This window comes from Mustela putorius, unplaced genomic scaffold (assembly GCF_011764305.1).
Source record: "Mustela putorius furo isolate JIRA1106 unplaced genomic scaffold, ASM1176430v1.1 tig00003834_pilon_pilon_pilon, whole genome shotgun sequence".
Classification (NCBI taxonomy): Eukaryota; Metazoa; Chordata; class Mammalia; order Carnivora; family Mustelidae; genus Mustela; species Mustela putorius.
This window is the reverse complement of record NW_025421987.1, coordinates 18379448-18451536: the sequence shown is the minus strand read 5'-3', so window position 1 is coordinate 18451536 and position 72089 is coordinate 18379448. Positions and strand designations below refer to the sequence as shown.

General features: G+C 35.8%; 2 protein-coding genes across 2 annotated transcripts; one reads left to right on the top strand and one right to left on the bottom strand.

Moving 5' to 3' along the window:
• Positions 1-13778: 13778 nt before the first annotated feature.
• POU1F1 (POU class 1 homeobox 1) lies at positions 13779-31696 on the top strand. The gene is made up of 6 exons (XM_045088233.1): positions 13779-14406; positions 16818-16889; positions 26062-26286; positions 28717-28881; positions 29599-29659; positions 30517-31696. Exons 1-6 carry the CDS (start codon positions 14265-14267, stop codon positions 30725-30727), a joined length of 876 nt encoding a protein of 291 aa, XP_044944168.1. The 5' UTR covers positions 13779-14264; the 3' UTR covers positions 30728-31696.
• A 3405-nt stretch (positions 31697-35101) lies between these two features.
• Positions 35102-63228, bottom strand: CHMP2B (charged multivesicular body protein 2B). Its single transcript, XM_004775043.3, has 6 exons — positions 63095-63228; positions 49490-49581; positions 45158-45352; positions 40956-41058; positions 36983-37089; positions 35102-36799 (listed from the first exon to the last, which is right to left on the bottom strand). The coding sequence occupies exons 1-6, from the start codon at positions 63126-63128 to the stop codon at positions 36689-36691; spliced, it is 642 nt and encodes a 213-aa protein (XP_004775100.1). The 5' UTR covers positions 63129-63228; the 3' UTR covers positions 35102-36688.
• Positions 63229-72089: the final 8861 nt, after the last annotated feature.

The window sequence follows — 72089 nt, the reverse complement described above, 5'->3', positions numbered from 1 at the left end:
AGGATCCTGGGATCATGACCTGAGCAGAAGGCAGAGGCTTTAACCCACTGAGCCACTCAGGCGCCCCATTTTTTCCGCTCTGGTTTATTTATTTTGCAACTGAAGTGTGTATCTTTTAACCCACTTCACCCATTTCACCTACCCTCCACCCCCACCCTGTGACAACCATTAAACTCTGTATCTATGAAACTATTTTTTTAATTCCACATGTAAGTGAGATCATCTTTGTCTTATTCTACTTAGAATAATGCTTTTGAGGTCCATCCAATTGAAAAATCAAACACTGTAGGTTTTAAATTTTAAATATTTTGCTCAAATATTAAATTCAATAAAATTTTACATAGCTCTCACAATCTAATTAATAAAAGGAAGAAACTCCGTGCTCTTTTTGATCAATATTTTTAAAAATATTTTTTAAATAGTCACTTCCTAAGTCACTGTAGGCAATCTGGATGGTGGGTAGATAGTTTTATTTTAATTCCCATTAATCTTTGGAAGGTGAATGTCACTGCCCTCCACCATACTTTGTATGTATTCTTAGACTGGCAGTTATAAGCTATCTCACCAGGATGCCCAAATTAAATATTCCCACCATCCATTTTTAAATTCCTTGTCAGAACATACCTCTTCCATGTCCATTTGGGTTTCTGTGTCATGCTACATAAATCTTACAAGTAATTGTTATAATGGGTCATAACTGCTTCCTCAACCATGCCAGACCCCGTATCCCAGTTTACCTAGTTCATACCTGGTACACAGTACAATTTTTAAAAGCACTACTTTTTTTCTAAAAGCTATCCATATTTGGATAATAAATTATGTGGTCACCCTAATCATAAGAGAAGGAGACTATTTTAATAAACGGATAACCAGTGATAATCATCAAAGTCTTGTGAGTGGAGACACCTAGGGAGTAAGAAAGTCATGTTCAGTAATATCGTGTGAGCTGCTATGAATTAGCCTTCGGATAGCACTAGTTGTGTTATTGACTCAGTGCCAGAAGTGACATTTCTGTGTTTTTCCACCATTGACTCATTCTATTTTTGCCACTTGACTAAAATAACTTTTTGAACCTTGATTTCCTCATCTGTACATGAAGACTGGTATCAATTGCCAAAAGTGGATTGTGAATTGAATAAAACTATAGATCATCAGTTCACTGGAAAAGAAAACATGCAGCATCAATTTACAAAGATCTGCCTCTATTTGGTTACACCTATTTTGGTTACTTCTGTTTTTTAATTGATTTGTCTCTTTCTTTCACACTTTCACAAGGTATCATAATGTATTCCACATCTTCCTAAGAAGCCTGATTTCCATTTAGCCAACAGGGTTAAATTTGATCCTTTTATACTTCCCATGAAATCATTCATTTCAAGTACAGTCTTTTAGAATTTAATGCTCAATGTTAATTGAAGAATTGCTCTTTCTCCAAGCTCTGCTTTCACTAAGTGGGATAACACAGCATTGCAAGTGACCATTTAAAATCAACAGATGCACCCCCTCCAAGATCTAGCTCCTCCAAAAATGGTGCATGAGGCCTGGGAGTAGGTGGACACAGACATGAGGCTTACTCATCTCAAATACGTAATTTTAAAAACATAGTAAAAATCATTATTGTGGAGAGAAGTACATATGAAGAGATGTTGAGAGGATTGTATAATAGTTATATTCTTATCCAATTTTTTAAACAATTACTTATTCAACAAGTTCCAGCCCTCCTCCACATCCAAGATTATTTATTTGGATAAAGTGAGTTTTAAGTTTTTTGTTTCAAGTCGGTATTTGAAAATGGTAGTATAATTAGGATATTGTCATGGTGGCCTTGAAGACAAGCAAGAAGGCAGGCTAGTTGCTTACTATGTTTCTTCCAACACCCCCCCCCCTGCAGTTTTTCTAATTATGTCTTCTATTTCTGTCAGCCTAGAATGTCTTTCCTTCTGTTCAAGTACTACTCATTCTTCACAGCTGAATTCCAGCCTCAAGCTCTCCATAAATAATTTTCACAATGACTTCAACTCGAAAAATATTTTCCATTTGCAATCTTCTTTAAATAATCTTAGAATTTAGGGTAAAATACTTTATGGAAATGTTTATTTACATTTTCTCTTCTCTTTCTCCATCTTTGCTTTCCATCTCTTCAAGTGATTTCATAAAGCTTGAGGCAAGATGTTTTCTGGATTATGTTTCCAAAAGTCTAGATGGTGAGCCTTCAGACTCTCCAGGCTGAGAGGATAGAGTGCTGTTGGTACTAGGAGAAAAGAGGACTTGCAGTGATTCCCTGGCAGGACCCAAGGACTTCAGGATGGACACCAGTGCCTAAGGAGTTTCAATCCTTACCCAGAGCTCTGAGCCAAAGATACCTGTGTCTCTAATATGGCAGAAACACAACAACAAAGCCTTGAAGGGACTATTCCAGCAACCCAGGTGTGGTACAGATTCCCGTCTATTGGTTTCTATTATATAGAGTGTTTACCTTCCTTCCTTCCTTGCTTCCTTGCTTCTTTTCTTTCTTGTTCCTTCCTTCCTTCCATCTGTAGCTCAGCTACACATATAAAGAAACCTTTATTTTATGCAGCATTTCTATTTGTAACAAAGTTTTCAAGGTTATATGATTGTCATTTTTCCAGAATTCAAAGTATTAAAATTAATATGCTTATGCTTTTGGTGATTTTGATATAAAGGCCTTTTTAAATATGCATCTATAGCTGAATCTGCATGTGCTTCCCAATCCTTTTATTTTTCTTTAAAACTCAGTTTAAGGGGCGCCTGGGTGGCTCAGTCGTTAAGCGTCTGCCTTCTGCTCAGGTCATGATTCCCTGGTCCTGGGATCCAGCTCCCTGCTCTGTGGGAAGCCTGCTTCTCCCTCTCCCACTCCCCCAGCTTGTTTTCCCTCTCCAGCTGTCTCTCTCTCTCTCTCAAATAAATAAATAATTTTTTTAAAAAAATCCGTTTATGTCATGACTTAATCACCTATAACTTCTACCTGTAAGACTGCATTTTTTTTAATAACAGATGCCTTAATCCACGTGTACTTGTTTGATATATGCTCAGAAACAAAGCTCCTATTCTGATGTTTTTCAAAAGTAAGCCAAGAGTCATGGGACCACTTATTAAATAACACTGTCTTTTCCTACTGATTCTTAAAAACATTTTCACCAAAAATGAAATTCTCACATTGAGATTTATACAGGTGATTTTAAACTTATTAGTAGAATTTGACAAATTGTAAATATGAAATATTAAAAGTGATTTTTTTAGAAAACAATTCCACTGTAATGTTTTTAGGTTCAAGTCTTGTCTTCTCTGTCTTATGTTTCATAGTGTTACAAGTGACCTTTTACGGAGCTCAGCATTGATTTAAATATGCTGATGAAATCACTTGGCTTGCAAGATGTTTGATAGAAAAATGAAACCTTAAACTACCAACTGAGTTTGAACAGATGATGTTTTTCTGACTAACACACCAATATTCATTAAACAGAAGTATGTGTCCAAAGTTCAGGTATGAATAAAAATGAAATGGCTTTTCTGGGTGCTTATATGTTAAGCTCCATTAGGTCATTATTTCTCAATACCATTATGATTTGTACTTTACTCTTCAATATAAAAAAAGCAATTAAAATATTACAAAGCCCCCATGAACTCCAAAGAACTTTTGTTCCCATTACTAATCATTTGTAAACGGGAATTCTGAGGTTAGCTTTACAAACTTGCGTAATTGACTAATTCTAGGAACTTGTTCTTCTCCTATTTTCATCCCTATTTCCCTATATTTTCTCTCTGGGTTATGGGTAACAAGTACAAGCAGAGGAAATACTAAGAATAATAATTTAAGAAGACAAAATTCTTTGTCATATTTTACACTGTGCTTATCATCTCCATCATAATGAACTGAATCTTACGATGGTATAGTTTGCTTTTGTATCCATCACATGTGAAACATGACCAGCATTCTCTGTTTCATATCTTCCATGCACCTGTTCCTACCTACCGTTAAATGGGATTCCCAATGGTCTTTAAACACATGATGCAAAATTAATCCTCTTCAATCCCTCAGTCTCCCTGCCCCCACTCCCTCTAACTTATCCTCCTCTCTTTTCCCCTCATGCATTCCAATCTATTTGATCCCTTGGAAAATATAGAGAATAGAATTAAGACAAGTAAGAAACATGTTCATTTTGCTGTGCATCTAATCAGTACATGCGTTTATTAAAGGGAAATGTACTTGGAAAAGTAATTGTCATGTGTTTTTTAATATTTTATAAATATCAATATTTATTTATCATTTATGACTTCTGAATCACTGATTTGATTTTTCATTAGAAATATAATTATATTCGATGATCTCCCTGATATGAGGAAGTGGTGATACAACATGGAGGCTTAAGTGGGTAGAAGAAGAATAAATGAAACAAGATGGGATTGGGAGGGAGACAAACCATAAGTGACTCTTAATCTCACAAAACAAACTGAGGGTTGCCGGGGGGAGGGGGTTTGGGAGAAGGGGGTGGGATTATGGACATTGGGGAGGGTATGTGATTTGGTGAGTGCTGTGAAGTGTGTAAACCTGGTGATTCACAGACCTGTACCCCTGGGGATAAAAATACATGTTTATAAAAAATAAAAAATTAAAGTCTAAAAAAAAAAAAAAGAAATATAATTATATTCGATTTAATATACAATGTACTTTTAAGTGATCTTATTTTATAGTGTGAAGTAATTGGGTGATTCTGTCAGATTCAACTTTATATTCCATTAGATGACTTGATTAAAACTCCCTTTTTAATTTTCATTTATTCATGGTATCTTAATATCAATGCCATTGGTTTTATGATACCTACTGGTTTTATTTATTTTATGTGTTCAATTTTGTCATAAACATTAACCATTCAGCTCATTGTTTTACTCAGATTATCATCCTTTATGATTCAGAAGTTAGCTTATCTAATTTTAAAAACTTTTTTTGAAACACTTTGTTTATACACCCTACGTGTTCTCTGAGAACCGTGGGAAGAACAGCTTTATCCTCAGAGATAGTTCTTTCTTCAGTGTACAACAGAGGGTTTTCATTTGCAAAATCAATCTAGTGCAAGGCAGGTGTCTCAGTGAAAGAAATTCTAATTTTATTTACCCTTTATTGAAACCTTCATTTTTTTTTTCTTGAACTTCTAGGTTCAGTCAAGAGTAATGTAATTATGTTTGTTTTTATTCAGAGACCTAAGACCTAGACAGGTAATTAATCACAAATATATATATTTATACACACACACACAATGTACTTAATTGCTATTATTAGGGGTATGAGGAAGCATTCTTCTCATATTGTCTTAATCTGTTGTCTCCATTTATTCCCGCAGAGACACATTCTACTTGCTTATTACAGAACTAAACTTGAATTTTCCTCTAGTCTTGTTCAGTTACTACATCGAAAGAATTCTAGGACTTGGAGAGATTACTAGTTTCAAGGTAAAGTGCAAATAATTGGAGATTTCTGTGAGTCACACTACAAGAAATATAAAAGAAGTATTTCAAATAAAGATATATAAATAACAAACTTATACTTGATGAACCACCTATCTAACAATGTCAGGAAAATATAGGACAGAGATTAGTCTAAAATCACTCAGAGATCATTAGAATTACACTCACTTAAATAACATGTTGGAATAACATACTTCAAAGCACTCAGGACAAATGGGTCACAGGGTAGAGGCTCAGTAAACACTAACAGAATCTGAATTCATATTAGAAAGAAATGTCTTATTATCAAAAATAGTGTTTTCTAATAATTGAGTACTAAACAGTATGTGCCTATGTGCCAAGAACAGTCTTCATCATTATTATTTTTTTTGAAAGACTTTACTTATTTATTTATTTATTTGTCAGAGAGGGTGAGAGAACAAACACAGGGAGACCAGCCAGTCAGAGGGAGAAGCAGGCTCCCCAGGGAGCAAGGAGTCTGACACTCAGTGGGACTTGACCCCAGGACCTGGGATCATGATCTGAGCCAGAGGCAGATGTTTAACTAAATGAGCCACCCAGGTGTCCCCTCAGTATTATTTTTAAATAATGTCTCCTTATTATTGGAATTTTTCAATGTATTTAATATACAATGCCACTTAAATTCTCCCACATCCATCAAGCCATTCATTTTTTTTCCCCATTTGAATTACAGAGAAACCTTTAGCCATATAAGATTCAGAGTCATAGATTTATGAAAGTTTAAGTCATTAGATCCTCTACTCCTCAGGTGATCATACAGAAATTTACAAAGATTTCATCTGCCGGTGGCAGTCTTGCAATATAAGTAGGAAATATAAAAGCAGCATAAATTATACTTTTAAACACGGTAGTAGAAGTAAACAAAGGATAAGTGGAAGAAGATACAAAAGGTATAGATAACATTTTAGGATGAATAGTGTTAAAGCAGAACATAGTACGACTGTCTTCTGAAAGCCTTCTCTTTCTTCACTGTGATCTGTAATAAGTCTTGCTTGCCTTCACTTTAATGAGAACTTTGGGAGTTACACAGAAATGACTAGATTTTTTTAGTTGACATATTCTGCCTCTCCACCAAAAACCAAAACAAAACCAAAAAAACCCCAGCAAAACACTGAGGCAATCCCAAATAATCAAACATAGCCTTTGATCTCTACCAGAGGAAATGAAACACCTTTCTTCCTCCCACTTCACACCCCTGTTTACCTGGTCTCCCTCTACAAACCCTACATTAGATTATCTTGTGTCATGAACTAAGCCATCGCCAGATGATTATAATTAAATAACCTCATTGCAGTAACTAAGGAAAGCATTCTGTTTCTTTCATCTTGAGATGCCTAAATGAAAACAGGAGACACGCTCCCTCAGCACAATATCAATTAATTTGCCGTGTTCTGTACTTATTTCTTGTTACACCATATGATATGCGTGTGTCACTCAGACTACTGAGGAGCTAATCATTTTCTTTCCATCATGATTTGAAGGAATAAAAATATCACTTCTAATTCAGGTACCAATAGAAAACATCTCTTGTGAAAGATTTATACACTTCAAAATATATCTCTGTGCATCGTGTGTTAATGCTGTCTAATGAAACTCAGAGCAAAGAGGTTTCCTAACTAAATTAATTCAGGTGCGGCAGTCCATTGTTTAGACAAGACTTACTCTCTTTAAGTGAGGGAGACAATGATAAATCTACCCATGGACTGTAGTACCGCGGGGAGACGGCCCTTATGGGCGAGCATCACTCCTAAGTCAGTGTCTCACCTTGACATTTATTATCCGTAAGTAATGAGTTTACCCTTTAGACAGCATTAAGAGAGCATTCATCTTCGGGAAGGTTGCAAGCCATTGACATTATCTCTTCCTTGGGCAATAAAGAACCTTGATTTCTGGATCTGAAGGAATTTAAGTAAGAATGAACTGAATAATGCACACATTCATTGCTGTTTTCACAATCAATAAAGAGCCAAACATGGCGTGTGTGACGGATGTGCACTTTAAATAATGTCTGCTTCCAGTGTGACGGAGTTCCTTTTCAAGCCATATGGTTGTATAATCTTTTCCTTAAAAAACTTCTTTGAGTAAAATTTATCATCTTTTCAAAAGTTATGAGTTGTGGGAATTCTCTATTTTATTGCCACTAAGACTATCTGAATAAATTAATTTAGATTCATTTTCATATCCTGATGGGAATCCCCCATCTCAATCCCTTTATCCCTTTTCTCTCTCCTCTCAGCATATATGTATCTGTATATAAATACCTATAAATAATCTATAACTATATACAGCTATAGTTAACTATAGTATTTACTATATATAGCATAGATATAGATATGCTTATATAAATATATAGGTATATATATTTATATATAATGGCTCAGGTCATGATCTCAGGATCCTGGGATCAAGCCCTGAGTAGGGCTCCCTGATCAGGGGGAAATCTACTTCTCCTTCTGCCCCTTTCTTGTGATTTTTCTCTCTCTCTCAAATAAATAGATGAAATCTTAAAATATCCACAAATTTGATTCAGCTTGAAGTGCTTTGAATTGTAATTTGAGGAAAGGATTATTAATATCAATTAAACACATTATTAGATAGGGTTAAATTATTCAGCAGTGTTAGTCCTATGCCCCATAAGAAGCAATGTCTATATTATTCTTGTAATATACCTGCATACTCGTATAGGTTTATACAGCAATCTGGATGTTGAAAAGATAGAACACTATATCTTTTAAAGAGTTATCCTTTTCCCCGTGTTTTCTCTCTGAAGTCATGTGACAAGAAGTCTGCATATAGAGGTACATGGAGATAGGGAACAGACTTAGATACATCTCAATATCAACATTTTCCTTATATAATAAAAGGCAGAATTGTGTAGCTTGAATTCCTACACCAGCTCCACTATTGACTATATGACTTTTAGTAAAGCTTTAGGCTCTCTCTGACTCAGTTTCTCAGTCTATACAATGGCACCTACCTTACTGGATTCATGTGAGATTTAAGTGAAATACCCATAACATATGCAGACTTAATAAGCATAAACACTATTATAAAAAGTCACTTATTAATGGTTACTAATATTTATTGAGAGCTTATTACATGCCTGGCATTCCTCTCCATGAAACGAGTATTAGAATTGTCTCCATTTTATGGATAAGATAAACTGAGACACTGAAAGGGGAAGCTAACTATCAGTCATTACATAGCTGCTAAAGTGTAAATCTTGAGTTCAAGTCCAGACAGTCTGGCTCCAGAACCTATCTATATGTCGTATCGTTATTCTATAGTTTTCAGCTCAAACAAAAACATAGAAAAATCAGCTATTATTTCTTAATAGCATGTTTATAGATTTGTATGTTTTTCTCAAAATATGATAATTCTGCCCAAAACTCAAACAGTATATTTAAAAAAAAAAAAAATTCTTGGCTGCACTGAGGAGGAGCTACGATGAGTGAACAAAACTAACAAATCGGCCTGGCCAAGATTTCAGCTGTATTTTCCTTTATTACTTTGACCTGATTAGACTTTTTATTTATATGATAGTTTTCAAATTATGTTACAATTATATGTATATATATATATATATATATATATATATATATATATATAATATGCTAAGCAATTATAAAGAAACTCTTGAAACATAATGAATATGGCAACTTAAAATGTCAAAAGGAATTTTTAAAGACTCCAAAATAACAAAATACAAAACAAACAAATATCTGGATAAGTGGTGCTTGGGTGGCTCAGTCATTAAGCATCTGCCTTTGACTCAGCTCATGATACCAGAGTCCTGGGATGGAGCCCTGTATCTGGCTCCCTGCTCAGCAGGGAGTCTGCTTCTTCCTCTGATCCTACCCCCAAATCATGCTCTCTCTCTCTTTCTCTCAAATAATTTTTTAAAAAATAAATTAAAAAAAAAATTACTGGGCAAGATAAAATGTAAAAAGCTGAAATTATTAAGAAATGTAAAAAGAAAAGATCAACGTATTTAGTTCATACCTAACCTATTATGTACGTCAGTGTCCAATATAAATTTAAAAGACAAACAAGAGGGGCACCTGGGTGGCTCAGTGGGTTACAGCCTCTGCCTTAGGCTCAGTGGGTTAAAACCTCTGCCTTCAGCATAGGTCATGATCCCAGAGTCCTGGGATAGAGCCCCACATCCAGCTCTCTGCTCAGCAGGGAGCCTGCTTCCCCTTCTCTCTCTCTGCCTACTTGTGATCTCTCTTTCTCTCTGTCAAATTAATAAATAAAATCTTCAAAAAAAAATAAAAGACAAACAAGAAATTAGGAAAATTTCAATCAAAATAAAAACACTAAAAATTAACATTCTTTATATATTTTAAAACACACTAGTTGATAATAAAACAAAAAGATATTAAATAATGGGGTGAAATATACTGCTAATTAACAAAACAATAAATACAAATAGCTAATACAGATATGAAAAATAGCATATTAGCAATAAAAATGTAAATTAATTAGTAAGATGCCATTGTCTTAACAGATTAATATTTAGTATTTAAGCCTAAGTATTTAGTTTTTTATTACTGACATGGAGATGCAAGAAAATTGTCAATTTCACTCTACTGGTGCTTTTGTAAAATTATAGAAGAGCATCACTCACATTTTAAGAACATCTTCCCAGATAACATTCTATCCATCATTGTCTGCAAATGCCTGACTGCTTCCAGTGCAAACCAATCCATTCATAAGTTTGGGCACCAGGAACAATGTTATACTTCTAGAACATGTCCTTAGCCATGGCCAATCAGGATGTATCTCTCATAAATGTAGACTGAAAAGCTTTCACCTGGCTAAAAGCTTTAAGACATGATCTAAAAATAAATGGAGAATCAGTCAGGCAGGGAGTAAGGAAAAGGAGATAGACAAGTCAGAGAGATTTGGCAAATGGCTTCCCATTTTCTATTTAGCATCTCCCAGTGGCCTGACTTTCTTTTTTTGTGAGTTCCAAGAAACTCCATGTCTCTTAATAATAAATAATTATTTTTTGCTCAACTTGTTCCTGATATTTGAAACCAAATAATAATAGAATAAATTGCTTGAAAAATTAAGCCAAAGACTGGAAGAAAATATTTGCAAAAGAGATATCTGAAAATAGATTATTACCTAAAATATACAAAGAGCACTTAAAATTCAATATAAAGAAAACTAACAACCCGATTAAAAAAATGGGCAAATGACCTGAATAGACACCTCACTAAAGAAGACATACAATTGGCAAATTAGCATATGAAAACATGTTAAACATCATATGTTATCATGGAATTACAAATTAACTTAATGAGATACCACTGGACACCCACCAGAATGGCTAAGACCCAAAATAGTGATGATACCAAATGAGGAGCAACAGGAACTCTCATTCATTGCTAGTGGGAATACAAAATGCTACAGCCACTTTAGAAAAACTGGTATTTCTTATGAAACTAGATATGCACCTACCGTGCAATCTAACAGTCACGTTCCTTGGTATTTACCTTAAGGGACTGAAAACATGTCTACACAAAAATCTGCACACAAATGTTTTTAGTACCCTTATTCACAAATGACAAGACTTGGAAGTAACAAGATGTCCTTCAGTAAATGGATGGATAAACCAACTGTTGCACATCAAAACAATGAAATATTATTCAGTACTAAAAAGAAATGAGCTATCAAGGCATGAAAGACCCAGAATTTAAGATTCTTAAGTGCATATTACTAAAGGGAAATATGACAATCTGAAAAGGCTACCTACTATGAAATTCAAACTATATGAAATCTTGGAAAAGTTAAAACTATGTAGACAATAAAAAGGTAAGTGGTATCAGAGACTCAGGTCATGATCTTGGGGTCCTAGGATGGAGTGCTCAGCAGAGAGTCTGCTTGAGGATTTCTCTCCCTCTCCCCCCCCCCCAATTCCTGCACACTCTGTCTCAAATAAATAAATAAATAAATAAATCTTTAAAAAAATAATGGTGAGTGGTACCAGAGGTTAGAAGGGAAGGATGAAGAGGCAAAGCAAGAAGATTTGTAGGGCTGTGAAACTTTTCTGTACTTTTCTGACACTACAATGGTAGATTCAAGTAATTATGGATTCATCAAAACCCATAGAATATAAGAGGGAACTCTAATACAAACTGACTTTGGGTGATAATTCTGTCAATGCAGATTCATCAGTTGTAACAAATGTAACAATCTGGTGGATGATTTTGATAGTGGGGAAGACTGTGCATGTTCGGGTATAAGGGGTAGATGGGAACTCTCAGCACTTTCTGCTCAATTTTGCTATGAACATAAAACTATTCTTTTAAAAAAAAGTTTTTTTTGAAAAATCAATTTGGGAATGTTTTTTAAGACCTGTAAAAACCTGTTATGACAAACTTAATAATCCCACCTCTAAGAATCTACCATTGGGAGGATATTTAGATTATATTTTGAAATACAGATTATATTGTGAAAACGCATTGTGTTAAAAATGTATAAAAACATTCATTGCATTGTTATTTATAAAAATGAAAAGCAGGTGATACAAAACACCCAGCAATAAGGAGATGGTCAAATTATAATACATCCATACAATTCAGTATTATGCAAAATTATAATTGTTTATGAAACTGATTGTAAAAACTGATAAATTAACTGTTAATAGTACTAAGTGAGATTACTGTAGTGGAAAAGTCTATTTTCTGGCTTTGCTCAGTTTTAACCGGAGCATTCTCATTTGCATTTCACAGCCAAAGAGTTAAAAATTTTAAAACTGTTATTAAATGATGTCTAAGATTCAACTGTAAAATTCTATGTAGTATGACAAACTACTGGGAAAGCTTTTTGCTTTGTCCAGGGAGGTTTTACAATGCCCCTTATTACCTGCCACTGGGTTGATACGCTTTATCAGCATATTCCAAGGACTCTATCAATTAGCTTATTTTTTTTATATTCAATGCCAAATAAACTTATTTTTATTTAGTTTTCTTAGGAAATTCTCTGCATAAATACATTGTAAAACCTTTTGTTTCTTTGTTTATGTGGTCTGAAAATTATATAAATTCTGCAAGTGTGAAATACATACTTTTGGTTACCTATAACTCCTTCTCTCATTTAGAGCAAACAGAGCTTCAAAGATATAGAATTCAGAATGAAAAATATGTCACTTTTACAATAAATATTTTTCAGGCAATATTTAATGATTTGGGTAATCTTATATTTTCCAAAAAATATCAACTGGTTACTAACAAAACACTCAAGTTGCAAGTTTTTTGAGATAGTATTCTTATCAACACAAACATTAGGTTTAGCACAAAACAGCCAATTCAAGTTATCTGGAAACATTCTATAAAACAAAATTTCAAAAAAGCTAATGGGGCATAGTCCTTGCTTACAAAGTCAGTAATCTCTATGCCTCTCAGTTTGCTTCTATTTTATTATCCCCAGCAGACATTCTAAAAATAGTATTGCATTCACTCATTTATTATGTGAAATCATGATCATTGTACTTGATGCTAATATATTTATCTTTGAATGAACTATTAGTATATATATATATGTATGTATATCCATATATATTTTTTTCTGACGCTAATATATTTATCTTTGAATGAACTATTAGTAGTATATAACTATTAGTAGTGTGTGTGTGTGTGTGTGTGTGTATATATATATATATATATATATATATATGTATGTGTGTATGTATATATATGTATATATATATGGTTTTTCCCCCCCATGCTCACGTGATGTGGAAGGTTTGCACCCAGCGCTGCCATAGTTACTGTAGGCTCTGGAGCAGAATGGTTAAGATCAGGGGTTCTGGAGGAGTTAAGCATAGTGAGGACAGTATGGTAAATAATTCACACAGATGTGAGATTTGCACGATGTGAACTATAGAAAGTGCCTAGGATAGTGTCAACATGTAGTAAGGGCTTTTCACTAAGCCCGAAACTAAATATTCATTCTTAATGAGAAAACTGAAATCAAGGAAAAATGATACTATCAGTCATGTTTGTCTTCTCTACACAGTACTACAACTGTATTAAAAATTTTTCTATTTTCTACTTATAATATATAACAAATTAGTTTACATGATTTTTCACAATTGCGTGTTAAGTCCGAATCAGTAGTTGGCAATATATTCATTCTAAGATTGAGTTTTCTATGCATCTTTCAATTTAAACTTAGAGTTTCTTTCAATTACAAACTCAAATACAGTTTCTTAAATAGAGTTTCTTAAAAATTGTGTAATATTTGTTTTATGTTGTTTTGCAGATTGAATGAGAAGTTATCAAAAAGAATCTCCCGTATAAAAATTTGTTATTGTGTTAGTAACTTAGAGGCACCTAGTATTTTTCAATTCATTTTAGGATTACTTCTTGGAGGGACACTTAACTTCTGAAGCTCTTGAATCCTTTCTAAAAGGTCTCAATCACGAAAGTTCTCCACTCAAGTTTCAGATTTCTCCCTTTCCCTCCATCTATACCCCAGAACCAGGGTCCCTCTTGGGCATGGATTAGGTTCCGGTGAGAAGAAAGACGATGCACCATGATAAAGCAATACCCCTGGGAAAAGACGATTAACATGTATAAAGGGATTTCCCTGCAGTATAAGTACCAAGCACGCGCCCTCCTGGTGCTCAGGGCCTTCCTGATGTATATATGCAGGGAGTGAGATTTGAAACGGCCCTTGGAAACAGTAATAGAATAAAAGTCTGAGCTGGGGAGCAGCAGTTCTCAGCTTTCTCCTGTCTTGTGGGAATGAGTTGCCAACCTTTTACTTCAGCTGATACCTTCATACCTCTGAATTCGGAGGCTTCTGCAACTCTGCCTCTGATCATGCACCACAGCGCTGCCGAGTGCCTCCCGGTCTCCAACCATGCAACCAACGTGATGTCCACAGGTACGGACTCCCCTACCAGTCTGCGTGCGGCCGGACGGATGCTTTCAATCTTGTTAGTTTAGAATCTCTTTGCTTCTTTTATTTTCTCCTTCATTTTAATTCCCTTTACGTTAAATATGAAGGCTATTTAAAAAAGGCCGAACTACCTTAGACATTTTTAAAGAATATTATTAAGCGTAGTAATTTCAATTGCTGGCTTTATTATAAAGGAGATGTATTTTCTACAAAAGTAAACAGCAAGCCTGGGTGTTTTTAATCCAGAAAATGTTTCTATGGAAATATTTATGGGTAAGGAACAAAACTAAAGGGATAGGTAAAATAATTTAGTGTTTAAAAGGTGTTACTTATTTATCTTAGAGATTCGTTTGGTTTTACTACGTCCAAGAACATCCATATACCTTGTAGTAAACACAACTGAATGATTCCCAATACCAACAACAGTGGATTTCAAAGAATACTGTAATTAAGTGATCTTAACAAACATTATTAGCATCATTCAAAACTCAAAAATCAAAGCTAGAAGCAATATGTAGCATTTAGAGCCCACAAACTGAGTTAAAATATCTTAAAACTGAGTTCCAAAGAGTCTTCAGTCTCTCTAACCAAGTTTTAATATTTTCTTATGTAATTTTCTAATGTAAAAAGTAAGCTTGAAAATTGAATATATTGTCTCAAATGCAATCAAATAGTATGTGTTGCTAATGTGTCCTTTATGTGGTAATGAAGTAGCTTTATAAATTGACAAAGTCTTGGATTGAGTAAATTTCTTTCATATGTAAGTTTGGGATTAATCTGCAGCTGAATTTTTAAAATCTAGAAAGTGGATATCTGGATTTGGGTGAAATCATTAAGGTAGACGGTTTTTTGTTTTGTTTTTCATCTACCAAAGAGTCTCATAATTTAAATTTTTTAAAAAATGGGAGTTTCCCCAAACATATTTTTTAGAAAATAGAGTATTTTAACCAAATTTTGTACTATAAGTAAATTTAAGCAATTATCACATAACTGATTATATATTTTAAATAATAGATATATCTATTGTAAATAGACAAATAATAGTATTTAAATACATGATAATAGCATCAGTTTTATAATTTTTCCATTAATTATAAATTACTTCGTAAGAAACTAGAAATATTGCTTATAATGAAAAGAACACTTGGACATTACATGGGTTTCTTGTTTATTTGTTTAATTTTAGATTGCATAGTAAGATATTTACATGTAATCATTATAAAATATTGTTATGCTGTAAAGTGACTTCATTTCTTTCTACATGTTAATTGTAAAACGAAAATCTGTGCAATATTGAAGATTTTCAATATTAAGAGAAAATGTTTTGCTCTCTGAAGTGAACTCAAGTCTTTAATCACTGGATGGCATCTCAATATTGTCAAAGGATTCTAATTCTATACTTTTAACATCTCATATGTATTCAAGGATTTATGATCCTATTATATTTATGAAAACCCATCATTATGGTCAGGATATGAAGGAAAACAGAAAATAGAATACATAAATGGTGGTTTTATTGTCAATACCCAAACTCTTAGTTGGTGATTTGTGTTTAAAGCTCGATTAAAATTTAGTATTTTAAATTTACTTTCATATACATTGATTCCACAAGGTGAGTAACTATGAATGGTTATGTTTATATACTGGGTTCAACCTTTATAGATTTCAAGTCATTCAACAATCAATTTTTTTTGACCAGCTTTTATTATTGTAATTGTTGAACTGATTGTGTACACGCAAAAAACATACCACCTCTTGGTTTCAGCATCAACATAAATGCATCATACACTGTCATGGATTTTTCATAAACCTCTGAATTTACTGGAAATTTTTATGATTGTATCCAATTAGAGGCTAGTTGCTTGGACATTTTCTTTTGAATGGAAGAAATTGTTAGGAGAATAAGCAGAAGTAAAGATTCTTCAAGAGTTGATTTCTCTATTCATTCTTCCAGAGAAAGACCACTCCATATTACCATATTACACAAGAATTTAAAGAGATTATTCCTCTAGTCAGTTTATTGTAATGTTTATATGAGATGCAACCTACAAGAATTCTGCAACTCCCAACTAGCCAACATCCAAACTGGTCAGTCACCCCTTCACAGAGCTGAGCATAGTTAATGAATGCTATCATCCACACTAATGATTTATGATCTGATTACTTGAGGCAAACTTTGATTCCTGCTTTTAATCTACTCATCAGAGGATTTCCATTAAGAGAAAAATGAATTATGCCATATACTTTAAGAATCACATAAATGTGTGTTTTTGCAATGAAATGAATGTATCTTGAATCCTCATACATTTTCTTACCAGTCCCGTCTATTTTGTCTTTGATCCAAACTCCTAAATGTTTGTGCACATATTTTTCGGTGACAACGTTGGGAAACACAGCAACGGGACTTCATTATTCTGTTCCTTCCTGTCATTATGGAAACCAGCCATCGACCTATGGAGTGATGGCAGGTAAGAAAAATTGTCTGCCTATAGAGATTGAGTTGGGGACACTTAGATGGATTTCTTGGGTCCGAGAGAATCTTGACCAGAGCGTATCATGAAATTCTCATCTCTTAACTTTGGAAATTGCTGGTAAACCACTATTTATTGAAATGTTCCCTGATAGTGGGATGCATTCAGTGATCATAATGACTAAATCTCATTGCCCCTGTTCTCCATAGACCTGAACTTCTGTGCTTAACTCTTTTATTTGCTTTGTATGCTTTTTACTCTAATTGATGACTATCAAACGGCTGACTGTCACTTGATGTTATCAGTGGGTTCGATCCAGTAATAATACAGCAGTGACTAATCTCATGTGGTTATTTCAAATGTTTTTATTTAAATTCAATTAGCCAATGTACAGTATATCATTGGTTTTTGATATAATGTTCAATGATTCATTAGTTGTGAATAACACCCATTGCTCATCACATCAGGTGCCTTCCATATGCCCATTACTGAGTTAGGCCATTCTTCCACCCACCCCCCTCCAGCAACCCTCAGTTTGTTTCCCAGAGTCCAGAGTCTCATATTGTTTATCTCCCTCTCTGATCTCTTCCCCTTCAATGTTCCCTCTCTTCCCCTAAATTATTTAAATTTAAACATAAATGAGCTCAAATAAAGTCAAATTTAAAATTGAATTCCTCTGTTGCACTAGCCACATCTGAAGGGCTCACTAACTTCGTGTGGCTACCAAAGCAGACAGCACAGATTTATAAAACATCTTCAGTGCAATATTTTTTCTGGATGTGTGGTCCAAAGATAAATAAAACATTGAAAGCTAAGAGTCAGTTGCAGTGGGTTCAGTGATATTCATTTGAAATTCTGGCAGCTCAGAATTGTTGTTATTCTTAAATGAGATTGAAGAGTTAAAGTTACTTATGTTTCTCCTTTAGATAAATAAAGCATCAGTAGATCAAGGTTAATTATCTATTGATACTTGTATGAAGGCAGTGATAACACGTTCCTTAAAGAAGAGGAAAATCTGACCTAATCCATTCAGAACAAAACTTTATAACTCAATTTTAGGATAAGGCCAGAAAAAAAAGATTTTCATGGTTTAATAAAGTACACAATTTTGTTCACTTAATTTTTTAAGCTATTCTTTGATGTTTTATATTCATTGCTACAGCAGGGAGAGAAACCTGATGAGTGACAAAAACTACTGGGGCTCTGTGAGAAAAAAAGTGTGTGTGTGTGTGTGTGTGTGTGTGAGAGAGAGAGAGAGAGAGAGAAAAGCTTTAGATAAAGGAATCATATAATAGGGAAATCTTTCCTCACTGCTGTGTCTTGTTATCATCCTTAATATGTCATAGAAAAAAAATGGATCTATGACTATAAATTCGAAATAAAACTGAATAAAAAAATTAGTTCACTGGCATTTAATTTCTCCATATTTTTCAGTTTGAGACTAAATAAAACACTAAAACTTTAAAATAAAATATTCCAGAATAAATTAGCTTCACTTACATCCTACCAAGCAGCATTCTTGAATAAACTAGTGTTCTCACTTTTATAGTAAAATGAAGACTGACCTGTAAATCCTAGTGTCTCTTTTTTTTAATAATTATGAAATAGGGACAACCATATTTTCCCCCTTTGAAAACTGATCATTTATGATTCATATATTTAATAGCTAATCAGTATTCATGGTTAATGAAAGTAGCCTTTTTTGATGATAAACTACTTTCATTATAAAAATAGTAAATTGTGCATTTAGCCACTAGAGAGGCAGGCAAAATGCTTCTTGTGGCCCACACTACATTTTGATTATGAAAATAGGAATGACGAGCACGTGGCCGTGTGCTGCTGTCTCTTGGAGGGGAGTCCTTGCTATTCACTCACAATAATTCCCACAAACTCAGCTCCACAGTTAGGCTCCTTTAAACCCAGTGACAGGCAGCATAGATTGAGGTTAGCACAAAGGTAACATCAGTCACAGGCCAAATACTTTTTTTTTTTTTTTTAAGAGAGGAACGGAGAAAAGGAAGTGGGGGTTGATGAGAGAGGAGCAGAGGACAAGGGAGAGAGAATCCTAAGCAGGCTTCAAACACAGTGCAGAGACTCATGTGGGGCTCGATCCCAATCCTGAGTCAGGAACTGAGCCAAAATCAAGACACTTAACTGACTGAGCCCCTCAGGCACCCCCCCCAATACTATAACATGGTTTTTGCTACCACCTCCCTCCCCACCAGATGAAGGCCACTGGCTACTGGCCTAGTGAATGTGCAGCTGGCCTGAGAATTCTGACATGTTTCTTGTTTCCAGGCCCGGGTTCACAGTGAGAGTCTACGGGCAGCTCGGGCTATATTACCAAGTCCTCTCAGCAGGCCCTCAGCAAACCCACTTTCTCCCTGCAGCTGGAAAGGAGAGGCTCCCAGAAGAGCCCTTTAGAGTGACCCAAAGCCTGAGTGGTTAGTACCATGAGGAGCAAAAATGGTTATCCTAAGATTTGAATGTATCACTGTAGTCTTAAAAGCAAATACATGTTGTCCCTGGAAGAAAAACTCACCATGGCAAGCATAGAGATGGTATTTGAATATTTTTTGAGAGTGACGCTTTATTATTGGTTAGAATGTCACTAATTTGACATATGTTTAGTGTGAGTATTTGCATCATAGCAGATTAAACCTCAGAGAATCTGAACTCTCCTGTCTTTATCCCCAGAGAGGCTACACAAATTGAGTTATAAAACATAGGAATTCAAATATAAGAAAGCAAAGGTATAAAATACACAAGAGAAACCTGGTTAATGTCATTAGAATTTTCCAAGAAGTCTCAAAGCTTTCATCAAATCAGCCACTGCCACACAATTCACAGAAGTATCTTATCACCTACAACAAAGACAGGTTCATTGTCACATATGCCATAGGAAAGGAAAGGTACAGAAAGACCTATATTTCAAAGCATATGAAATTGCTTTATTTTAATGTGGCAACCTTAGAACCTAGTCTGATGCTTCCATTTAGCTTGAGCATTTCCTTGAATGAATAAGAGCTCTCACTAATTTTTTGTTAAGGTTGAGAGGACTTTGCAGTTACCAGATGAATCCACTGTGCCTTATAGTCTAGGAGTGGACACACTGAAAAGAATGACTAATTGGGAAAAATGAATTAGCCGCACCATGAACTAATTAGAAACCTTGTTCAAGTCCCTTCACCTCTCTGAGTTTCCGTCTCTTTTTTTTAGACATACACCCTGTGCTTCACTTTATTTTTATTAATATTTAAATATATCTTTCTGTTCCTTTTTAACAACATATAATGTATTCTTTGCTTCGGGGGTCAGGTCTGTAATTCTTCAGTCTTACACAATTCATGCTCTCCAGGGCATACACCCTGCCCAGTGTCCCTCCCCGCAACACCTCCTGCCCCTCCCCTCCAGCAACCCTCACTTTGTTTCCTGAGATTAAGAGTCTCTGATGGTTTGTCTCCCTCTCTGGTTTCATCTTGTTTCATTTTTTCCTCTTTTCCCATACGCTCCTCTGTCTTGTTTCTTAAAATTCGCATATCAGTGAGATCATAGGATAACTATCTTTCTCCGATTGATTGATTTCGCTTAGCATAATACCCTCTAGTTCCATCCTCGTCCTTGCTAATAGTTTCATCCTCTTCCTGGCTGAGTTGTGGTGAGAGCCACCACTCCGCTGAAGCTGGATTGTGGCAGATTTGTACCAGCTCGACCTGGTTTTTCCTATGATCTTCTCTTTCGATACACTTCCAACAGAATGTCTTCTGTGCCTTCATTCCTGAGAGTTTAAACCCTTCAACAGCCTAGAGCGAATTAAAAATGCTCTTCAAAAGCTCTTCTAGAGGGGCACCTGGGTGGCTCAGTTGGTTGAGCGACTGCCTTTGGCTCAGGTCATGATCCTGGAGTCCTGGGATTGAGTCCCACATCAGACTCCCTGCTCAGCAGGGAGTCTGCTTCTCCTGCTGACCTCTCTCCTCATGCTGTCTCCTCTCTCATTAATAAATAAATAAAATCTTTAAAAAAAAAAAAAAGCTCTTCTAGATAAACACACACTAAAATAACAACAACAACAACAAAGCCCTCTCGAAACTCTAATTCTTGGGTATCTGAAATTGGTTCCCTTCTCTGGTTTCCGAAGCTGGGTGAGGCTGGGAAACCTGTTCAGCGGGCTGCCCACCCTGCCGCCCTCCTGTGGAGATGGCCCATCAGCCACACAGGGATGACCTAAACCAGGCGGGGTCAGATTATGTCATGGCCAAAACCAAGGTGAATTGTGAGAGTCTTCGTTTCAAAGCTCATTTTCAGAGAAAAGCAAAATAGCGGAGGTTTGGGAATTAACCACGAAGATGAATGGCCTTTTTTTTTTTTTTGCTGTTGTTTTATTTTTTTAATGGGAAGTGGATAATAAGAGAAAAGATCATTGTGGCTGAAAGTGCCCTAGGGCTCCAGCGCTCTTAGGCACAAGGCAACAGAAATCAGTTTGATGGCTGACATGGAAAAACAGTCAACGTCAGAGCCCGTCTCTTATTCTTAAGTTATTTTCTTTCTTCTCCTTCTTCTCTTTCTCCTCCCCCTGTTCCTCCCCCTTCCTTTCTCATCCCTTTTCTTCTTTCTTTCACCTCCTTTCCTTCCCATTTTGTTTCTCCCTAACTTGTTCTGGTTGTATTGCCTCTGAGGGAAGAAGTGATTCTGAAGGGTTTTTTTTAACCTCTGAATGAGAAACGGCTGTTCAGTAGCAGTAACATAAGGTAATTTCCCTGTTTCCTTAGTCTCTCAACTACTCGGTTCAGCAGCCATAGGCGATGTGTAAACAACTCTGCAGGGCCGTGTTCCAAATAAATTACAACACCAGGCAGAGGATCCCTGTTGTATATGGATAGGATTTACCAATGCACAAAAGAGTAGAGATCACAAGTCGCAGTCACGGTTTGCTTTGCATTGTCTTGTGTGATGAAAAAGAAATACATGGAAATATCCAATACACCTTCCTTTGCACATCTCCATCAAGATGATGTGTCTTACTGTATCCCCCTGCTTTCCCTGCCTGTTCTTCTAAGGCTTCAGGCCCATAATCTCAGAGATGTTGGCAGTTACATGGGGCAGGGCCCCAGTGTTGAGCCGGCCACCTCTGCCTCCCCATGGCCTGCTTGAAAAGATTGACCTCTTCTCCCACTTCTGCCACACACAAGTATATACACAGCCATTGAGAACGGCTTTGGTGGATTCATCCACAATGCGAACATGTACTTTGGGCTGTAAATAATGTGCAAACGCTTCCAGGCTCTTTCACTGTGTGCTTCTCTGGGGCTTACAGATAATTTTGCTTTATCAATGTTTTGGAAATGGTTTACAAGACCTCTACTGCACAGGACTCCCTGCTGCTTTTATCTTCTTCTTCTTTTTTTTTTTTCTTTTTCAATAATCCATGCCTTAGAAAGGTTTTAAAAATATTTTTCCATAATTACCATACCATAGTCACTCTCCACTCTCCCCCAAATACAGGATCACGGGATAGACACTGCCATTTGTTTGACTGTGCCTGTGACCATCATGAATTTCTGTTCAAGGCTGGTTAGCTCCAGGAAAACCATGTCTGTGTGGGTAACTATGGCTATATTCACTTAATGAAAAATACAAATGTATCACACATCATGTTTTCCTTTTTGCTCCAGACACCAGACCTCTGAACATGGCGTCTTCTGTGCTCTTCTCATGGACTTGTGTTCAAATTTATTTTTTAAATGTTGATTTTTTCCTCCCAGAGTGTTTACAATGTATAAACTACATTTATAATTTTCCAGAAATAGAGGTGACTATCTTCTAAGATTTTAATAATTATAATATTTTTGTCTGAAATCATCTGTTTAATGTAGCTGAATGTGTTTAAACTGCAGATGTCTTCAAAGGAAAGTCATCTGGTTTACCGGAGGACAGACTGCCGGAAAAATGAATGAGGTTTTTGTTTTGATGTGGTTTAGTGAAGTGATCATTGGACTTCAGTTCTGGTTTCAACGGTATCGTTGATTCATTGTGGCACCCGAGGGAGGTTATTGCCTTTTACCTAAATTTTCTAAATCTTAAGTTGTGAATAAAAAAAAAAAATCTTTCTAGCTTTTACATAAGGTTAAGAAGATGACAAATGTGAAATGAATACAGCACAAAGTATCACATGGAAGATTCGTCATCATGTGTGACTATGGTCAGCAAGAGAAATTGAAAATAGTGACAAAGATTGCTAACAAATTCAGGACTTATGGCTTATCATATAAAAGCTATGTAACAAACTACTTACAGACAATAAAAATAATTTGACATAGGTTAAATGAGTTATCTAAAGTGCCTTAAAATACATTAAATGTGCAAAAATCAAACAGTAGTGTGCACATATATATATAGAGAGAGAGATTACTCATCCTTAAATAAAGAATGAGAGGGAGCACCTGGGTGGCTCAGTTGGTTAAGCATCCAACTCTTGATTTCAGCTCAGGACATGATCTCGGGGTTGTGAGATCGAGCCCCAGGTTGGGCGCCGTGCTGGGTATGCAGCCTGCTTCAGATTTTCTTCCTCTCTCCCCCCTGGCCCCTCCTCCCCCTCTCCTGATGGCTATTTGTGATAACATGGATGGACCTAGAGGGTATTATGCTAAGTGAAATAAGTCAGAGAAAGGCAAATACCATATGAGTTCATTTATGTGTGGGATTTAAAAGGAAAACAAATAAACAAACAAGGTAGAAACAGACCCATAAATACAAAGAACAAACTGATGGCAGCCAGAGGAAAGTAGGTGGAGAAACAGACAAATTGGGTGAAGGGGAGTGGGAGATATGGGCTTCCAGTCATGGACTGAATAAGTCACAGGTTGGAAAGGTACAGCCCAGGGACCATAGTCCGTGATACTCTAATGGCATCTTCTGGCGATGGATGGTAGCCATACTTACAGCAGGCGGAGCGTAACATAGAGGGTTGTTCAATCACTATGGTGTACATCTGAAACTAATGTATCATTGTGTGTCAACTGTACTTCAAATTAAAAAAAAATACAGTAAGAAAGAGAAAAAACCCAGCAGCCTCATTTTTGCTCACTGCTTTTACTCTTTCTCAGAGTAGTTCATCGTTAAGTGTCTTAATGGCATGTGGTATTTTTGAATCATGAAAGAGGCAAAGATTTTTCATATATCTAACATCCAAGTCTATAAGCCTAAGTGAAAACATAATCTTGAGATAAATATCAAATAAATGCTAAAATAAATGTGATCAGTATTCTTTTAAGGTAGGTTAGTCTTTTACTTCAACTAGCATAAATACAAAATGAATAGAAAGCTGAAAATAACCCCCAAATTAATAATAACCATTTTCAAAAGTTAAACTATGTAATGAATTAAAAAGTCAAAAACTTCTCTTAAAAATGGTATCTGGTGGGGCGCCTGGGTGGCTCAGTGGTTAAGCCGCTGCCTTCGGCTCAGGTCATGATCTCAGGGTCCTGGGATCGAGTCCCGCATCGGGCTCTCTGCTCAGCAGGGAGCCTGCTTCCTCCTCTCTCTCTCTCTCTGCCTGCCTCTCTGCCTACTTGTGATTTCTCTCTGTCAAATAAATAAATAAAATCTTTAAAAAAAAATGGTATCTGGTCTGATCAATATACTACCCACTAAAGCATAAAATGGATGATTAACTGACTTTTAAAAAGTAAAATAGTAATATTGGTTTGTAAAGAGTAGCATGGATTTTTCTTCTAGACAAATGATTTCTTTCACATATTTTTCACAGAAGCTGAATTTATTTTGTGCTATTTTGTTTAACTCCTCCCTTGTATATTTACTTTTTTTCCAGAAAAAATATAGTCTATTGGAAAGGGGTATACCTTATAATTACATATTGTCATATAAATAATACGAGCCAACAATTTGATGACTTACACTATTCTTTGGTCATTACATATTGATATATTAATGTAAGATTTATATATTCTGGAAAACGACATTATTACTCATGTCTTTGATTCGTGAATGTATTTATAGAGAACTAATAGGTAGCATAAACTTGATAAATTTTTCCAGTGTTTTCAAGAATGATTATTGCCTATATCCTATAGCAATTTATTTTTAGTTTAAATATTTATTTATAATCATAAGAAAAGTGAATAATTACCAAATATTCTATTTATATTAAAATGTGTTGGTTATACAAGTGTCATTTAATATAAATCAAAGTGAAATCTCTACCAATAAAAACGTGATATATTGATGAGGAAAATAGAAATAAAATGTGTGGAAATTTGGCTTATGCTATCCTCTAGCCAATGTCTCCAATTGAGAAACTCTTCTTTTCTAGTAAAGAATGAAATCTGGAAACAATTTTTTTTAAGAATTAGATCTTTTTTGGTCATTTATCATTTAACCCAATCAACTGATCTAATGCTTCATTTATGGGTAAATGCCCATCATATCTAGTATTACACCCTTCCTGCCACTTACTTTTGTTTCTTAAATAATAATCAAGAAATGATTCCATTATATTGTATACTTTTCAAGAAATCTTGTTGCTGACTTTTTAATAGAACTTTAGAAATTACTTTTTTCTATTCACTCCTTGAATCTATTTAAGCATATTAGTGTATTTTATGTTCTCATACTTTTCTTTTTACCTGCCTTCATTCAATTTTTAAAATGACATGATTATTTCCCCTTGAAATTAAGCACTGGCTGATAAAACCATGGAGTTTCTTAATATTGTAAAGTCCATTTTCGAATCCTAAGAAAACTTCCCAGCATAGCACTTAACGATATGCCTTGATTATAATAAACATCGCAGATTGTGTATTGAATTAAAACAGAGATCAAAACATACATCCGGGTTTCAGTTGAACCTCAGATTCACAGGAACAGGTGTCTTTTAAGAGAAAACAAAATAATGGAAAACATACTTCTGAGAGAATTTGCTCTTTGGCGTTATTTTTGTTTTCACTGCTCTGAGGAAGGTGGAAAAGAAATAACCACATTTATACTATGCCACCCTGACTTCCATTTCAGACAGCTGAATGTTATTTAACCTTGTAGAATTGTGATGGCTGCAGGGGAATAATGGCTTCTAAGGTGCAAAACTTTTGCTTGTGTAGAAATGGCGGATAATTACAAATGGCCCTTTTCTTTCTCTTTCTTTGTTTATTCACAGGTAGCTTAACACCTTGTCTTTATAAGTTTCCTGACCATACTTTGAGTCATGGTTTTCCTTCCATGCACCAGCCTCTCCTGGCAGAGGACCCCACCGTCACTGATTTCAAGCAGGAACTCAGGCGGAAAAGTAAATTGGTGGAAGAGCCAATAGACATGGATTCTCCAGAAATCCGAGAACTTGAGAAGTTTGCCAATGAATTTAAAGTGAGAAGAATTAAGTTAGGTATGCACTTCTTAAGGGTAATGGGCATACAACTTGGTCTGCAAATCCTTGATAGTACTGGTCAGTCTCTTATTCTCTGCTCAGAAGTCCACGATACTTCTCATTCTACATCTGTGCTGTGGATTTAAGTTAGTCCAATTATGAAAATCCTACCCAAAAAAAAAAAAAAACAAAAAAACCTTTTATTTCCGTGTTCATTCTATAGATCCTAAATACATAGATTTTTTAATTGATATTTTTTTTCAACTTACCTACCTCAAGATTAACTTTGAAGTGCTTGTTTTTCTCCCTATTTTGTTTGAACTTTTTTGAATAGATGAGCCATTCATATGATTCAAAGGCATAAAGAGTGTAAGTAAAATGTATTTTTTATGTTTGTCTTTCCTGTTTATCAATGTTGTTGGTTTCTTTGCATCCTTCCAGAGATACCATTTGCACATATAAGCAAATACTTACATATCTTCAGATTTTTTTTATTTAACCATTTATCTGATAGAGCTTTCCTTATTAATTTTTAGAGAGATTTTTTAAATAGGTCTATCAAATTCCATTTCATGAATATATTATTTAACCAGTCCCCTACTGATGATAAATTTAGGTTGTCTCCAATCTTACATTGTTAAAAACCACCCTACAATGATTCACTCCACTGATGGCATTTTGTACCTGTATAAATACACACATTTTTTTTTTAAGATTTTATTTATTTATTTGACAGAGAGAGAGATCACAAGTAGGCAGAGGCAGGCAGAGAGAGAGGAGGAAGCCGGTTCCCCGCTGAGCAGAGAGCCCTATGCAGGGCTCGATTCCAGGACCCTGGGTTCATGACCTGAGCCGAAGGCAGAGGCTTTAACCCACTGAGCCACCCAGGCACCCCAATATACACAATTTCTTGAAGTGCACGTATATTTGTAATTCTGATAGATGTCATCAAATTGGTCTATACAGAGGTTATGCCAAATTTTACCACCACCACGAGTATCACTTGGCAAACTCCTTAGAATATAATCTCTATGAAAGCAGTAGTTTTTTCTTTATCCACTTTTGCTTTTCCTTAAAAGCATATCCTCAGCACTTAGAACAGTGACTGGCAGCACATAGAATAAATTATTGAAGGAAAACTATGGTCTAATCTTTTGGATCTTTGCAAATCAGATAGGTTGAAGTGGTTCCCGCGGTAGGTTTTTGGGTTTTTTGTATGTTTTTCTTGAGAAGGGAAGAGAGCGCACGTGCAAGTGGTAGGAGAGAGGGAGAGGGAGACAGAGAACCATAAGCAGGCTCCACATCCCATGAGAGCCCCACACGGGGCTCCGTCTTGTGACCCTGAGATAGTGACCTGAGCCGAAATCAAAAGTCCAGTGCTTACCTGACGGAGCCACCCACGTGCTCTGGTGGTTTCATTTCAAATTTATGCGTGAAGATTGAAAAGTGTTATTTCACGTGTATTACAGTCATTTGTAATTCTCTGCGAACTGTCTGTTCGCACACTTTCTATTCAATAGTGTTCTTAACATAAAATAACTATAATAATTAACCTTGACTTGAATTCACGAAGTAGTGTATCTCTTAAATGTATTGAAAATGATAGTTCCACCGTCTGCACTTGTGGCATGAAGCACAGGTAATTTTGTAATGATATTTATTGATGGGCATTGTACGTAGCTGTTTTATGCATACAGATATATAGCTTTAGGCCCTGAATTAATATGCAGTTACTATATGGAATAAACACAGCAGTGGGCACCTTTGTAACAGCCATTTTCAGTTTGCTATTCATATGGCTGTATTTCAAATTCTGTGTTGATGGTTGATACTAACCTGTACTCTAAAAATATTTTGGGACAATCTAAACAGAGCTTTGGCCTGAAGATAGAAGCATTACCAAATGATAAAATGAATGTGCTCAAAAATACATGTAAAATATTGGGTGATCTCACTGTCATAATAAACACGTTTTCAGGGAAAGTCAGCATAATTCTTATTTTTATTTGGTACCGTTTAATAATATAGTTGAATTTTGTACTCTTACAGTTGAGATAAAAATATTTATATCATTATAACTTATGCATTACATTTAATATACTATATTGTTGAGCATATATCAGATATTTAATAAGAGTAGAAAGAATTTATAAGTATCTTATATATAACATGTTATGACATATCTATCCAGTTTCACTAAATATTGTGAATGGCAGGGGTTCCTGTCTGAATAATTTTGACTTCTAGAAAAAGATAACTAGAAGTGTTTTTTAGAGTACTGAGCAATTCTGCACTGAACTTACTAAGCAATTTCAAATTGCCAATGAATATATGCTTTAAAGCAATATGTAATAGTTGATGAAGAAGGACACAATTTCTGTGATAACCGGCCAAAATGAATGCTTCTAGAAGAGCTGAAGCTAACAGATCTCTCCTGCCCTTTCACAGGCTACACCCAAACCAACGTCGGGGAAGCCCTGGCAGCTGTGCACGGCTCTGAATTCAGTCAAACAACTATCTGCCGATTCGAAAACCTGCAGCTCAGCTTTAAAAATGCCTGCAAGCTAAAAGCAATATTATCTAAATGGCTGGAGGAAGCTGAGCAAGTAGGAGGTACTGAAGTTATAGGCTCTGTGATGTCTTAACCTAAAAACGATGGCTTCCTTGCTAGGATTTAAGCTAAAGCAGAGAGGTTTGCAGTTTAGTTGGCTTTTTTCTCTTTCAGATGAAAAATAAATGTTTCATATTCCCGGAAAGAGGAAAGCTCATGCATGTGCAGAAATAAGTTTCTTGAGAAGGTAAATATAGTGAGAAAAGAAGCTGCATAAGGACGCTTTCTGGATAATGTGGCAGAGGCGTGAAGTGGTGAAATGATTTTTTTTAACACATCCAGATTTTCTGGCTCTGTTCGTACTGTAGTGATCATCCATGAATTTTTATAACCCGATATTACTGTAACCAGAGCATTTGTGCGTACCAGTCTTCCAAGTAAGTACAGAAGCAATTGGTAATGTAATAAAATTATCTACTCAACTAATGAGAAGGCTGGATAAAAAGCAAGGCTTGAAAGCATTTAAAGCAAGTGTTCCAAGAAAAGTATGGTCAGCATACCACTAATAGACAGTTGTCTGTGCAAAGTTAATATTTCTGCATTAACATCTGTATCTTGGTCTTGTACTATAAAATAATGAAGAGTGCAAAAATCTAAGACAAAAATGCATAGTGACTTTATTTTGCATCGCTTTACAAAGAAAATTTGAAACTCAAATCTGATTTTTTTTTTGAACCTGCTTTGTTTTTGTAATCATTTCTCTTTTCCCCACATTACAGCTTTGTACAATGAAAAAGTGGGAGCAAATGAAAGAAAAAGGAAGCGAAGAACAACAATAAGGTATTGAGATATTAAAACATCCAGAGGAGATGGAATATATAATACAAACAGGAGAGTGAGGATAATGTAGGTGTAACGAAACATAAATGTATGGTGAGTAGAGTCAACTGAAAAAAACAAGATTGGTGAAAAAGCGCAATTTAGTAATTTAGTAGTGAGAAAGGGAGAGCTAGTAATTCTTAACATTTGATAGAAAAGTAGGTTATTTGATTCAAGAACACTTGCTCTACAAGTCTTAGATAAAATACAAATTGAACAATCACTTCTACAGAGAGTGATCATTTCTGTTGTCCTTTTCGATACATCTTGCTGTGGCAACTTGATATCTATGTTATTAAAAACAGCAAAACTAGTCATCAGTGTTTCAGTCTCAAAGTCCAACATGATACCTTGCATTTCAAACCAGAAAAATTGCTGATCTTTTGGTGATTTGCATAAAAATTACAGAGGAAATTCTAAAATACAGGTTTTGTTTTGGTCGATGAGTTCACTGAACACTTCGTCTATTGTAAATAACATGATTTCTTAGAGACATTTAGAAATGCCTGCACCAATGTTCATTTCCTTATTAGGAAATCAGTGCCCTCTAGTGGCACAAAATGGGACAAATACAGAAAGCCCAGAACACCTTACTACTTTCCTCTTAACTTGGCTCAGGACACCCTGCATAAGACAAGCATCTAAATATTCTACAGACTGCATATTTAGCTTTGTTGACGCTTTGGAAGGGCTTTCAAAGTCTTTAAATGGTATTAATGTTGATATTTAGGATATTCAACACTACTTAATTTGGATCTGCCAAAACATCATAAAAACACTATCATCTCCCCCTTCTTTCTCTACGCCCCTCCCCTCAGTATTGCTGCTAAAGATGCTCTGGAGAGGCACTTCGGAGAACAGAATAAACCTTCCTCTCAAGAGATCATGCGAATGGCTGAAGAACTGAATCTTGAGAAAGAAGTAGTAAGAGTTTGGTTTTGCAATCGAAGGCAGAGAGAAAAACGGGTGAAAACAAGTCTTAATCAGAGTTTATTTACTATTTCTAAGGAACATCTTGAATGCAGATAAAATTTATTATTGTGTGACAGCCAATTTTTTTTTTTTCATTCCTTTCTCTTCTTCAACGAAAATAGAAATTAGTTATTTGGTTGGCTTCAAAAATCATTTTATATCAGTAACTTTTACAGAAGCTTTTCTACTTTTTTAAAAGAGAATACAACTTAAATATTGATGAATTATTTTCTTTAAAGGAATTATTCTCTGAAGCCAAACTGTGCATGTTTCAACCAAAGATACCAACAGGAATAAAACAGTGATCCTCTCACATTCTTTCTCTCTCTCCCTCTGGCTCTATCTACAGACACACACATGCACACGCACACACACAGTGTGCATGTGGTCTTCTAGTCTGATTCCTTTTCCAAAGGCTGTTTATTAGCTTTTTAACATTTCAGTCACAATGCCAAGTAAAGAATATCACAACGGAAGATACAATTAGAAAATTGATTAACCAATATCCTGCTTACCATCAGCTCTAACAGTTTGAACTGAATAGTTTGCACCTAAGAGGCAGAGGTGCCTCTGAATTTTATTAGTGCATTTAGAAATAAATCTTAATCAGAAGCGACACTTTTTATCTTTTATTCTTCCCAGGTATTTAGCTTTTTTGTTGTTTATTTATAGAAAATATCTTTTATGGATTCTTGAACCCCAAGCAGCTCTTCTGTAAGCTACAACAGCGCAAGAATGATACCTGGTTTGTTTGTCTTTGTTCCTCCATTCCCCGGGAGAGTGTCTGCGCCTAGTGGGCATGCTGTCTTTGTTAAATCACCAAAGGAGTGGGCTGTTAACAACTGCTATGAACTTGAACGGTGCCTAACTTAATAACATGATTTAAGTCTCACAACCAGAAAATCATCTGCAATCTTATCAAAAAAGACTATCATTTTGGTTTAATTGGTTAGAGTATGATTTATTATTGATGAAAAAGTTTGACATATTATGTATTTAAATTTGGGGAATTATATCCAAGGAACATATTTATTTAATTTATAAGAATGCACTTCTTTGAAATTTGCAAGTAGAAGCAAACTATAAGGTAATATCTAAGTGGCCTTTTTTGCGTTTAAATAATCTGCTGGCAATGTTTATCTAACTTATTTTATATAACACAAATGGAAATAATTAGACCAACTTTTATTACTGATTTAGAATGCTTACTGAATAAGTTATACTATCCAGTATCATGGTTTTTATATTAATTTAAGACCAAGCATTGTACAGGTCATAATCTCCATAGATCTCGTGTGTTCATGCACACATAATCACCACGAATTGGAAGACGAGAAATTCTGATGTGTTATTAACAAAAAGAGATCTTTTTCAGTGGTTTAATCATCTATGCTTACGTATATATCTAGCACACAGGAAATGTTGAACAAAATATATATATATACAAAAACTTATTATTCAAGAGTAAATTCCAAGTTATTCAGCCATGTAGATATGTCAGTTCCTTCTCTGTATACTTCACCAGCTTACCACACACACTGATTGCAAAGGGATTCTTTAGTTTGCAAAGGGCAGGGATAGGATGTATATACAAACATATATACATCCTATATACATACACAAAAATGCAAATATGCATGTCTGAAAGTTGCAAATAGAAACAAAATGGGATGCAAAATAAGAGTAGTGACTTTTTGCTCTTTATGAATCTGCTGGGAACGTTTAATCTTTAACCAAAAATAAGCATGTATGTATGCTGCTATCATCATCACATACATATATGATCATAATCTTATCAGACATTCACCCATAAGGTCATTCCAGTTTAGATACAACAAATGTTGGGAAGTAATTTTTCTCCTTAAAAGGAATTATTTTGGATCAATACTTGATATTGAAATAGCAAATCTTTATTCACAAGTTAGTTTAAGTGTACTGGTATTTACAGTTCATGTATTTGTATTAGTGAAATATTTTAATAGATATTGATCTTTTTATAGAAAATAGGTGTTATTTAGAGTGCTAAACTGCAATTAGACAAATAGCAGATGTAATTTCCAAGGCAAATTTGGGAATATTATTTGAGAATAAATGGCAAAGCTGACTTTAGCCGTAGTCTTGCCATCCTATGTTGTTGTGAACTCTTCAGTGGTAAATCTTCAGGAGTTTAGTATAGTCCATTAGAACAGACTTGTCAGTTATACAGTTCATACAATCAGCTTTATCTGGTAGAGGTGGTTGACACTCATTCATAAATTTACCTTTCCATCTCTAATGGTGGAAGGATTGATCTAGTAAAAAAATATTTTCATTTTTTTACTAGATCCACAAGGATCTAGTAAAGATTTTTTTAGTAAAGACTTTTTTTAGTAAAGATTTTAATAAAGATTTTTTTACTAGATCCATTTTCACCCATCAGGGATGGGAGCAGTGGGTCTGTGCACACCTGCATTCAGGTTCTGGGGAGTGTGGGGGGGGGCGGGGCGGAGTAAGGAACAATCTGTTGTGTGGTGCTCCAACAATTAGAGTTCCTTAAATCAAACTTTACAATCCTAGGCTTCCTCTAAGGTGAATTCAATTCAATTGACTTTTTAAAGGAAGTAAGTATGGAAGAACGGTCTTATGTCCCTTGACAGGACTCAATTTCTACAGAGAGGAAATTGAAAAGCTGATCCATTTTTCTGCTGCTCCAAAAACCTAAATAATGGCATCAAAGGAGGAAGCCATCATTGGTCTCTAGAAACACACTGTGTTTTAACAAGGGAGTGTCTAAAATAGGAGCACATACTTAAATTAGGCCCACAGGGATCAGGCTAAAAGTGTGGCTACCGAGCTAGTAAGGGATGTACTTGGGGCTAAGGGGAGAGTACAGTTTTCTCCTAAAGGCACTTAAATGCAAGTAATAAAATATGTATCACTGTGCAGGTTGAATAAAATAAAGCTCAAGGCTACCAGATTATCTCTGGTCTTAAAGGGTCACAATCTTGAGCCCCTTTCCACTGGGCCTGCCATTGCCAGGCACTCCTCTCAGAGCACAGAATGTAGTCTACACAACACAATCATCTGACAGATGGTCATTTCATGTTTTCTAAGGCTAGCTATTATTATCAGTACTGAGATTTTCATACCACATTCCTTTTCTCTGATACCCTGAAATCTCTACCACCCATGACTTTTTTAAATCTTTTTTTTTAAGATTTTATTTATTTATTTGACAGAGAAAGATCACAAGTAGGCAGAGAGGCAGGCAGAGAGAGAGAGAGAGAAGCAGGCTCCCTGCTGAGCAAAGAGCCTGATGCGGGACTCAATCCCAGGACCCTGAGATCATGACTGAGCCGAAGGCAGTGGTTTAACCCACTGAGCCACCCAGGCACCCCCCACCCATGACTTTTACATCCAGTAATAGAATGTGATATTGGGCTGCATCCTTCTTGATAACAGAGGTATTGCTATGCTCTTTTTCTCTCTATTGGCAACCTCTTGTTTGACAACAGTTGTTAAAGTAATCCTTTTGCCAAAAAAGAGAAGTTAGGGAAAGCAAGGCAAAAAAAAAAAAAAAAAAAAAAGTCAGTGCAGTTGACCATTGAACAACATTGGTTTAAACTTTGCAGGTTCACTTATATGCAGTTTTTTTTTCAATAAATATAGACAGTACCATATATGTATTTACTTTTATGATTTTTCTTAACATTTTCCTTTCTCTCTCTTACTTTATTATACAAAATACAATACAGGCAACATACAAAATATGTGTTAATTGACGTTATTGGTAAGTTTTCTGGTCAACAGTAGGCTTTGAATAATTAAGTTTTTGGGAAGTCAAAAGTTATGTGTGGATTTGTGACTGCATGGGGTCAGTGCCCCTACCTAATAACACCACACTGTTGAAGGGTCAACTATATTTTCATTGAATTCAATGTATAATAATCCTTGTTTCCTAATTTAAGGACTGAAAATAAGTTTTATTTTTAGTAAAGGATAGTGTAACAGTATAAAATTTATGACTGTGAAAATGGACCACAGGAGCATTTTATAAATATAGCCAAATTAGAATGGCTCCCCACTCTCCTTTGGGTCCCAAAGTCTTCTATAGTATCCATGTTTGACTGAAAATAAAGGAAATCACTAAGACTTACCTGTTTAAAAATAGTATTTAAAAATGTTTATCCCCTGCAAGTTCTAGAAAAGGAGTGATCAGATCAATTTCATGTAAAACCACCAATTCTTAGGCTTCCTCCATTCATAAACATCAGTCCTATTTCAGCTGCTAATTCATAGAAATGACATTTGTTAAAATGTAAGGAAGAGAGTTACCTAATTTTCTTTCTAGGAAAATAATAAAAATCATTCTTTTGAAAAATTACCAGATATGCATAAAAATGTTAATTTAGCAGAAGCCAATAATAGAGTAAAAGATAAGGGAAAAAAGCATAATAGCAATAAATCTTTATTGGAATTTTTTTTAACAAAATAATTTTTAAAAACAAAAGCCCCCGCATGTAAACAAGAAAGTAAATAAAGTTAGTTGGCATCATTAAGTACATCCAAGAATCAAAACAAATTCTGGGTTAACATTCCATAATCCAGTAAAATGTTTTGACCCATCAATGGTCAGGGAAACTATTTAATACTATCAATAATGCAACCTGATCTTTGAACATCATACAATGGTTTATGAATTATAAACAATATAAACTTTACATTCTTCCCACCAATCCATATGCCACATGTAGACCCTGTCATAAAATGGGATTTACATTGTCGATATTAGACCAAAATGTCCATCCTCATAAGCTAACCAGGCTGACACCTATCTGATCTCCTCTCCAGTTTTTATGGTGGGATGTGCTAGAACCCATATATTACAGTGTGACTTTTTTAAACAAACCTAATCCTAAATTCTATCCCTAACTAATCTGCCATTTTATTTTTTCTCACTTCCTATACATACATTAAATACCATGGCAACTTCACCTTAAAAAATACTGCTAATACATTAATACACATTTAGGCAATAATTTCTGACAAAGTTGTAGTTTATTTACCAAGAAAAAAAAAATGCTATTTTTTATTTTAAAATTTAGGTCAAGTATTGTCATAGTAGTGTTAAATTAAAAAGGATGGCTTCTATTCAGAGGGTTCAATATACACACTATTGAAGATCAAAATTAAACAGAGATTAAATTATATCTTATATGGGGAAAGTTTTCTCAGTTCTTGGAAGAAAGACCAAAATACAGTTTTATTACTATAAAATGTTATTAATTCAGTGCCTGTTTTTGCTAATTCATTCAATTCACTTTCATAAGCTTTATAAAAGAGAGCCAGGATAAGTTTTCTAAGAGGCCTTAATTTCGGTTTAAAATTTAAGTCTTCTCTGTCCATTAAAATAATTTAAAGATGTGCACAATATATTTGTGCTGTTTAAGGCAGGTGCCAAGCACATTTTGAAAGGTATAAACTTACCAACTAGCATGTTCTCCCAAAGGAAAAAAAAGAAAAGAAAAGCTCATGACTGTTTTTAGGACAGATGTTTAAACAGCACTCTTCTTTTAGATCATTTAAAAATAATTTGGCAGCTGAACTGCCTATGGTCATACTACATATCACTAACAAAGGACAAGCAACAGATACAGAATTAATGATATATTTTTAATATTTTTACATGTCTCTTTAGTTGGTGCCCAGTGGCTTTTAACAAGATTTTTGTATTCACTGCAAAAAGACAGAACATAAACACTAAGTAACGAATATAATTTCTCTATGCCATGCAGAAGAGAAGTCAAACATTTTACACGTCATCACTTCTAAAGAGTTCTAATTAAAATCCAAACTGTTCCCATTTTTGCATCCTTGTCATTCTTTGGTAAAAGATTCAAAACAGTCATGGGTTAGAAAACAACTGTTTGCTCCATGGTCTTCATTTTTGCAAATAAATGTGTTTTGTAAAAGGAATCTGCACTGTGCCTGGTTTATACTTAATAATTATAAGTAAGCAAAATATTATGGTTTTTCTGACTAATCTACTCCTAAAGCTTTGAGTTGCCGTTCAATCTCTTCATCGGAGATTGTAGCCTTTGAAGTAGAGGCAGATGGTAAGCTTCGGGCAGCTGATGGGGCTTTGGCCATCTATATTAAAGGAAAAGGAAAAAAAATGTGCATTATCAAACATCTGGGCAAGGACACAAAGGATATGCTACAAAAACATTTGCCATTCAAATATATAAAAAGATGCCTCTAACAGCAAAAGCTAACTTTAAGTGACAAAATTGGCAGAATTGATTTCCGACCGAGGATGGAAGACATTCATACCTTTCCAGAGATTTCAATTCCAATTTCATCAAGAACTTGATTTACAATATCTTGGCTTTCTTCTTCATCATCAGAGCCATCAAAGATGTCATCAAGTGTGTCATTGACTTGAGGGAAAGGGGAGAAACAAAATTACAGTTACTATCAAACAGATTTCAAGTTAGATTTACATTTTTAGAAGGGGGCCCAAGTATGTATACATACTTGTGTATTACTCCAGGGCAAACTTAGCTGACCCAACAAACTACAAAAGTCATTTTCAAAAGTTAGTGAAGTTCACCTACACATTTTTGAGTTACTAAATCTGGAGTACTTTTCATTGCAACACAGATTATCCCATAATAAAACAAGTCTACTCTGATTTTTAAAAATGTGTCTTTAATAAACAACAAAAGAAATTCACAGCCAAAGTTTTTAAGTAATGATTAAAATTAAAGTTATGTTAAAATTAAAATAATGATAAATATTATCATTATAAAAATAATTATTATAAATATATATATTCATATATAGTATATATAAATATAAATAAACCATTATAAAATGATAAAAATTAAAGTTTTTAAGTAATGATTCCAAAAACTATATTCATTGAGAAAGTTAGTAGCTGTTTAATCTGACCATGGAATAATATTCAAGAATCAAATATCCTGTAAATATTAGGGAGACAATTTACTCTTTTTAGACCTATAATTATATTTTTAACTTAAATTTACATTCAACATGTAGGCAGAATATTCTAACAAAGTCCAAGGTTCAATGTTTTATTAAACTTGTCTGAAGAATGACATCCAATTTAACCTTGCAAAGACTACTACTACTATATCCCTTTCTTCCTCCTTTCCTTTCCTTCCCAAAATATTTATGGGAAAGGTTCTGTATAGAAAGCATCATGTTAGGATTGTCATATTTATTTCTAAAACAAAGTGCCTGGACATGTAGTACAACTACAATTAATGGACGGAGAAAAATGAAGACCTCAGGTACTTTACATTTAAGTAGAAAAGAAATTAATAATCAGTATAAATAAGAAAGATAATAAAGGGAAGAGATTACATCCAACTGGGAGGAAGTACATGTGAGGTGCTCCTTGAAGGATGCACAGGATTTGACCAAACAGAGATAGAGAGCACAGAATGAGTAAAGACTTGGTGGAAGACAATAAGGATTCACTCAAGTAGGCTCAGTTCTTCTGTTGTGTTTTTATTTAAGGAGTATGAATGGAAAAGGTGTATCCATTATTCTGGGTCAAAGAGTTTATGTTTGAGATGGGAAAAAAGATCTGGGGAATCATTTGGGATATTCCCTGTTTCACATGTACATTTTAACTGCTTGTGTCCTTGATATAATTAATAAAGCTTGACACTGGTTAAGATCTCTGGTTAGTATGAGCATGACTAGACAACCTGATTTTTTTGTGTTAGCTCAACAGCATAAAGTACATTTGGAAAAAGCTATATTATGTTCAAGGACAAAAAAAACACCACAGTATCATCTCTGAAGAAATAAAGCAAATGTTAACCCTTCAATTAGAGTTTCAATTCTTCCACTTAGATTCAACTTTTGGACAAAGTCATTTTACTTCTCTGGGCCTCAGTATGTTCACTGGCAAAATAAAGGGGCCTGACATGAAAACTGCTTTTGATTTACGTGTGGGGGGCTTATTTTATAGTCAGCAAGAAGCCACTAAAGGAATCTCACTGGCATCCTCAGAGGTAAGTTTCTGGGAAAATGATTTAGATGCAAGTGAAGCAATAATGAGGGTAGGAAGTACAGGTCAAAGTTTATAAGGGACTCAGTTAAGAAGCAGCTGCAGAAAAAATGAAAGAAGGGGTAGATGAGAAAAGAACAGGGAAGTATAATTAGGGATTAACAAAGAAGGATGCTTTCGGAAAAAGTACAACAAAATTAACCATATTATATATATATATTATATAATTTATGTATTTGAATTTACATATATGTACTTACATACTTATACATATGTATACAAAATGTGTGTGTGTGTGTGTATAAAATACAGATTTCTCAAAGATCCTGTTTCCAACATGGAATGTGAACAAGTTCTGGAGTAGTACTGTACAGTATAAATCTCAATTAGAAAAAGATATATCCATTTAAACCTTGAATTTACCTTTGGATGAAAATACTAATGTTAATGTACTTTACTAGGTCATAGAAGAAATGAGTAATCACCAACAATTACTACTCTTTCAGCCCCATTTGCAAAGTACTAAAATACAAATGAGAACTATGAAAGAAACGAGTTGTTTGAGCCTAGTGATTCTCTTCATTATAGCTTAATGGAAAAGTTAATTCCTCTAAAATCTGCTCACACCTGTGCCATCACTGGAAATCACATACACGTTAGATACTGTGATGATTATATAAATGACAATTCTCATAGTCATTAAAAATTCACTAATGATGTTTCAAAAAAGTCCTATTTTTCAAAGCAAAGATTCACAATCAAAGCTAAAGAATTTCTGAACTATCAAAGACACACATACACTTACATTAACTCCTAAAAGGGAAACAGATATTCTTAAACTGAATACTTGAACAGTGATGAGTTTAGTATTCCTGGTAATTTAATTAGATATTATTTAATTGTACACTATTTTTTTCACTAAATGCCATTAAATTAAAATGCTGGCAGCTAAGCAGAGCTAAACTGTCATATCTCTACATAGTTGTAAAACAATCAGAAAATACCTTTGCGAAACAATGATGTCAGTTGTGACAAATAATGTTAAGTAATGTTGACCAGGATTATTTATTAGCAGTAATTTAAAGGTTGGGATAATCTTTCTGGAAAAAATGTGGTATGAACCAAAAGGCTTATAAAAGTTAATACATTGGGACGCCTGGGTGGCTCAGTGGGTTAAGCCACTGCCTTCGGCTCAGGTCATGATCTCAGGGTCCTGGGATCGAGTTCCACATCGGGCTCTGCTCAGCAGGGAGCCTGCTTCCCTCTCTCTCTCTCTGCCTGCCTCTCCATCTACTTGTGATTTCTCTCTGTCAAATAAATAAATAAATAAAAATCTTAAAAAAAAAAAAAGTTAATACTCTAAGAATATTTTTAAAATGTAGTAAAAAATATTATAGAAACATTTATCAAAGGATTATCAAATACACAACAAATTTTAAAACAATATTACTGACCAATGTAAGAATGGTTCAATAAATTAAGACTGATGTTATTTAATATTGATGTTATACAGTATTAAAAAAAAGACTTCAGAGAAGATTTAAGGTCATGAGTACATGTGTATAGCATACTATTATGTTTTTTAAAAGCAGGATAAGGTTCAAAATTGCACAAGTAGTATGATTTAACTAAGATATGGGAAAATACAGGAAAGAAACATATAACATTAACAGTAATTAAATAATAAAATTAAATATCTGGATGGTGTGATAATAGCTTTTTAAAATAAACTTTGTTCCTTTGTGTTCTCCATAGTTCCTCTACAAAATGAAACTAACTTATAATCAAAATGAAGAAAACTAAATATTAAAGAACTCTGGGAAGGAAAAGGAAAAAATGAGAACAAAAGCACTTCATTATCTCTACCTCCAACAGAAATAGGGATCTTCTCTAGTATGAAACAATCAACACACAACTCTGAAACTACCAAATTCATAACATGAAGTGTTCTTTTATTCACAAGTTGGTTTTGGTCCCCTCATCAATGAAGTAAAACTGCTGGGGCCAATATGGCATAAAGATATGGCATATCATATTTTATATTTTTCTTTCCAGTCAAGTCTGATAGGATTTGAGCCTTATATTTTACAAATTTAAAAATTCACTGGAGTTATAATATAGACATCTATTCAGAAGGCTGCTGTATCATTGCTTTTTTCAACATTTGTGCTTTTATGGATTAGAATACCAAGTTGCTAGTAAATAAATTTGGCTGATTCAAAGATAAAAAAACTAAATTTCATTACAAGTTATTAAACTCACTCATTTCTTCAGTCATTTCCATTTTCATGTTTTCCTTCTGGAAATTCTGCATTGTTTGTAATGTTTTTTGTGGATCCATCTTCTTGTTAACTGCTTGCATTGTCTTTAAATATATGAAAAGATTCATGTTAGCTACATAAATGTGACATTTTTACTATGAAATAAGTCCAATGAGAACAAACCAAATTAGATACAGGCTTTCTAAAGATATACATACTGCCATAATCAAACATAAGACTGTTCGGTATTCTAGAAAAAATGAAATACTCACTTGGAAACCATCTGCTTAACATTTATGTAATAAAGACCATAGTGAAAAAACTCATACGAACAGTAGGCCAAAAAAAAAAAAAAAAATTAAAAAGCATTGTCAACAAAAAAAATCCACTGCTATTCAAATGGGACAACTACATTTGCCTACTCTATGGCAAGCACACAAAGCCTAAATTGAATAGAATCACAATTTAAATTTTGCAAAATTTTTTCATTAAGCTTTTGATGTCTAAATTAAAAGGGGGGACACACAGTATACACACTTAATCCATTCACGTACTTTAAACCATGTTTTGAAGAAATGAACAGAACACTGAGTTTTATAGAAATATCTGAAAAGAATTTTCTTATGTTTTATATTCACAAATTATTTCATTAAAAGAGATTAATGCTATCTAGTATGGCCAAAAACACTATACAATAGAAAATACATCAGTTTCAAAGATACCAAGCAGTCTTTTCCCAATCTGTATACAATCTACTGCTTAAGTAACTTTGGTCACTTTGCTAACTTTTTGCTACTACCAAAGTAACTTCTAAGTGTAACACTGGATTTTCCCCATCCCCCTCCAGCCAACACAGACATTAGAAGTAGGATTCCATTGTTCTTGTATCAAAAGCCAAAATCTGTAATTCACCAAACACCCACGAACTCTGTCTAACAAGCTAGTCTTATGGTGTACACTGCCCTCCAGACACACCGATCTTCCACTTCCTTAAATGTGCCACACTTTCTCTTGCTACAGGACCTCTGCATACGCTGTTTTACACATGCTCCTCTCCATTTGTTTTCATTATCAACACTTCAGATTTCACCACTTTCCTAGGGAAATGGTCCCTAACACCCCTGATTAGAACAGATATTCCTGTTAAGTCCTACTCACTACCGATGGGATTCCCTATTTACTGATGTAAGTTATATTACTTTTCTTGCAACTTATAGTATTATTGCAATTAATACTAATAACAATGATGATAATGATAATAATAAAGCAATAAATGCCTACAGAGTCTTAATTATGTTTCAGACACTTTTCCAAGCACTTTTACATATAACATTCAACATTAAAAGACATTTATTCAAACCTGACCAATCTTTTTGATGTGCTAGGTGCCACCGCTGTTCCTGTTTTAAAAACAGATAATGAACGCACAGAAGGGCAAAATAACTTGCCAAAAGCTAATGAATAGAAGTGAGATTTGAACTCAAGTAATATATATTCCTAATTACCACATTAAACAACCTCTCAAATGTGCTGTTTTTGAAATAGACTATACAGGGGCGCCTGGATGGTTCAGTTGGTTGGTTAAGCATCCAACTTAACTCTTGATTTCAACTCAGGTCATGATCTCATCAGGGTGCTAGGACTGAGCCCTGTGTTGGGCTCCAAGCTTAGCATGGAGTCTACTTGTATTTCTCTCTCTGTTCGTCTTCCCGATTTCTCTCTCTCTCAAAGAAATAAGTAAATAAAATCTGAAATAGACCGTACAGTTTAAACCCGTGCCTGGTTTTGCTTTCCACTTCATCCCCATCATTTGCTGTACTTCCTACCTATATAGGATCTAAACAAATATTTGCTGAATTAACAAGTATCTAAAAAGATTAACTGAAAATTCTAGTTCACATATCCCTATAAGGCAGGACCATACTCCATACCTTTTCCTGGCCTACCACCTACAAAAAATAGCAAAATAAGTAGTTTTCCCCTTAACATTATTGAAAGATTACCCATCTCAAGTGTGTGATCATCACATATATGATCTTTTCCTCAATTAGATGTCTAGTTCCATTTGTGAAAGAAAAAAGGAAAACAAGTTTTTGTCCTTAACTACATTTTTCACTGTAAAATGACACAGATCCATCAAGAGTAAGTTAACTGACAGAACTAATATTGAAACTCCCTCTACTTTTTTGAAATGTCCTTTATTTTTTTAAAGAACATAATGTGTCACTGCACTTACCGCAGCTAAGATGGATAAATTCTATTTTCATGTGCTCTGTAATCTACAACACAATTATAGTTGCTCCTCATTATTTCTGGATTCTCTATTTGTGGATCTGCCTACTCACTAAAATGTATGTGTAACCTCATACCAGTATCATGGAGCTTTTGTCTTCCTCTGTGGACAAGTAGAGAACAGCAAAAAATGTGAACTGCCAAACGTGCTTGTTTGCAGCTGAGGTCTAACAAGGTGACACCGTGCTGCCTTGTCTCAACTCTCATACCGTAAACAAGTGTCCTTATTCTGGTCTACCTACCTTTTGTTGGTGACTTTGCCTTTATTAAAATAGCCTCAATCATAGTACTAAAGTGTTGTGTAGTGTTCCTAAGTGCATAAAACTATAATGTATTCATGGAGAAAATACATGTTAAGCTTTGATTAGGCATGAGTTCAATGTTAATGAATCAACATTTATTAACTATGGTGTCTTTCAACAGAAACACATAAAACAACCTTAGGTATAAGCTGGTTGACAAAAACGTTGTGACCAAAGGCTCACAAGAAGCTAACCCTGTATTTCCCCTAGAAGTGATGGTTTGATATTCACTAATCAAGTGTTCCCAACTTAACATTAACTACTTCAAATAATGAGAATCAACTGTAAATACCATTTTTCTAATATGAAGCTCCTACTTTCCTCTGTGGCTCTCTTTTCTTTTAGTCTTCATATTCATACCCCTCCTTCCTTATATTTAACACCTAGTCATATTTTTTTTTTAAAGATTTATACTCATTTATTTGACAGAGATCCAAATAGGCAGAGAGGCAGGCAGAGTGAGAGAGGGGGAAGCAGGTTCCCCGCTGAGCAGAGAGCCCGATGTGGGGCTCGATTCCAGGACCCTGGGATCATGACCTAAGCCGAAGGCAAAGGCTTTAACCCAATGAGCCACCCAGGTGCCCCCACCTGGTTGTATTTTTAAGACCTAGATCATCTGCAAAGTCTTTCAGATCATTCAGTTCAAAGATCTGTACAGTTCACTGAAACTTAGCTCAAACTTAGCAATGTTGATGTATGTAGAAGGTAGTTTCCCTGTCAGATATAGCTTAACCTCCCTGCTCTCTACCCCCACCCTATCCCCAAATGAATAATAAAATCTGTAAGAACAGGGCCTTTGTCTTAAATATCTTCTTATTCCTTATAGTACTTCTTATATATCAAGGGACTCATTATTAAAAAATCAAAAAAGCTCCAAGGCACCTGGATGGCTCAGGTGGTTAAGCATCCAACTCTTGATTTCGGCTCAGGTCATGATCTCAGGGTTGTGAGGTCGAGACCCATGTTGGGCTCCTTGCTGAGTGTGGAGCCTGCTTAAGATTCTCTCCCTCTCCTTCCACCCCAGCCCCGAACTCTGCCTCTCTAAAAACAGCTCAGAGACCTTTAAATTCTATAGTGAAAACATTTATTTTTTTATATAAAGACTAAGTTAAACATAAGTTCCTGATAAAATTAACTGATAAATCCTTCTGACAGAAATCATGTGTCCTTCTGACACAAACATGAAAATGAATCAAGAGCAAATTACTGAGTAATTAAAACCTACAGCTTAATGAAATAAGACAAAAATCTAAGAATTTAAGGGAAAACAGCAAACAACACTTTAAGTCAATTTAAAAAATTTAGAAGACTACACATGATCTTGGAAAAATCAGAATATCCTGAAATAAGAAATTTTAATGTAAAACATATCAATAAAGAATCTATGTACATGTGAAACTAATTTAATATTGTAAGGTAATATGCTTCAATTAAAAATTCCAGAAGCAGTTATCTGGATTACCTGTTATTATAACTCCTTTTACTAAATATTACACAGATTCTGTACCACATGTAATCAGGAGGTACTTTTAAATCTCATTTGAATCCTTTGAATCCTTAAATGTCTTAAATAGAACCATAAATGTATAGATATAAAGGTTCCACTTACTTTTGCTGTAGTAGACATTGCTCCTGCCATCTTCATCTGGGAATTCATCACTTTTGTTTGTGTCGACATAGAAGTGACTTTTGAACTTACAGCAAAAGTTCTTGTTTTTTGTTTCCGTAGATGTACAAGCTGTTTGGCTAAAACTCTGCAAGCTTCTTTATTACCAATCTTAGCCATTTTCTTAATTTCTAACTCCTAAGAAAGGAAATAAAGAGAGTATTGGGAATAAAATCATTGATAGGTAGGTAATCCCTAATGATTTACTTCAGAAAAAAAAATTAAAAATCACACACACATTATATGCTTTTTTTCTCCCTGATCATGAAGAAAGGAAGAGGCAGTCATAAAGTCACAGAAAAAAATAGTTAATTTGAGTGGGCAATTTATTCCACATGTTTACAAGGGACTTTGTACCTTCATCTACAAATATAAAGCAACTCTATAAAAAGGTATTTACAAAGAGCCCGAAAGAAAATAAGAAAGTTCAACCTAAAAGTTAGTAGAAGAAAGGGAAAAAAAAAAATGACAAAGAATTGGTGGGATAGAACAAAAAGAGCACAGTGGTTGATTTAAAGTGAATAATAAAGACAATTATACCAAGTGAGAAGGTTCACCTAAACCCTCAATAAAAGTTGTCATTTTATGTAAGAATATAAACTATACTGTATGTTATGTCAAGAAACCAACTTTAATTATAAAAACAAACCTACATAAAAGGACAGAAAACATATTCCCTATAATTACCTACTAAAATCTGAAAATCTGGAGTGTGCCCATTAACATCAGATAAATAAACAAACAAAAAAACCAAGAGAACAAGGAATACTACCAGAAATAAAAAGGGAGATTTCATAATGGCAAAGGAATCAATATATAAAGATGTTAAAACAATCCTATACATGCATGCACCTAAGAACAGCGCTTCAAAATATGTGAAGCACAACTGACAGAACTGAAAGGATAAACACACAATTAGCATGAGGTATTCAACACTCCTCTCCAGTACACAGCTATAATTGTTAGAACAAGTAGCTAGAGAATCTGTAATGATACATATTTACAAAAAATACTATGATCAACCTGACCTAACCAACATTTATAAAAACGCCACCACCAATAGCAGAATACTTCATACGTGTACACTAAAAAAAAAGGAAATCACCAAAACACAACATATTTTGCTCAGAAAACAAGACTCAATAAATTGAAGAGGACTGAAAGCATACAAAGTATGTTCTCTAACCACAATGAAATTAAACTGGAAATCAGTAAGGGAAAGGAAGGAATATTATAAATAAGCAGAAATAAAACAACATGGTTTTAAATAAGTCATGAATTGGAAAAAATCTCAGGAGAAATAAGATAGTTTTTTGAATTTAATAAAATGAAAATGCAACATATCAAAATGTGTGGGTTACAGTTAAAATAGCTCTTAGGGAGAAATTTATAGCATTAAAGTTATATTGGAAAAAATAAGTATCTCACAAGCTTGAAAACTGAGAATGTAGAAAAAAGTAAAACAGTAAATACAAGTAAAAATAATATAAACAAGGGCGCCTGGGTGGCTCAGTGGGTTAAGCCGCTGCCTTCGGCTCAGGTCATGATCTCAGGGTCCTGGGATCGAGTCCCGCATCGGGCTCTCTGCTCGGCAGGGAGTCTGCTTCCTCCTCTCTCTCTCTCTCCCTGCCTCTCTGCCTACTTGTGATCTCTGTCAAATAAATAAATAAAATCTTAAAAAAAAATAATAATATAAACAATAAAAGAAATCTATATAGTAGGAAAGAAAAATATAGAAAATTGATGAAATCCAAAGCCATTTTTCGTAGGAGACTGATCAAATTGGCAGGCTATTAGCCTGGGAGGGAAAATGAGACAAAAGAGAACACACAAATTACAAAGATTAGGAATGCAAAGGAGGGATGCCTGGGTAGCTCAGTAGGTTGAGCATCTGCCTTAGGCTCAGGTCATGATACCAGGATCCTGGGATCAAGACCCATGTCAGGCTCACTGCTCAGTGGGGAGCCTGCTTCTCCCTTTGTCTGCTGCTCTCCCTGCTTGTGACTCTCTCTCTCTCTGACAATAAATAATATCTTTAAAAAAGAAAAAAAAGTGATGCAAAAGAGGGCATCCCTCTTAAAGATGTTAAAGGATAATATGGGAATATTATGAATAACAAGTCATTACATTTTAAAATTTAATAGACATGGACAAATCACTTGACAAATGTTAACTACCAAAATTCATTTAAAAAGACAGTTATCCTGATCCATTCTGTATCTGTTTTTTCCTAAAAATTGAATTTATAGTTTAGAAACCTATCCACAAAGAAAAGTTCCCTCCCAATCGCTTTACTGATGAATCCTATCAAACATTTAAGGAAGAAATACACAAACTCTTCCAGTAAAGGAACAGTAAGAGAAACCAACTCATGCTTTAAAGTCAGCATCACTCAGATGTCAAAACCAAATAAAGACACTGCATGAAGAGATGACTACAAATGAGTATCTTTCACGAACATGGATGAAAATATTCTTTACAAAATTTCAGCATACTGAGAAAAAATATTTTTAAAAAAACATGTCTTACCAATGGAGCTTATCCCAGGAGAAAAAGCTTGATTCAGCATTAGTAAATCAATAAATGTAATTCACTACATTAACAGACAAAAGAAGAAAAACTACATGATCATCATCTCAACAGATGCAGAAGTGAGGCTGTACCCTCACCTGATAACACAGTAAAACTTAATTCAATATGGTTCACAGTCCTAAATATAAGAACTAAAATATACTTCTAGAGGAACACATAAGAGAAAAACTAGCAACTTTGGGTTAGAGAAAGCTTTCCTGGGACACTAAAAGTACTAATCACAGAGAAAAGGAATAATATATTGCACTTGATTAAAATAAAAATCTGGGGCACCTGGGTGGCTCAGTCATTAAGTGTCTGCCTTTGGTTCAGGTCATTATCCCAGGATCCTGGGATCAAGCCCCACATTGGGCTCCCTGCTCAGCGGAAAGCCTGCTTCTCCCTCTCCCACTGCCCCTGTTTGTGTTCCCTCTCTCGCCGCATCTCTCTCTGCCAAATAAATAAGATCATTCAAAAAAAAAAAAAAAAAAAACCTTTAAAAAAAATAAAAATAATAAAAATCTTCTGTTTTACAAAAGACACTATCAGGAAAATAAAAGAACAATAACTGAAGAAAGTATTTGTAAAATATATATGCAGTAAGGTACTTGTATTTGAAATATATAAAAAACCCTAACAAATAAATAAACATTCATAAAAAAATAGGTAAAATATTTTAATAGACACTTTGGCAAAAAAAAAAAAACACTTTTGCCCTATAAATGGCACAAAGGCACATGAAAAGATGCTGAACATCAATGGCAATTAGCAAAATACAATTTAAAATGACAATCCACTATATGCCACCAGAATGACTAAAAGTAAAAAGACTGTCAACTCTAACTATTGGCCAGGATGGGAAACAACTTTACTTTCATATACAGCTGGTAGGAACAGAAAACATTACAGCCAATTTGCAAAACTGTCTAGCAGTTTCTCACACAGTTAAACATACATTTACCCTATGATCCAGCAATCCCACTCCTAGGAATACACCCAAGAGGAACGAAAACATATGTGCACACAAAGACTTCAATTGCATCCTTATAGCAACTTTATTCAAAAGAGCCCAAACCTGGAAATAACCCAAATGTCCACTAGCTGATGAGCAGATAAATAAACTGTGAAACATCCATACAATGAAGTAAATAAAAAAAATTAATACTGATTATGTTATAATATTAATCTCAAAATAATTATGATGAGTGAAGGAAGCCATATTAAATACACATTTTAAAAACATAACATAAAAATATTTAAAAATGGACAAGATAATCTAATTTTTTAAAACTACATTCATTATCACAGACACAATAATCACCAAAAATCAAGTAAGATACCTATGAGTCCACATAATTATTTCTTCTAACCCTTTCTTGCTATTCAGGACTATTTGGTCTTTGTTGTTAACTGAGAATGAAGTAGCTGTGTTTTGAGCAATACTTCCTCCTAGGCATTCATGACTTCTACAAACTGAAGAATAATTTGATTTTATAACGAGCAGAATTCACAGAATCCTGATAAAAGTGAGCAGAATGACAGAATCAACAAAGGTAAGCAGAAAATGCAGGAAGACGGTAAATGCCATTTTTTAGTAAATCACTTACCACCTGCCATGTGTCTTTTTCTTAGTTAGCTAATTATTCTGACACTAATTTCCAAATTTGTTTGAAAAGTTATACTGAAATTTAATGTTCTACTTACCAGCTGTTTTTCTTGTTTCTCTAAAGCTGCTCGATCTCTGATTATAGCCCTCTGTGTACCTCGTAATTCTCGATTCTGTTCCTTTATTACATCTAAGAGAACCACAAAAGAAACCTAAATGTATGAATTCCAAAGTTTTTTTCAATAATATTTGAAATATTAGACTTGGAGACCTTAATTTAAAAAAAAAAAAGAAGAAAACGATTTACTAGATGTTAAAATTTTTGCATTCAATATACTAAAAGATTAGTCAAAAATTAATACTTGGATTATAAATATTAATTATATAAAGAATTATAAAAGTACAGATATGCTACAGTGAGAAGTTTAACCAAAAGTATATATAAATCACAATAAAATATTCGCTTAGAAAACTGATTGTATGCAATGTTTTATGTGGCACACATATATGTCTCTCTCTCTCTCTCTCTCTCTCACTCACACACACACACACACACACACTTTTCATCTCTTCTTACTGTAGTATTTTATGAAATTCCAGGAAGGAAGACAGATCATGTGTTTATTAAATCCTTTTTTCTACATTAAGTCATTATATAATATAGCGTGAAGCAGCAGACCTTCCAATGAGGCAGGATTTGAATCCTCCCTCTACCATTGGCTCATTGCATGATGATACCTCAGCAAAATCAGTTAATATTCTAAACTTCAAATTTCTTATTCATAAAATAATGACAGTTGGTAAGGTGTATTTAACATACATAATATACTATTGAATTGCCACTCAATCGTAATGTTTTTCTTTTCTTTTTTTTTTTTTTAAAGATTTTATTTATTTATTTGACAGAGAGAGAGATGACAAGCAGGCAGAGAGGCAGGCAGAGAGAGAGAAGGAAGCAGGCTCCCTGCTGAGCAGAGAGCCCGATGTAGGGCTCGATCCCAGGACCCTGAGATCATGACCCGAGCCGAAGGCAGCGGCTTAACCCATTGAGCCACCCAGGCACCCTCGTAATGTTTTTCTAACTTATTTCAACTCATCTGGATTCATTACTCCCATCTTTTGAAGAATTAGTATTAGTCTAGGCCTCAGGGACCGTAATTTGGGTTAGTTGTTACTAAATAGTTATTTCTTTAAAAATCACAAATAGGGACGCCTGGATGGCTCAGTTGGTTAAACAGCTGCCTTCAGCTCAGGTCATGATCCCAGCATCCTGGGACTGAGTCCCACATCCGGCTCCTTGCTCGGCAGGGAGCCTGCTTCTCCCTCTGCCTCTGTCTGCCATTCTGTCTGCCTGTGCTCATGCTCTCTCTCCCTCTCTCTCTCTCTGACAAATAAATAAAATCTTTAAAAAAATATATCACAAATATTGGGGCGCCTGGGTGGCTCATTGGGTTAGGCCTCTGCCTTTGACTCAGGTCATGATCTCAGGGTCGTGGGATCGAGCTCCGCATTGGGCTCTCTGCTCAGCAGGGAGCCTGCTTCCTCCCCCTTCTCTCCCTCTGCCTGCTTCTCTGCCTACTTGTGATCTCTGTGTATCAAATAAATAAGTTAAATTAAAAAAAAAATCACAAATATTGATGGTAATTCTTGCCAAAACTGATCTCTCTTTATCAGGAATCTTGCTAAGTGCTGTACGTGCATTATACAATAGTCACAATAATGTTATAGAGTTGGTTTTTCATTATTTTATATTTGAAGAAAATTAAGTGTTAGGAAGTTTAAATAACTTGCCAAAAGTCACAAGGTCATAAGCAGTAATGCCAGATTTGGATCCAGTAATCTTAATTACTTCATTAGAGTTCCTTTCTAGTCAAGACGTAGATTTAAAAATAGTAGTAACAACAGAAGAATAGTCTCTTCATCAAATGGCACTGGGACAACAGGATGTCCACATGAAAAAAAGAAAAAAAAAGAAATTGGGCCCCTACAGCACAGTGTATCTAAAAAATTAATTAGGGGCACGTAGGTGGCTCAGTCAGTTAGGGTCCAACTCTTAATTTCAGCTCAGGTCATGAACTCGAGATCATGAGACTGAGCCCACATCAGGCTCCATGCTCAAAGTGGAGTCAGCTTGAGATTCTCTCCCTCTCCTTCTGCCCCTCCCACCGTTCATGTGCCCATGCACAATTAAAAATAATAATAATAGTATTTAAGAAATAAATACATAAATAAAATCTTTTTTTTAAAAATTAACCCAAATATAAAACTGAAATCATACAATTCTTAGGATAAATGGGAGTAAATCTATATAATCTGGGACTTGGCAACAGATTCTTAGATATGACTCTAAAAGCATGAGCAACAAAAGAAAAAACAGACGGGCGCCTGGGTGGCTCAGTGGGTTAAGCCGCTGCCTTCGGCTCAGGTCATGATCTCAGGGTCCTGGGATCGAGTCCCGCATCGGGCTCTCTGCTCAGCAGGGAGCCTGCTTCCTCCTCTCTCTCTCTGCCTGCCTCTCTGCCTACTTGTAATCTCTCTCTGTCAAATAAATAAATAAATCTTAAAAAAAAATAAAAATTAAAAAAAAAAAAGAAAAAACAGACACTTCGTGCAACTTAAAGGCTGTGCACCAAAGGACATTATCAAGTGGAAAGATATTTCACAAAAAGAGTGAAACTATATACAAACTATACATATGTTAAAGAGTCTAGTATCTAAGATATATAAAGAACTCTTAATAATTTAAAAACAAGACAATCTAATTAAAAATGGTTGAAGGACCTGAATAGATAACTTATCCAAAGGAGATACAGAAATGGCCAATAAATACAAAAAGAAGATGCTCAGCATCATTAGTCATAAGGGAAAGGAGAGATACTACACACACACCAGAATGGCTGTAATGAAAAAACAAAAATGGAAAAATGCAAGTGTTAATAAGGATGTGAAGACCGGTACCCTTATATATTGCCAATAGGAATGTAAATTGTTTCAGACACTGTGGATAACAATTTGGTGCCTCCTCAAAAAGATAAACATAAAATTACCATATGACCCAGCAATTCCACTTCTAGGTATTAGAGAGATGGAGTGTAAAAAGAAAGGAAGTACTAATACATACTACAACGTGAATATCCAAAACCTCCAAAATATCATACTAAGTGAAAAAGCCAGATATAAATGGTCACATTTTATGACTTGTTCATATGAAATATCAAATTATATAAGTCCATAAGGACAGAAAGCAGACTGGTATTTTCCAGGGGTTGGGGAGAAAAGAAAATGCTGAGCACTGCTTTACTTGTACAGGATTTTACTGTGAGGTGATGATGTTTTGGAACTAGAGGTGATGGTTATACACCACTGTGAAAGTACTAAATGCCACTGAACTGTTGTTCACTCTAAAGTGGTTAATATTATGTGAATTTCACCTCAAATAAAACAATAGAGCCAACATCCATTTTCCTTTTGCTGATGGAACATCACAACTTATTTCTACACATTCCTGTGTATTACATAAAACTTTACACAGAATAAAGATAGGCGCTTACGTTGAAGAACAGGCAGTATACTAAGAGGTTTACAACCACCACAAAGGTAAGTACTATTATCTCACTTATTTCAGAGCAGGGAATCGACATTAGGTGAGGTAATCTGTCCAAGGAAGAAACAGTACTAGGATTCATATACAGGCGGTCTGATTCCAGGGCCTCTGATTTTAACTACTGTTATTATGCTGTGAAGCCTTTCAGACAAACAAGAAATAAAGTTATCAGAGACATAATCCTTATAAATATAGATCTGTATTAATAAAAATATACAATGAAAAACATTTCAAGTCATTACATAAGATATAACTAATCAACTACAATGACTTTCTAAATAAAAGTTACAATGCCAGAGCTCCTCCTTATAAGACATCTATTTCCCCACCTTTGCATACTCTGTTTCTCACTAACATTATATTGGTGGAGCACTGGCTGTAATTCTATTGTCACAATTTGTGTTTCCTAAGACTGCTGTAATAAATATCAAAGACTGGGTAGTTTAAACAAGAGAAACTAATTTTCTCACAGATCTGGAAGCTCGAAGTCCAAGATCAAGGCACTGGCAGGTTTGATTTTTCCCCAGGCCTCTCTCTTTAGCCTGCACATGGCTGCCTTCTTGCTGTGTCCTCATATGGCCTTTACCTGAGTGGCCCATCCCTGGTGCCTCTTTCCTCTTCTTATAATGTCACCCTCCTATTGGATTAGGGCTTTGCCTTCATAATCTCATTTAACCTCAATTACCTCTTTACATACCTTATCTCCAAATACAGTCACATTTGGGTTAGGACTTTAACATATGAATTTTGGAGCATACAATTCGGTCCACAGTACACATTATCTTTCCTCTGGTATCTGTAGACACTGAACAGCAAAGTTCTCATTTCCCTAGATTTAAAAGCAATCATCGGCCTTTTCATCCTCAATACTCCCAATTTTCTTCTTTTGAACTTAGCATACTATCTTGCCAAAGCCAATGAATTGGTATAAAAACATTCACCATTTACCCTACTCTTTCAACAGAAAATATATTTTGTATTTAAAACTATGAAATTATAATGAACTCTGGAGTATAACATCTTGGTGTACTGACAACTTCCTAAACTCATCTAGCATGAAATGAAATGGTAACAATGAGATAGTGATGAGGATCTTCTAAAGCCACAGAGTACAGAAGTGAAAAAGAAGCCACCATACTGACAAGCCAAATTGTGATCAAATAACTGACACAGATGCAAAGCAATCGCTGAAAGCCTTGACTGCTAAGATTTCGAATTCTATCAATATATATTTTCTCATTATAGGGTGGTATCATATATGATAAAAAGTATATATTTGATCTTTGTCTTAAGTTCCTGGCACAGAACTCCTAAAACCCTTGGAATTTCCTTAGTGGTAGGAATATCTTTTAACTCAAGAAAGGGTATCCGTAGGTAGTTTCTGGAGGGGACTGGCTACCAGAAAGACCAAATGCTTGAATAGAGGGTAGGAAGTTTAGCATCATCACTCCCCTCAACTGACCTCAGGAGAAGGGAGTGGAACTGAAGACTGGGTTATAAAAACTCCTGAATAAAGATATTAGGACAGCTTCTGGGTTGGTGAAAAACATACTGATGTGCTGGGAGAGCAACATGCTTGAAAAGGGCATGAAAGCTCTGTGCCACTTGCAGCCTCCAAAACTTTGCTTCCATTTGGCTATTCCTGAGTTCTAACGGTTATCAAACTGTGGAGGAAGTTATGGGGACTCTAGAATTTACAACTGGTTAGTCAGAAGTACTCGTGGCCAACTGGGACTTATGACTCGCATCCAGGATGAGGACAGTCCTGGAGGCCTGAGCCCTGAACTTGCGGTGTCTGTGCTAACTCCAGAGTGTGAGGATTGACTGACTTTTTGGACCCAACAGTTGATGTCAGAGAATGAGAGCAGAAAATAGATATAGCCATCTCTGTTGGGAAAACACTACTTATGACACGAAATTTTACCAAAACATGTACCTTAATCAAAATAGTTTTACTTCTCTTTTCTTAATTTTATATAACTATGTGTACCATAACTGTCACAGTACATTAGAGAAAGAAAAATAAAGAAAATTAACTACTGCATATTCCATAGCCCCATAGTTAATAGACATATTAATATTTAAACAGTTCTAAGCTATAAACTGAGAGCACCTAATGTTGCATACTAAAATATAGTCATAACACATTAAAACATATTATGGTAAGTAAGAAAAGAGAGTAAAACATTTTCTTCATATAAGATGATAGGCATAATTCTACAAAACAAACATATTACTCTCAACTTTTTTTTTAATAAAAGCAATCCCTATGTTAAATCCACATTTAATGATTTGGTCTCCTAGATAATTCAGAGGGACTAATAACAGATTCTAAGACACTTTTAATGTTTTTAGGCCAAGTTTATTTTCCATTATATTTATTTTTTGGTAGGTTGGATTTCCTCCCAAGATTACAAGCACTTTAAGAGCAAGGAGCACAGTATTTTCTTTATTCTACTTGTATTCCCACCACACTTCATGCCAACTACTACCCCAATGTGTATTTAGCAGTGATCTGCAAGAGTACAAACATATTTAAATGTAAAAGAATGTGTCTTACAGGCATAGTTAATACATTTCTTTAAGATGTATAATAAACTCCACTGGTTACCAAGAAAGATGGTTGATAATGTAACCATGAACCTTGACTATGTCAGATCTCTTTATACAGTAGAAAAATAAAACACTGTAATAACCAGGTATTTCCCTAATAATTTTCTGCTTTTCCCTTTTTTCATTCCAAGTCAAGACAATGACAGAAACATGTACTGGGTATTACTGAATCTAGGAGATAGAGTGCTTGGCTCCTGTCCATCCCTGCTTCTTTCTCTAGGCAAAAGAATATGCCCAAATTTTTATATTCTAGCAATTCATCTACCTTGTGGGGTTGCTGTGAAACACTTCATAATAGGTGGTAATAAAGAACTTTCACATTGTGAAAATGGCAATGATACATATCTGTGACTATGATATGTTCTTTGCTACCATTTGGTGAGGCAGAAAAGAGTCCAGAGGCCGCCCCAAACCACCACCCTCTTTCTCACCCATACCCAGCACAACACTTAGAAGACACCCAAGCCAGCTCTACTATAGGCATTAAAAGCCTAACTTAAGCCTTTCAGGCTCTTTTTTACTGAGTGAAATATATATACATATATCACAGACTCAAATTTTGGACTTAAGATACAGAGAGAAAAGGTCATTCTGCTCTCCTTAGTTCTGAATCAATAAGCTCTATCTGCTTACAGGAAAAAAAAAAAGTCAGAAAATAAAAAATAAAAACAAAAATAAAGGGGGTCTCCATATAGTCCAGCCTAGCTTACTAGAATTCTCTACTGGGGTTTGAGGCGAGGCCCCAACTTGAATTATGGCTGTCCTTCCTGGCCCTGCTTATTTACATATAATTTGCACATTTAAGGATTAAGGCAAAAAGTAATTATCAACTCTAAATACAGGCATTCATTTCTTTTTGAGTTATATGTTAAATATGTTTAAAGTGCCTTTCCTTTGGGGAAAAGGAGGTGGCCCATCTCAAGCTTACAGAGTAGTTCAGTTTTCTGCCCCAGGAGCCTTGAGGCACTGGTGTACTAGACAGCATCCACTCCACCATATACAGGTTTTGTTCTTTGCTATAAGGTTATGTTTACTCTAAGGCCAAGACATTTTAATCTAATATATCATATTTTCTGCTTTTAAATGTATTTCTTTAAAAAAATCCATACATTTTTATTGCCTATCAGTTATCCTAAATCCAGTGATCACAGGGATTGAAATAAGAGCACAGAATAAGTAAGGCATATCCTGCGTTACCATTTTTATTAACTTGTTTTGGAGATTAAGACCTGAGAAGACAGGGAGCTTCTCCTTTAGATTTTATCTGCAATCTCTGCAGCAGCTGGGAGTGGAAGCAGTGGGTCTGCAGCGCTGGAAAGGCAGACTAATGGGTTATTAGCTACATCCTGATCCTTACTGAACAGAAGAACCACCTGTGTGAAGGGGGTGTGATGGAGCTCACCCAACAGTAAAGAGGAAAGGCATCCTGACTATGCAGGGATGTACTAGCCTCTGGGGTGGATGAGAAGAAGAAAACTGCAAATGGTACAAATTCAAACGCTAAAGGGGAAGAAAGAAACATTTAAGGCCCTTTCCTGAAAAAGGGGGCTCTGGGAACCAAAGTTACTGACAGGCAGAGGGAAAATGACAATGAGAGGAATGGGTGAGGGAGGAATCAGAACTTGGAATGTAAGCAAATGTTTCAAGGGTTTGGAAACTATGCATCAAAAATATCAGGGAGGAATGGCATCAGCTTAATTAACCAGTTCTGATACACGGTAAAGAAAAAATAAGAACAAAAAACAACTAGGGGGAAACTGAAAGGATTGTGGAGGATTGTGCCAACAGATTTCTCCTACATACAGTCCTGGGAGCCAACCAGCCATTTAAAAACTAGGCTGAAGTTGAAAAACTCAGCAGGACTTTCTTGGAAAGAGGAGATGGAATACTAAAGAGAAAATAGGAGTCTAGCCTTATGGTAGCATGAAAGGAATGCTCCCCACCCTCCCTCCAGTAAAATCTCAAGTCACTCAAATATTGAGAAATTCATTCAGATTAGTTTATTAGTAAAATATCAGTGTTTTCCAGAGCTGAAGGAAGGTCTTCATATGGGCTCTATGTTAGTAGATCTTTAGGTCTCATGTGGTCCTCAAAGACACAGGCTTTGGTACCATCATCAATAACAGCTTCAGTTCAGGAAATTGTGAGAAAGCATTTTCTCACTTTAGATAAAAGTGGGAACAAGAAGGAAAGATCCTATAAAAGGGAAGTTTCACAGACCTATGGACTTGAAGGTAGAAAATAGTAGCATGAAAAGAAATACCACTCTTTGGGGTCATGCTAGGGATGCAGAAATACAAAGGGGAGACATTTTCCTACAGAAATATCCATGGATGGTATCCATCCATCTCCATACCAAAAAGAATGGAGAACTTTAACTCAGAAAAATTCTCAAAAGAGAGTACTGTGCTTCTGAATGAATCCCACGTTCAATTATTTTTCTTTGGTGTGCCAAGAATGTAGGGGCCAAACAGCAAGTAAAATTTGAGTTTTTAAATATTCAGAATAATAAGCACTAAGGGAACACACAGCATCCTAGGGAAGACCTAGGTATATAACAGGTAGCACCAGACTGTTCTATCTTATTTGGAAGAAAGTAGAAGAGTTCTGGAGGGGATTCAGTTATATAGATGGTAGATTTTCTTCTCTCTTAAGATAACACAAATGTCTCAACTTCCCTTTGACAGGAGATGAATCCCAAGTTAGTCAAAGCTTCACACATCCTGAACCCTGGACTACTAGCACACATGTATACAATCCCAATACCGCCAAAACCAAGAAGCTTGCTCCTCTTCTATCAGTAGGGTTCCTCAAATTTTGTCTAAACTTGCATGGAGGTGGCAGTGATACATGGATGTAGATTATAATAAGCTCTGAATGCCGGAAACACTGCTTTGGGTTAGTAAATACTATTATTTTCAAATTTTGTCTCTAAACGATAAACTGCTCCAGAGATACTTCCATGTATGCTGAAAAGACTCTGCTACCTTGCATAAATGCAATTTAGGAAAAACTCTGAATAAATATAATCCAACTTTGGAAGTACACAAGGATATCCTTTAGTTCCATGAATGCAAGTCAGGAAGCAGAGGCTTAAAAAAAAGGAAGTGAGATACTTAACACAGTTTGAGGTGGCATCGGAGAAAAGTTCTCAGAGAAGAAAAACACCTGACATAGTACAGGTTAGCCAGACGAAGGAAAAAGATGGTTCTATGCATATGGACATCATGACCAAAAATATGTCAGAGAGAGAAAGAGTTTGGTATGGTATGTCCTGATGAATATAAGGACAATACTGCTGAACAGTAAAATGTTCAGATACATGACAGGAAGAAGGGACCAGATCAAGAAGGCCACATGTGCCTTATTAAAGAGCTCTCATTGATCGTGTTGGTACCAGTGATATAATAAAGGGGTTTACACTGAGGAGTAGCATAGTCTGATTTGGGTTTTAGGTAGATCAAATCACAAGGCAACTCTGTAGATGAACAACTTAAGAGTTATGAAGTTACAGAAAGAAAAGCAGAAGGTGATGTAATAAAATTACAAGAAAAATGGGATCTGTATTAGAGCAGGAGTTGTAGGCAAACAGTGGAAAATCATGTGTGTCAAATATTTAAGAGGCAAAAGGAGCAGAACGTGGTAATTAATTAAAGGTAGGAGGCAATATCAAGACTTGCCAACACTGGAAGAGGAAACTCAGGAAAGGAACTGACTTAAAGGAGATGGTGGTGAATTGTTTAGAATCTCTTCAGATTGGGGTACTTTGGGACCTCTAGGTAGAGATACTCAGCAAATCACTGGTCTGAATCTCAGAAAAAAAGAACTAGAGTTACAAATTTGGTATCTATCAGCACTTAGGTAATAACTAAAATACTAAGACTTTGGATAAGATCATGCAGGGAGAGAGTGTACAGTTAGAAAAGTGGCAGCCCAAGATGGAAGCAAGGACAACACTAACATTTAGGAAGCAGGCTTAAAAAAAGAAAAAGGAAGGAAGGAAAAAAAAAAAAAAAAAGCCTGAAAGGAGAAAGAAAAAGAGCGGTTAGAGGAATTTGAGGAAAATATTAAAGAGTTTCATGAAAGCCAAAAGAGAATTTCAATAAATAAATTATTATTAGGATCAAATGCAAAACATAGGCCCAAGAGCTGATCACTAAAAAAATGGCCATTTTGACAATCGAGGAGTTATTGATGATCTTAGCAAGATCTCACTGCTTAAGCTGTAAAGCAAACTGCCACAGAATTTGGGGGTGGTCTGAGAATTAAAGGGGTAGGAATGGGAGACAACAAGAAGAGAAAAAAGACAGTGGACAATACTTCCTAAAAAACCCTGGTCAGGGGGAGAATCAGGGAAAGGAGGATTTTTCTAGTTCTACTACTATTTGAAATTAAAGTTCTACCACTGATTCCAGGGGAAAAGAGCCTGGTTCACAGATAAATGGTTACCATTACACAGTACCTACCAAAAGTTGAGAATTCCATATACTAGGAAGAACAGCAAAATAAACCGTGCCATAGGATCTCTAAAAAGAAAATATTACCAATGATAATACTCAAGGGATGATGTTCTGGTTCTGCCACTATGTGGTGTAACCTTGGGCAAATTACTTAGTCCTTTGTATCCCAATTTCCTCACCTATAAAGTGAGGATGATAGTAGTACGTATCTTCTAAATTCTCTGTGAATTAAGTATAAGATGCTGCATACAAAATGCTATCACAGTGCTGGCTTTGAAGAGGACCTCAAATTTGCCTTTACTGAGGATAAGAGACAACAATTATATAATGCTGAAAATTTTTCACTTTTTAAAAGACATATTTAGTTGTTCATTTATGACAAATCCTCATGGCATCCTGATTCACAGGTTCATAATTAGTTTCAATAAACAATAAATAGGTCACCATTAGTCTACTTGGGGGAAAAAACAATACTGTGAACACTTTAACCTATGTATATAAGTATACTTTATAAATTGGTAAAAGAAAAACCAAATACTCAATTGTAATTTCAAATTCAGAGATATCTTTATCTTCTATGGCATTGAGGTACAATTCTCATTAATTTTTGCAACAAAGTATACACTGCAGAGACTTGTTCATCTTTGTGTCAAGATGAATTAAACATAACTCTGAATAGTAATAAGTGCTGTAATGTTGTCTCCCTTTCTAATTTACAAGTGCAGTAGTCTTTAATGATATAGTATGTAACTCTTCCAGCCAATCCAAAGAGACAAAAAGATTCAATTATTCTCCAGATCTATGTGGTTACATATCTCCCTTATATATCAGAATTTCATTACTGCTGAAGCAGATAAAAAGGCAGCATACAGCAAAAGATCTTATGATCAATAATCAACGAGTCCAAGGATCTGCAAGAAATCCATAAAAATACATTACATTTCATAATATATAGCCTCATTACTGCTAAGAAGAATGCTGTCACCTTTTAAACAAAACACCTTCTTTTTAATAAAACAAGGAGTAAAAACATTAATAAAGCTCTATATCAGAATAAAAGTATAAATCTATAATTAAAATGGCATTAAGTGATCTGAACTGACATAATAATGTAAAAAAAAATCAAGTATGCAGTTTGGTAGTTATAGTAAATGTACATGGTGGCCAAATTTACATTCAGAAATTTCACATGCAGATCTTTATATCTGTAGTACAGCTCCTAGCTAAAGTCCTTAAGACTTTATTTTCACAAATAAATCTATTTAGCAAAAAACATTACTTCTTGGATAAATTAACCCAAGTGCAAATGAGTATACAGTTAAAAATCTCCACTGCACATCTTCACTTTTTTTTAAATTCTGTTCTTTACTTCAAGTACAATAGTTACTAGGCTTCCAAAAGCACCAAGAAGCACAGTGATGAGAATATAGAACTGGTATTTATATCTTTGAAAATATCTGACATATATTAAGCAATTATAGCTGTTTGGCCTTTAATATTATGATGTTTTTAAAAATATAATTTGTAATGTCACAGTAACAAAGGTACAACTCTTTTCCTCTGTTTAGTAAATTCTCACTATATAAAACTGAAACAAAAGATAAACCTGTTCCCCCCCTGAAGTACTATACAGTAATTAGAAACCACAATACTGGTACTGAAACAGTGAAGTGCCCCCTTAAAGATTAGAAGGCATTCTCAAATAAAATCCATCTCACATAATTGTACTATATCCTACACCAACTTGAAAGGTATGTCCAGGTACTGTAAATGGTATTTCTTAGTTAATAAAAAGTCCATAAATCGAAAAAAGGTTTTTCACCCACTCAAGGTAGGCAAAAATGCATTATGCTGTGTACTAAATCAGGACTAACATTACATTATGTGTTGAAGTGAGGGGGAGAGTGGCAGAGAAAAAGTGATGTCTTTGTTATCCTCCCCAAAATAGTGTTGCTGGCACTGGAACAGTCAATACAAAGGAATGAAGGAGTTACCCCAGGTCTGGACTCAGCACCCTGTTTGTACCAATCACTGTCTAGCTACCACTGCTCCTTTTGTGGCTGGGTTAGATCCTTACAAAGAAGTGATTCTTTGGTTGAACCAACAGCAACCTAGACTCAACATGTAATAGGAAACAGAATTTTTAAGTTACTTGAATGAATTTGATTCCTGGTGGCAGTCAATGAATATATCAAGAGTAATTAATCAGTGTTACATATACATATTACAGTAATTGCTCATAAACACCAATTTGTAGATTTCTCTATTCATTTTTCCCCTTAATATGACACTGAACTAAATGTCTGAAACCATGCCAAATATATAAAAATGTAAACTTCTATGCAGATAATACATACCACATCTTACTTGAGACAGCAAAAGATAATCACAGGGAAGGAAAAATACATTATGAAAACTAAACTCAAGGCACTTCCCTTTGGTTTCTCTAATATTTCTCCTGGAGTCAGTAAAGAAGCAGTTGTTTCACATCTCTCTTGATGGGATACTCTTTAAGGGCAAGTCGACCCCGACCCAGGTTCATTTTCTAACTGGAGCCTGTTATCCCCTCCCCCAGCTGAACAGTTTTCCTGTTTGTAAGCCTGTATAAGTCATACAGCTCCAAACTGAAGAAGCAACAAACCAACAGATGAAACCAACAAGAAATGCATCAAATCACCGTCTAATGACACTCAAGGGCCAGCAGCATCCTGACTCCTCGAAATGCTCAAGGTCTCGCTAAAGGAAAAACGGGGGGGGGGGGGCGCGAAAGGGAGCCGAAAAGGTGGTGTGTGTGTGTGTGTGTGTGTGTGTTACAGAGAGAAGCAGCCAGATTATTCAGGTGAGGATGAGGTGTGGCGAGTCGGCAGAGATGGGGAAGCAGAGAAGTGACGCACGAGGGCGGTCACCTGTGGGGCCACTTGATCCAGCCCCGCCCCCAGGGACAGCTGAAAGAACCGTGGCCGGAAGCCCCCAAAACACGCCAGGGAAACGCAGAGCAGGGCCCCTTTGGCCCGGCCTGAACTCACCATCCACGGTTTTCTTCTTGAAGAGAGACGCCATGGTCAGGGACCGCGTCTGGGCTGCCCGGCTCGGCCCGGTCCGGTCCGACCCCGGCTGGGAAAGCACAGGAGGGAAAGGACAGGCCCTAAGAGGGTTTGATGTGGCGGAGCGAAAGGCAAGAGAAGAGGGCGGGGTCTCCAGACAGGACCCGCGGAAGGCGGGTATCCGCGAAGCCTGCCGCAGCGGAGTCGCCCCAGGCTCAGGTGACCGAGAACTAAGACACTTTTTGGAGAAGTCACTTCTAGGCGGCGCCTGCGCATTAGGCGCAAGCGCCTGCGCACTGCGGCGCCTGAAGCTGCTGCCTTTGCCCTTACCTCAGCTGTTGCCCGCTCTTCCAGTGTGCGGGGTCGCGGCGTGGCGTGTCAGGCAGGGGCTTGCGGTGGCAGCAGAGCGTGGAAGACCGTCGGCGGTGTCGGGAAGCTTCTCTCTGCGGGTTCGTGGGGGCATTCTAACAGAGATGAGCCTTGGTTAGCCCTCTCTTCCTTTCTTGGAGGAAGCTGGAAGTGGGGGTCTCCAGCGTCTTAGGACAAGTGTGGGTCGTCCCGGAACCAGTTGGTTTACAACCATCCCGTTGCTGTCACTATCGGTACTTTCATAAGTGCAGGGGTTGGTTGATTGCCGAGCTGTGGTCCGAGCCCTGGCGGTGTTTCCGAAGTTCACGTTCTTTTCCGCCCTGACTCGTCAGCAATCTCCCGGGCGCTCACCCGCGTAGCCCCCTGTGGGTCCGGAGGCGTTCACCTGCCTGGCAGGGCCCAGGGTGCCGACCACCCGGTGTGTCTCTGGGAATCCTGTTCCTAGGCTTGAGAATGGCGGGGAACGGAAGGAATAGGGAACAACTTTCTGAATGCAACACTATTTACTATTCTTGGTCGGAAACAACAACAAAAAATCCCCCCATGTTTGTATCCTGGCTTAAACGTCTCCAATTCTGTTTCTTAAAAATTTTCGATTTCTTGTAATTGTTCAGGAAAAATTCATGAGTATACTGTGAACCTATTAGAATGCTATATAGCTGGATCTTGGTGCTTAAGGTGGGGAGAGGAGCCCCTAAAGGAAAAGCATAATAAATTATTTAAAGAATACTTGTGAATATAAGCATAAATATGGAAAACATAGTCTTTGGAGCAAGACCTTAAATTCATTGTTTTACTTCATTCTGTGTGTGTGTGTACACACATACCTCAGTTTAATATATTATCTCGCTATTTAAAATCTTAATTCTGCTGTGAACTTTTTTCCTTGCAATCTGTTAGAGCCTTAAGAAATACTTGTCTCCTACAGGATAAAAATAGTAGTAGCCTTTGTTTCATGGCATTTCTGCCAGGGAAAACACTCCAGTAATAGTGTCAATACTATTAGTCACCTCTGGCTTTATGAATCATGTCTCAAAGATTTCTAAGTGTTTGTGGGAGTCAGAATTTGCTTCCCCATTTTTTTTCTCATCTCAAAGTCCTCAGGGCCACTGATAATCCTACTGTTGTGGCTAGAATGTAGCTAAGAGACTGCTCAGGAGAACTTTCTCAGAATGACATGGTAAAATGCAAAGTATAATTGTCTCATTCATCCTCAAATTATTCTAGATATTATGGGACAAGTACGGAAATGGGGAAAAAATGTAAACAAGAACATGTAGGCTCTGCGCGTAAGGCTGGCCTTTCTGGCGAAAACTCTGAGGCAAAAGGCGGTTTACCCTGGCTGCCTGTTGTAATGAATGGCACTGAGCTGTGCTTGAATGCATGAGAGGCAATAAGCTGTTATGTGCGTAGTAATCGTACTCCTCCCTGCAGCAGTCACCCTTGTTTTATTACTCCTATACAATCCCCCCCACTGACCCAATTGTAACAGTTGGGAAAATGCCAAAATACTTAGCAGCAACCATATGGAAGACCCTCCAAAAGTGCACAGCAGGAGCTAAAGACAGGGCTTGTTCATTACAATAAAGACAAAATAAAAATATGTAGTATTTAAACTCAGCGCTCTAATAGCTTGATTCTCCCATAGTTTGAAGCAGGCGGATATTAGCTGATATGCACCAGACTGGCCAGCATTCACTCTGATTAGTTGGCAACCAAACTGTACCCGTTTATATTTTGTATCTCACTCCTAATTTAAAGGGTATGTACACTTTAATATAGCTGAGAAGCTGAGACTTAGGACACCATGGAACCAAAAACTAGAATACATGGGTATTTTTCATTCCTTTAAAACCATCACCATAAATGAAACAAAACACAAACAAAAACCCGCACCATCATCACAAGCAAACTCACTGAATCAGTAAAACACCTATATAAGCATGATGGGTAGAGAAAACCTTTCAGTTGTATTCTTATACACTCATTAAGAAATGATGAATTAATAACCTATGGTCACATCATTTTGACCCAATGCTCTTCTTACAAATTGCTCAGATAGCAAAAAAAAAGTACTTATTACACACCTAATGCTACATTCCATGCTATAGACAGGGGACATACCAGTGAAGAAACAAATACGGTTCCTTTCCACTCTTCTCTTACCCACCTTTCTACCAGGTTTTTCATCTTTTCTCATTCACTTGCCACAATTCTGACACCAATTCCAATATGTGTGTATTTTTTCCCCCGACATCAAGCAAGTCTCAGACACCAGCTAGGTGTTCTATGATTCAACTCCATTCTGACACTCTTCTTGGAGATTCCACAGGTTAAAGTTTCAGTCTTATGGACTGCCCCCGCTTCAGATGTCAATCACAAATCCAGGTTGTTACTTGTGCTTCTGAATAACTAGCTAACAATCAGAAAATCCCATACCCTTCCCTCCAACCCCCGCCATAGGTTTGAATAATTTGTTAGATGGGCTCACAGAACTCCGGAGCCCTGTTTATTCAATAGATTGCTGGTTTATTGCAAAATATATAAAGGATACAAATCAACAGCCAGAAGAAGAGATACTCAGGGCAAGTTTCTGAATGCAGGAGTTTTTGTTCCCTTAGAGTTAGAAGCCCCAGCACAGTATCATATAGAGGCATATGATTTCACCAACCTGGAATTACCCTCAACCCTGTCCTATTGGGTTTTCACAGACGCTTTGTAACATTGCATGACTGATTAAATCACCAGCCAGTGGTGACTCAATTCCATCTCGAACCCCTCTCTACTCCCCAGAGGTTGCAGAGATGGGACTGAAATTTCCAGTCCTCTAATCACATTATTGGTTCCCTTAGTGACCTGCCCCCATCCTTAAATGTTTACTAAAATTGACCCCATAAAGTCAAGTGTGTTTGAAGAGGATTTGTCATGGATATCGTCACTTAGAAAATTCCAAGGGCTTTAGGAGTTGCGTGCCAAACAGGACAAAGATCAAATATTTATTTCCTTTTATAAACTACAATATCACACTTGTCTATCACAGAGAAGCAGGTTTTGGCTCATTGTAAGAAAAAGAGCTATTCTGGGGCACCTGGGTGGCTCAATGGGTTAAGCCTCTGCCTTCGGTTCAGGTCATGCTCGCCTCTCTCCCTCTCCCTCTGCCTGCCTCTCTGCCTACTTGTGATCTCTCTCTCTGTCAAATAAATAAATAAAATCTTTAAAAAAAAAAAAAAGAGCTATTCTACAATGGGATGAGTGCTGCCTGAGTTATTAAGTTCCTTGTCAAGGAGCAGGTTTTTGTTCGAAGAGGAGCAGGTTTTTGTAGACAGCATTCTTAAAGGAATCAAAGGCTTGATGAGAAAGTTTCTAAGGTTTCTTTAAAATCTAAAATTTATTTGGCTAACATAGAGTTCAAGCCAAATACCTTGGTGTATTGTGTTTTACACCCTACAGATAATACTACCAAATCCTGTTGGCTTCACCTTTAAAGTTATTATAAAGCCAAAAAGATATAGTATTTCATCATTTGGAATCATCCTGATTCAGGTAACATATATCTCTCATCTGGATCATCAGCTATGTTATTTCCTTGCATCTGTCCTGACCTCATTCCACTTTTGTCTCAATATAATATTGCAGGATTTCTTTTCCTTCTTTCTGTGCCTGTGGTTCCTGGCCACGCCACTTTGAAGAATGAAGAAGTAGACAAGATAGAGTACTGGGCAGCGAAGCAAGGTTTACTTAGAGTAAAACAAGGTTGACTGAGTGGTAATACAAAGCTCCCAAAGAGGTAAGGGACCCAAGGGGTTGCCACTAGAGTTTCTAAATCTAGGGGGTTTTATGCAATTATTGGAGAACTGTTTTAGTTTGATTAATCCTCCCTATGCTCTCATTCAATTGGGTTTTTGTCATCTACCTATCATTCGGGGAAGGGTGGAGGGCTCCTTACCAGGTGGTGTAAAATCCTTTTAAGACTGATTTCCTCTTAGGGCAGGGGGAGCCCCTTGCCCCTACCTCCCTTTCTTCCAACTATCCTTTATCAGTAGCAGAGTGGTCCTGTTAAAATACGGTTAAAATATGGATCAAATCATGCTGTTCTGTTCCTCAAAAAAGATCAATGTATTCCCAATACTTAGGCCTGGAGCTCACGCACATGTGTGCATGTGCACATACACACACACACACACACACACACACACACACCCCTGTTCTACAGACTAAACTTCTGTTGTTTATTCATAAATATCCAAATTTTTACCGTCCATGTTGCCCTCCTAATTATTTGCTTTCATTATGTGTCACTCCGGTGGAACATAACTATTTAGATGCGATCTTAGAATTATACTATCCATTCCTGCCCTTGTTCCGTATACTGTATTTCTGACAGCACTCCCTTCAAGTGCATTAGCATTCTTGGAATCATATCAAACTTTTTTAGTCAAGTAAAACTTTGGCATTTTTTAAGAAATACAAATTCCTACTTAGTCCTCCCCATCCTCTATTTTTTTTTTTCTTAAAGATTTCATTTATTTATTTGACAGAGATCACAAGTAGGCAGAGAGTCAGGCAGAGAGAGAGAGGGGGGAGGCATGCTCCCCGCTGAGCAGAGAGCCCCATGCGGGGCTCGATCCCTTGACCCTGAGATCATGACCTGAGCCGAAGGCAGAGGTGTAACCCACTGAGCCACCCAGGTGTCCCAACCCCATCCTCTATTTAATTGATGGATAATTTTAACCTAAAAAGCTAAAAACAAAACTTTTCGTGCATCACTAGAGACATCTATTCATCTTTGTGTTTACTCAATCAATTACTAAGTCATCAAGGTTTTATTTAAATTTCAGTTTTAAGACCATTTTGAAGATTTTTGTAATTTTTAATAAGACAGACATTTCTGTGAAAATTAAGGTAACTCATGCTATGTTTTATTCACACTTTATCAGCTATAGCAACCATAAAGATAAAAGAGATGAGTTGTGTTTGGCATAACTCATGCCTAAGGAAAAAATACTCCATATGATCAATGGTTTCTTTTTCAGGTATTAATAAAATATAATTTAATAATCCGTTTAAAATTGTTTTCTAGAGTATTTCATAACATAGTTTCCTCTTCTTTGAAAACTTGTTATTTACCATTCATTTGGTTTTACTATCTTAGGTTAAAATTTGAATGGATGCCCTTTTCTACTCTGTTGGCTCTTGACGTGTATAATGTCAAGGCTGAGAGTGCTGACTCTGGACACAGACTACGTGGGTCTATAATCAACTCTGCCACTTTTCAGCTAATTAGACTTGGGGCAAGTCACTGAACCTCTCCATGTCCATTTCATCCATATAAAATCTCCTTCATATACAGCTGTTGACAGAATTAAATAAGTTAATATATGCAAAATGCCCAGATTAGACCTGACACATAATAAGCACTAACAAGGTATTACCTAATTACCTATCTTGGTATTGTTTCCAGCTTACCTTTCCATGTTTCCTCAAGAGTAATCTCTCTACTTTGAAATTCACTCAATCCTAGATACATTCACTCTATCAGCTACTCCTCTTCATTAGTCTGTTTCCTTCTCCTTAATTTAAAAAAAAAAATCTGTTTTTCTTGTCCTTTATTCTATTATTTTTATGGGAGTTGACTTGTATGTGTAACATTGTTTTTCATTATATTTATTTATTTATCTATTTATTAATTTATTTGAAAGGGAGGGGGCCAGGGGAGGGAGGGAGAAGGAGAGAGAATCTTAAGTAGCTCCGTGCCTAGCATGTGAGCCCAACGTGGGGCCCCATTTCACAACCCTGAGATCATGACCTGAGCCGAAATCAAGATTCTGGAGCTTAACTGACTGTTAAGGGGCACCCAAGTGCCCCTTGGTTTTCATTATCTTAGGAAGATTCATTACAGGCTTATTTGTATTGTTTTTTTTCTTCCTGGCATTAGCTCCTAAGCTCCTTGGGTTCAGAAAGGATGTGTTGTCATACTCCTCAATCGTTTCCCTATTGTAAGATACATATATTTTTTAAATATAACAATGCAGTAACATCTTTGTATATCTCTTGTAATATTTTTAATGGGAAAATGACAAATATATAATATATGTTATATATTACATATATGTTACATATTACATATATGTCATTTCCCCATTAAAAATATATATATAATAGAAATATAGAGAGATATATAGATAGAGATATACATATATATCTAGTATATTTGTATTGACTTGACATACTCAATTTCAAGCCTTCCTATATATGGGCATCCAACGTTATCCATCTCTATAAACAATATAGATCTAGAGAGCCCGGTTCAAAACAATAAATAATTTTGTCTAGCTCTAGGTAAGGATTTTGTGTGGATATCCCCTTTTGTATTTCCTGTCATTTGGACATACTGTAAGATATTTCGCTATTCTATTTGCTATCTTATATTTTGGTTTACATTTAATAATGCTAGTATCAGGGTGCCTGGGTGGCTCAGTGGGTTAAGCCTCTGCCTTCGGCTCAGGTCATGATCTCGGGGTCCTAGGATTGAGCCCCACATCAGGCTCTCTTCTCGGTGGGGAGCCTGCTTCCCCCCACTCTCTGCCTGCCACTCTGCCTACTTGTGATCTTTCTGTCAAATAAATAAATAAAATCTTTAAAAAATATATTTTGAATAATGCTGGTACAAAGTATGACTTTATAAACAAAATTACGACTAACATGTCAACTTACATAGCAATAAAAAGTTTAGAAACATTGCATAGGACAGAAAGAGTCACTGGCAAAATTTTAAAATCTCTCATTTCTTACAAAAAGTAAAAAAAAAAAGACAACAGAGAAATGAAATGGCTTTTCAAAGTCCTATAGCCAGTATGAAATTGAGTCAGAATATGTGAGGACAAACTCTTTTAGTATGTTTATACTTCATAGCCCCACATAGGGTCTGTTTGTCAATTCCATTGCGACTGTAACTAGACAGGTTGTATGTGCTCAGGGGGCAGGACAGCCAAGAATGTGGACTAAGGTTGCTACTTCCAATGGTCACTCAACAGAGGCATACAAGGTTTGATTTCAGAGAAGGGTCAGCTACCTGAAGGATGCCCTGTTACCTCCCCACCTGGCTCCCCTCTCTTCTCAGTGTTCAATATCTCTTCGTGGATTCCCTCCCCCAACCTCCGCAACCTCTCCAAATTCAGAGCAGCTAGGCAGCACTTACTTTACTTGACTAAAGAAAACACTCAAACGAGATTAGCTCACACAGATGGATAATTTTTGTGCATTTAAAGCCAAGTAATGTGTGCACCATTGTCTCATGTTTCAGCGTGTTCACTATGTTTTAATGTTAAAATGTGGAATTTTTTTCCTGTAATTTCTGAATCCATGCTTTCTAGTTCCAGAAATTCACCTCATTTCTCTCTTTGTCAAATCTTGCTTTTAAAAATATATGCCATAAAGAACAAGTCAGACTAGTCAGACATTTAGTCGATGAAAAAGCTAAATGAGTAACCTAAATGCGTGTGGCTGCACATCATTGGTTTTATAGTCTAAGAGAGTTCATGTGTTATTTGGAATATGTAACAACATGATCCTTTTTGAAAAATAAAATAAACTTTGCCCTGAATTCCTCACGGTGTTAATAGTAGTTGCACATGAGTAAATCAAGACAGAATTTGTGCCCCCTGGCACAACAGAACATATGTATATATTTGCTCTTCAATCCAATAAGGACTCTAGAGTGCAGAACTACTACCACACAAAATAGAAATGAACTTCAATATAGGGGTAATGGATTTGAATCTTCAATAAAATAAACCTTAATAGCTATCTCACTTTCTATTTCAAATGAATAGAAATTTAGAGAGGCTCTGGATGTGAGGTCGTGGTAAATTATTAAAATAATTTGCTAAAACAAAGGCATTGTGTTTTCTGTACAAATAAGGTGGCCTTTTAATAAGGCCCATTTCAAGCGACATTTTAAGCAGTCTTCTCTTCTTGGTTTTGTTCAGTCTTGTTAACACTTATAGAATGGTTGCTATATAAAATAGGTGATGCTTGTTGGTAACTCAGAGGGATGTAAAAATGAAGTAGATAGGAATTTTGTTTTAAAGAATTTAGAAATCTAATAAAAATATTAATAAGGGACATTAAGAATTAGATGACAAGGGGGACACCTGCATGGCTCAGTCAGTTAAGTGTTTGCCTTTGGCTCAGGTCATGACCCCAGGGTCCTAGATCAGTCCTGTGTTGGATTCCCTGCTCAGTGGGAAGCCTGCTTCTCCCTCTGCCTACCGCTGCCACTGCTTCTGCCTGTACACTCTCTCTCTTACTGATAAATAATTTAAAAATCTTTAAAAAATAGAATTAGGTGACAAGGAAAAATATGTGGCTATAAAAACTTGGGGCTACAAACAAAAGTATGTAATTAATTGAATTTGTAACTGTAAATTTATAACTGTAAATTTCCAAAAATATTTGGAAATATTTCAGATAGCTGGACTATATAATTAATGTATTAAATTAAGAAATGTATCTTCATTTAAAAACTAGGTTAAATGTATATCTCCTTTTACATTTGTTTCTCTTAACGTTCAAGGAGGTGATCCAGTTCAAAGATGCCTAAGAGGAG

Bases quoted from the DNA above. Each gene is read 5' to 3' on its own strand.
- CHMP2B (XM_004775043.3), bottom strand. From the start codon at position 63,128: ATGGCGTCTCTCTTCAAGAAGAAAACCGTGGATG. The intron at 45,353-49,489 runs GTAAGTAGAACA...TTCCTTTCTTAG, and splicing joins AGAAACAAGAAAAACAGCTG to GAGTTAGAAATTAAGAAAAT. The intron at 36,800-36,982 runs GTATGAATGTCT...CCTTTAATATAG, and splicing joins GAATTGAAATCTCTGGAAAG to ATGGCCAAAGCCCCATCAGC.
- POU1F1 (XM_045088233.1), top strand. From the start codon at position 14,265: ATGAGTTGCCAACCTTTTACTTCAGCTGATACCTTCATACCTCTGAAT. The intron at 16,890-26,061 runs GTAAGAAAAATT...GTTTATTCACAG, and splicing joins GACCTATGGAGTGATGGCAG to GTAGCTTAACACCTTGTCTT. The intron at 28,882-29,598 runs GTACTGAAGTTA...CCCACATTACAG, and splicing joins GGAAGCTGAGCAAGTAGGAG to CTTTGTACAATGAAAAAGTG.